The sequence below is a fragment of the Callithrix jacchus genome, chromosome 7 (genome assembly GCF_049354715.1).
Source record: "Callithrix jacchus isolate 240 chromosome 7, calJac240_pri, whole genome shotgun sequence".
Taxonomy (NCBI): domain Eukaryota; kingdom Metazoa; phylum Chordata; class Mammalia; order Primates; family Cebidae; genus Callithrix; species Callithrix jacchus.
In genome coordinates, this window is record NC_133508.1 from 68,382,180 (window position 1) to 68,453,171 (window position 70,992).

General features: G+C 49.5%; 1 protein-coding gene across 3 annotated transcripts; it reads right to left on the reverse strand.

Annotated features, from left to right (window-relative positions):
- Nucleotides 1–23,729: 23,729 nt before the first annotated feature.
- SPOCD1 (SPOC domain containing 1) lies at nucleotides 23,730–52,848 on the reverse strand. 3 transcript variants are annotated; one of them, XM_035308552.3, is made up of 15 exons: nucleotides 52,694–52,848; nucleotides 50,351–51,757; nucleotides 34,639–34,680; nucleotides 33,433–33,609; nucleotides 32,794–32,854; nucleotides 32,387–32,471; nucleotides 31,419–31,578; nucleotides 31,186–31,302; nucleotides 29,787–29,912; nucleotides 27,381–27,492; nucleotides 27,010–27,154; nucleotides 26,556–26,706; nucleotides 25,924–26,013; nucleotides 25,449–25,635; nucleotides 23,731–24,512 (listed from the first exon to the last, which is right to left on the reverse strand). In XM_035308552.3, the coding sequence occupies exons 1-15, from the start codon at nucleotides 52,817–52,819 to the stop codon at nucleotides 23,875–23,877; spliced, it is 3,624 nt and encodes a 1,207-aa protein (XP_035164443.2). In that variant the 5' UTR covers nucleotides 52,820–52,848; the 3' UTR covers nucleotides 23,731–23,874. The 3 variants fall into 3 exon arrangements, with proteins under 3 accessions (XP_035164444.2, XP_035164443.2, XP_078189127.1); XM_078333001.1 differs by having other exon boundaries at nucleotides 23,737–24,512; nucleotides 52,618–52,698; XM_035308553.3 differs by lacking the exon at nucleotides 34,639–34,680 and having other exon boundaries at nucleotides 23,730–24,512.
- Between the last annotated feature and the right edge of the window lie 18,144 nt (nucleotides 52,849–70,992).

Here is a 70,992-nt window from a genome sequence, read left to right on the forward strand (position 1 = left end):
CTACAAGGAGCCTGCTTCCCTCTTTATGAATATTCATGATAATTAGCGTATTAGAGACCAGAGCCCAGAGAAAACCAGGCAGGTCTCTTGCAGATGTAATGCAGCTGGATCCCTTAAGCCCCCCTCCTCCTTCCCCAGGATGCAGCTGAGTGAGAGGTGATGGGAGGGATGGCTCCAGACAGCAGCGGTTTTTGTCTGTCTCTCTGTTCCTTGGTAGCCCTCTGACTTCTTGACCCCTTTGATCAACCACAAAAATGTATACCCAGGGAAAGACAGGTGGTCAGACAGAGTAAGAGACTGACAGAGATGGTGTCCCATACCCAGGATCTCACTGGGGCAAGGTGGGGAGGTCAGCAAGGCAAAAGGAGCTGTGGGAGCTGTGTGGGGAGAGCAGGACTCCCCTGGGGTTGCATAGGAGTGAGCAGGCGAGACTAGGGCTGACCCCTGGAAGGCTCTCCCTGGAGGCACCTCTCTGAATCAGGGTTTCCCCACCTCCTTTCCCAGGAGCCCCTACCCTTCCAGACTCACTTTGGTAATAATGGCGCCCAGGAGGACTTGGAGTAATTACATATCGTTTCCATATTCAAATCCAGCTGGTTGAAGAGAAATTACTTATCTGATGCTCAGGCAGGGGTGAAGAGAGCAAGTTTTAGCCCCGGGAGGGGCCTCCAGGGAGCCTGGGGCAGAGACTGGGCATGGGAAGGGGCACTGGTCAGAGCTTGAGTGCAAAGGGCTTGGGCAGAATAAAGGGACATCCCCCTAAGCTGGACAAAAGACAATGACCTCAGCCCTTAGCCCCATTGGGGCCCCCTCTGGAACCTCTGATGGGATTATGGGGACCCACTCCAAGGGCAACTGCCTTGCTGTCACCCTGCCTTGCTAGGTGACCTTGAGAAAGTCCATTCAACTTTCTGGGCCTCTGTTTCCTTATCTGAGAAATGGTATAAATGATCTCAGCCTGGGATCCAGTGAGAGAAAAGATAGATTAGCAAGGGCTATGTCCCTGAAAGGGTCTTTGTAAGTAGTTATTTTATTACCAATTAATTAATATTTTTGTCAACAATAACAACCATCAATGGCCTAGTTGGAAGGCAGATAGCTCTCAAAGCCTAAGCCGGTAGGGCTGCTCAGGAGAGGATGGTATGTCGAGGAAAGGAGCTGCCCTGGCCTCACCTGCCTGGCCTCAGCCTTGCCTCCCTCTGGGCCAGCCACGGCTATGCTTCGTTGCCCTTTAAACAGATGAGAAAATGTTCTTCTTTCCTTCCCAATGATTTATTTGGCCCAGAGCCTAGGCAGGTTTCCTTCCAGCCAGTGGGACCTAGGAGCACCCCTCACTCAGCCCTGTTCACCACTGCCATTCAAATAGGCACCCCCTAGGGCCACCCAGAGCTGTGGGTGCCAAGGTCTCCTTCCAGCCCCGCCCCTACCCCAGACACCTATCAGGAGCTCATAACATGTCCATAAAGACCCAAACCCATGTGACAATCTTCTGCCCCAGAGTTCGTATGACCAACACCTGAGAGCTCTGAATGGCATCCTGGAGGCCATCCTGGAAAAGGTGGACTGCCCTCTCTGCCTGTGGGAAATCCTGCATGTCTAGCTTCCATCCTTCCTGCTGCAGATGCCAAATGGGTTAGGAGCCTGGGGCAACCCAGGTTGAGTGTTTGTCATTTTCTTGCTGCTGCAGACTGGGGAAAGAAGGGAGGATGCCTTGCTCCCTAGCCAAATCCTCCCAGAAATGCCTGGTTTGTGTGCAACTCATTGAGCAGTGCCTGCGTTCTCTGGCCCCTAGGGCAGAGGGTAGAGCAGCCCGTTAGGGTCCTGGGTGATCTTAACATACATGCCTCATACCAGAGGGTACACACAAGTGTATATAGAGCCTGGCACCTTTATTCATTTATTCAACAAATAATTATTGAGTCTACTATGTTCTAGGCACTGGGATCCTGGCCATCAGCAAGTCTTGTTGTTTCTACCTCCCAAAATATCCCAGATCTATCCACTCTTTACATCTCCACTGCCAACAGGGTAGTCCACACCACCTTCATTCAGTGCCTAGATTCTCCCTTACTTAATTTCTGAGCTCCCACTCCTACCTCCTCCACCCCAGTCCATTCTCCTGGAGCCCACTGAGCCATCTCTTTAAAAATGTAAATCAGGGTACCTCTTAAGCCTTCTAGTGGTTTCCCACTGCACTTGACAATGTGGCCTTCCAGACCCTGTATGTTCTGGCCCTTAGCAGGCTCTCAGACCATCTCCAGTCCCCTACCCCCACCCCACACTATGCTGCAGCCACACAGTTCTCCTTGCTGCTCTTAGAAAACTCCGAACCCTTCCCCCAGCAATTCCCATGGCTGACTCCTTATCAAGAAGTTCTTAGCTCCATCATCACCTCCTCCAGGGAGCCTCACCTGACCACACTCCTAAACTAGCCCTGCCCCACCCCCAATTGCTTCATCCCATATCCCTGTTATTTTTCCTTGGCAGTACTCATTGCTCTGAAAATACGTTGTTTATTTACATTCATGTCACCTGTTTTTTGCCCCCCTGGACTGTGAGTTCCATGAAGTGAGGGACCTTGTCCATCCATTCACAGCTGGAGCCTGTGGCACGCAGCACCAGGTACAAGGTAAGTACTCAGCAAATATTTGCTGAGTGAATGAATGGTGAAATGGCAAGCAGACACCTTGCTCTCACAGAGCTTTCCATCTGTGACCCTTGACTGATGCTTGTCCAGTAAAACACTGGTTCACAGTTTTCCATGTGATGAACCAGAAAGGATTCAGCCTCTGAGGCCACACAGACCTGGATTCTTGCCTCTGTCCCTCACCAGTTGTGTGTCCTTGGGCAGATCACTTATGACACCCAAGCCTCAGTTTCTCTTCTGTAAAATGGAAACAATGATCCCAACTTAGCAGAGCTAATGTGATTCACATCAGATAAAAAAAAGAAAGTGCTTCACATAGTGCTATGCCCAGATGCCATCTGCATGTAGATGTCATCTGCATGAATGTGGGCCTCTTTCAGACTTACTAGGGCTATGGGCTGTGTTCTGGGGACACAGAGTTCACTCAGAATAGGGGTCCTAACCTTAACACCTTCCCAGCAACCCCCACATCCCCAAAAGGGAGAGAGGTATACCAGCAGGAGCTCTTATCTGCTGAGATCATTGCAGAGAAGGAGGCAGGAGCCAAGGTTTTGCCAGAGTGACAGGGACAGTGTGTGTGGGGGGGATCCCTGGAGAGAAACTGAATCTGAATCCACTTCTCTGCAGCACCTCTTCTCCTTATTTGGAAGTTCCTCTTCCTTTTTGGCCTTCCATGTCTGTGTAAACACACACACACACACGTCTGCATGTACAGATAAAGCCATATCTACATACTGACACAGTTGCCAGTCCATAGACATATATACTTGACTGGGATTCACAAGTATATAAATAACCACGTACACACAACCCCAGGACACAAGCCCTCTCCATTTTTCTGGTCCAGTAGGGATATGTCTGGCTTATTGATTAGTCCTACCACCTCTGGCTCTAGACTGAGGTCAGACACAGTCCCTCACAGGAGGGAACCCAGGCACTCCCCCTTGGTAAATTCTTCCTAAGATCTAATCCCACACTCCCCTACTGTAGGCCTTAAGGTCAGTGAGCCCTGGCAGCCATTCCAGACAGCCAGAGATGGCAGCACCATCCCCTCTACCCACATCCTGAGGCTGGTGGATATGCAGGAGGCAGAGACGCCTAAGAAGAGCTGCTCCCAGCTTCCTTCCGTGGACGAGGGTGAGGAGCATCCCTCAGGGAGGGGCTGGGACACTCTCAGCAGGCAGGGGCACGCAGGCAGTAGCGGGGGAGGGGGGCAGTGTGTTTCACTGCCTGGGATGCCCCAGGTCCTCTCTCCTGGGCTCTGTGCCACCTGGATCCTGCTGAACTGGGCTTGTGCCAAGCAGGACACATGGGCTTAGCAGGCAGGGGTGCAGTGACCTAGAGGTTTGGAGGCACCGGCTCATCCAGCCAAGCCCCTCTGTGGGCCTGACACTGTGCCAGCTGCTCTCCACTTATTGTTCAAATGAGCCTTCAGAACAACCCTTGCAATCGGTCTGGTCACCCACATTTCACAGATGAGGAAACTGGTTTACAGAGAGGCTGAGACAAGCAGCAGGCCTCCACCCCATTCAGGGTTTGCTTGAGGCCCTGTTTCAGTTCTGCCTCCTCCTGGCTGGGCCTGGTCCTTGCTACCCTCCAGAGGACAGACCAAGCACCAACTTTTGAAACAATTTATTTTGAGATTAGAGTTGATGTTCCAGAGAAGACCAGCTCCCTGGAGCTGAGAGATTTGGTCAGTGGGGTTCTGACTCCCAGGGCTTGACACCTGTTAGAAGAGGCTGAGGCTGGACCCCTAGGTTTTGGGGGAGACAACCAGACTTGCTGAGGGTGCTGAGAAGGACGAGACACAGGACTGGTGACACCTACAGGCCTCCCTGGCTGGCACAACCACACTCTTTGCCGGCAGGACCACACAATGACACACCCCAGGAGGACATCTGTCGCTCTTGCTGGAGAGGAACGCACACCACCCCACACTGGTAATAAAGCAATCACTGCAGGGTTAGGGAGTGGTGCTTCTGGCTCACCGCCAACCCTGGCACAACTCTGACCTCAGAGAGTCCCAGGCTAGGGGGTGAGGCCTGTGGATGGAGCAGGGGTAGCGGTGTAAGGCTCCAGAGCCTTGTGGTTGGAGGGGAGGGCCCTGGAGCACCTTGCCAAGTGAGTGTTCTGTGTGTCAGAGTGGGAGTGAGTGGGGCTGAGTTCCGGTACACGTGTGGGTGGTTGTGTGCGTCAATGTGTAGGGGGAGAGTCTGTGTGTGTCTATGGCGTGCCTGTGTGCAGTTTTCGTGTGTGTCTGCCTAGACTTGGTACGTCAGAAGCCTGGACCTGACTCTGGATCTCTGCTGCGTGTGCAAGCGTGTGCCTTTGTTTGCAGGGTGTGTGGCATGTTCATGCATTTCTTTTCTGTCTGTGTGTATGTATGGGGTAGAACGCATACGCACATATGACACTGGGATTTGGCCTCTACTGTGTCTGGGCAAATGTGAGGTGTATTGACAGGGCAGTATTTGCATGTCATTGGAGTTTGTGTGCAACCACAGTGCAGTGTTTCCTTGTGTTCAGTGTGTGCTTGAGCCTGTGTGTGTGTGTATGTGTGTGTGTGTGCAAAGTGTTTGCAGGCCTGTGTGTGTCTGTGCCTTTGGTGAGTCAGGGTGCATGGCATTTCAGGCCCCAGTGTGACCACATCTGGGTGTCAGTGGCATGTGTCTGTGCCAGCCTGCAGTGCATATCTCTGTGTGTGCCAGGCGGTGCTGGCAGGCCCTCAACTTCCAGGGAGGTCTGTGTGTGATACTGTTGGGTACATGTCTCTGGGTGTCCTGTATCTGTCTGGATGAGGGATTTGGATGCACTGTGGGGCACATCTGCAGATCTGTATCTGTGGCCTTGGGATTCTTGTCTTTGGAGACTTTGGGAAGTAATCCTCCCCTGGAAGCCCTCTCCTATTCCCAGGCTGAATCCTCCATCGGGCCGTCCCTTATAACCAGCTTGGCCAGCTGTGAGCCTAACTTTCCATTGGAGGTTCCCCTTGTGAGGGAACGCTGAAGCTGCACAGCCACTGGGTCAAGGTCACATATGGAGGGACAGAGGCTCCTATTCCTATGGTGCCCTTACCCCTTACCCTCACAAAGGTCCCCACTGCCAGAACGCGACTGCGCTTCCCACACCCTGTTCTGGTCTCCCCTGAAATGAATGTTAATTTCCGCTCAGGGCTGGCAGCGTTGTGAGTCCTGGGCCCGTGTGTGGGACCCTGCCGCGGCTGGGAGCGGCGGAAGGGAGCGCGAATTTGAATTTCAAAGGCAACTCGGGCCCAAGTGCGTCTGCGTTGCGCGATTGTGTGTGCGGTGCTTTTGTGTGTCCGCGAATACGCGCCTGCGTGTGTGGCGTGTGTCGGGGTGTTTTGTGACTGTACTCCGTGAGGCCGTGTGCGAGCCCTGGCTTGGGCTGTGTGGCAGGGAGCGCGGTGTCGTGGGTCGCCTGTTGGTGTGTCTGTGCGTGCTTGTGCGCAAGCCTTTGCCTCTGCAAGTGCGTATTTTTAGGACCGAGTCTGTGTATTTGAACCTGTGTCTGTGTATGTCGTCGTGCCCGGCCCTGTGTGTTTCTGTGCGCGTCTGCCGGGGCGCGTGTGTGCTCGGACCCCCGCGGGGGGTGTGCGGGTGTGTCCGTGTGTCTGTGCACGTGCAGGCGAGCGTTCCCATCTGTGTGTGTGCATCCCAGTCTGGGCTATATATGACTCAGGGACGAGTCTCTGAGCCTGCCTGTGCCCTTGTGTGTCCGTGTTCTGGCCAATGCATGTGTGTGCTTGGGTGTCTGTGTCGTGGTGTGCCCTGCAAGGGTTTGCACCTGCAAGTGCTGGAGTGTGAGTGTGTAGCTGTGGGAATGAGTGTGTGTGAGTGTGCAGAAGGGTGCCACGCCAGGGAGCGCGGGGGCCGAGGGCTAAGCAGCCCCTGTGTCCCCCAACAGCCAGTACCGCCCACCCACTGCGCACTGTGTGCCCGCCCCGCGAGGGCCTTCTCTGGGCTCTGGGAGGGGGCTGAGCAAACGGCCCTTTCCTCCCAGGCACCCCGGGCCCACCGCCAGCATTGGGCACATCCGCCCCTTCCTCCAGCGGCCCCGCTCAGTGACCCACGGGCATTCAATGGGCACTCGGGAGGCAATGGCTGGAGAGGATGGGCCGTTAGCGGGAGGGACCCAGCGGCGCCGGCTGCACACTCTCGCTCTGCTGAGGGCTTGGGGGCAGCTCATCTGTCTTGGGCAATGGGCCTGCTAGCTGTGAGAGCTTCCCTGTCTTGTGGCTGAGCTGGAGACTCAAGTTAGAGTGCAGGAAAGACCACCGGGATCCGAGGCAGTGCAGGCACACACTGCTGTAATTCAGACACACCACGTTCCCCAGCACAGCTGACTTGGCACAGGAGTCTGGGACAGGCCCCTGACACGGGGCTCAGGGACAAGCCCACTGGTGCACACCCAGAAGTGCACACACACACATACACCTGACCCAGAGACTCAGCAGATCTGTGCACCCCCCACACTCAAACAACCCCACCTCTCCCTGGGTCTTGGACTCTGTGGTTGAAGAAGGCCAAGACTCAGAAGTCCCAGAGAATAGGGGCAACCTTGAGTCACTCAAGGTCCCCTCTACAATGGCTGTGGAGAACCAGAGGTGGTTCACCCTCCATCCTACCTCCCTGAAGCTCTCAGTCAAGGGTTAGCAGGAAAAAGCAGACCCCAAATCCAGTCATTTCCATCAGGTGCCACACCGCAGCCAGAAGTAGGCAAGGGCCAGGGGCTGCCTCTTCACGGGGATGCTCCTCCCTCCCCCAGCCACAGAGACCTGGCATGATGGTGATGTCAGGATGTCCAAAGGACAATAAAGGAGGAACTGCAGATGGAATGATGACTTCGCAGCCTCCTTCCCTGCCAGATTGGGAGCATTTTGAGAAGGGGTGTGGGCTGACTCCTCCCAGTAATGCTCAGCTATGGGCCTGGCACCAAGGGTCTACTTCATTTAAAACACATATTGATGGAATGAAGGAAAGAAGTAAATGAGTCAGAGAATGCAGGACCACTTAAGAAAGGAGGGAGCATTGTACAGAAGAGACAGAAATAGTATACCCAGGCTGTGTGCACTACTGTGTACGTGCGTGCGCACGTGTGTGTGTGTGTTTGTATGTGTGTGGTGCGTATGCTTGGGGGAAGATGTGTGAAATGAAGGTTAGGCTGGAAATACATCACTGAGGGCCTTGTAAGCCAAACCAGAGGTATATTTTATTCTGAAAGCAAAAGAGATCTATGAAGGGTTTTGGACGGAAATGAATCATAGTCAAGTTTGTTTAAGAAACAACTGGGGCAAATGGAAGGTGGATTTGAGGAGTCAGGATTGAAGAAGGGGACCGGCTTGGAGGCTCATTCATTCCTTCAAGAATTATTTATTGGGAGCTTACTAAAAGTGAGTGAGCTGAACAGATACAATCAGTCGAACAGTTCCGAGACTCTAAGGAACGTCTAGAGCCTGACCACATAACTGCTGTGTTTATGTGGAGTTCACCTTCTAGTGGGGAAAAGGAGGCAGACACGAACACTTAAATGTATGGAATGTCTGTGTGGACAAGTGTGAAAAGGGAAAAGAGTGTCCGGCAAGGGGGCAGAAGTGGCGGATGAGAATGGGGGCTGTTTTAGGAAAGGTGGTCAAGGAAGATGTCTCTGAGAAGGTGACATCTGAGCAGACTCCTGAGGGATGTGAGGGATATTTTGAGGAAGAGCTGTTCAAATAGGGGAAATTGCCAGTGCAAAGGCCCTGAGGGGGAGTGTGCCATTTACTCAGATGGGGAAAGACTGTGGGAAGTCGATGATTTCTATTTTAGACATGCTGCATTGAGGTGCCTTCAGGACATCCAGAGACAGTGTCCAGGAAACAGGAGAGATCTGGGTAAAGATAGGGATTAAGAGGCCAGGTGCGGTGGCTCACACCTGTAATCCTAGCACTTTGGGAGGCCAAGATGGGGAGGATCACTTGAGCCCAGGGGTTTGAGACCAGCCTGGGCAATATAGCGAGAACCCATTCTTGTCAAAAAAATAGATTAGCCAGATATGGTGGTGCACCCTTGTAGTCCCAACTACTCAGGAGGCTGAAGCAGAAGGATTGCTTGAGCCCAGGAGTTCAAGGCTGCAGTGAACCATGATCACTGCCTGTATAGAGTAAGACTGGGCAGAGCAAGACCCCAACTCTAAAAAATAAATGATAGGAAGTAAAGAGAACTGAACCCTGGGAAGTGATGCAGAGGATAACTGCAGGGAGGGGAAGAGGAAGCAACCCAAGGTGTGAGAGTCAATTCTGGGGAGACTGGATGCTAGGGATGGGGAGTGGGGAATGGAGACCATGTGACTAATGGGGCATTCCCAGAACGGTCCTGAGAGCAGCTGCTCCTTTTCTCGATCCTACCCAGCTGCCTGAGAGAGAGCTGGGGCTATTTCATCACATTTCAGGCGGGTTCAGTGGTATGCTGGTACCATTCAACAACTGGCTTGGGGGCAGGGAAGTGCAACCCTGATTTGCAGCATTTGCCAATTTCCATGGTGTAAATCCTCCCATGACGGCCAATTTATATTACCAATGTGAAGTTAACTGGCTGGCAAAATTCCTAAAAATTTAACAGTCCACTCTCACAGGCTAGTATGCGCTGGCTCTAGCACCTTCTCCAGACCCTTTCCAGAGAGATGGAGAGAGGCAGAAAGCCTAAAGTGGCAGTAAGGGGATCTGCCCAACAGTCAGTGAGGACAGCATTCTGGCCTACCCTTCTTCCCTCTGGACACCCAAGTCATTCCCCAGGAAGCTCTGGAAACCTCTTCTGTGTTCCTGCTGCTCCTCCAGCTCTAACAATTTGGCATCCTGCCTAGGCCCTCTTTCCATTGCATTTCCTACCTAAAAGGTGGGCTGGGCTGGGCACAGTGGTGCACACCTATAACCCCAGCACTTCGGGAGGCTGAGGCAGGAAGATCACTTGAGCCCAGGAATTTGAGAGCAGCTTGGGCAACATGGTGAGACCCCGTCTGTAATAAAAATACAAAAATCAGCCAGGCATAGTGGCACATGTGAATAGTTTCACCTACTTGGGAGGCTGAGGCAGGAGGATCACTTAAGCCTGGGAAGTCAAAGTTGCAGCGAGCTCAGATCACTGCACTGCACTCCAGCCTGGGCAACAAGAGTGAGAACCTGTCTCAAAGAAAAAAAGGGTGGGCTGATACCACACCCCACCCACCCTTCCTGCTTCCCTTCTTTAGAAGTGGATGCCAGAGAGCCACGGGCCATGTCATCTTCACCCTCAGCCAGAGCATAGCTCTAGCCAGTGTAAACAGATGGCTTGGATGTTTGGTCCAGCTCTGCCACCAGCTCCCAGGAGGTTCCTCGCTCTGTTATCAGTGTCCCCCTCCGTAAGGTGGCGGCAAGTTCTAGCCTCTCCAAAGGCCCTTTCAACTGTGAGATTCCAGAATTTCTATCACTCCCTGTCTCAGCCCTGACAGCAGCTCAGGACCTTCTCTCTCAAACAACCATTTCTCCAGCCTCCTAGACCCTCCCTGCTCCAGCGGCCCCCCACTGCCTCTGGCTCCCCAGGCTCCCGGATAAGGGGCCCAACTAATTACATTAGGATTTCATGCTAATTAGCAAACAATTACACGGGCAAATTGGTGCCTAATTTGGAGCAATAACGACAGCTCCATTGGCCGAGGAACATAGCTGCAGACAAGACTGTTCCCCTGGCCTGGCCCTGTCAGGGCCCCTGGGGGATGGGAGCCAGCTTTCTGGTCTAATCTGGGCCAAGGCCTGCAGTTCTCCTTATAGGATCTTTAGGAAACTGTTTATGTTGATTACATGGTCAGTCCAGGCCTGTGCTAAGTGAAGAAGGTAGAGGAAAGGGAGGGAAGGTGAAAGTGAGGGAGGAAGGGTGCCAAGGCCTACAGGGCTGGCTTTAGTGAGAAGATGGGGAAGATTTGGGGAGGGAGAGAAGAGGGATGGCAGCATGGGGAAGTGGAACAGTAATTAATGTGAGCATTGGCTTGGATGCTGGAATAAGCCATAGGAGCTCAAGGCTAATGGAGAAACCAGGTGAACCAGAGCACGGGAAGGGAGGGGAGCTAAGGCCACAGAGATATATAGGGCCAGGCTGGGACTGTCATTCCAGGAAATTTAAACATTCTGCTGGAGGCCTTGAGAGCCTCCAAGGCTTCAGGGTGAAAGGAGTGGACTGTGCTGGGACTCATCTTAAACTTGGGATCTTGGATCACCAGCTGCCATCCCTCCCACCCACAGCATGCCATGAGTTCCCATGTGGTTTGCCCTGTTAACATCTCTAGAACCCACCATCCTCATTCAGGACCACAGGTACCATAGCAGTAGCTGCCACTACTGTCCCCCAACCATTCCCTGTTCATGTTTTCTCCAAGTGACCACCCTATGGCACAACCCTACCCCATATTCCTCCTCTGCTTAAACCCTCAATGTCTCCCCAGTGCTCTCAGAATAAAGTTCCAACCCACTGTAGACATTCCAGCTTTCCCTCCCTTCCCTGCTCTGCATCCACCCTGTTCCCTGGGAGCTAGACACCAATTACAGATTGTGCCAGGCTCTGTCGCACCTCCAAGCCTTTGGCCATGTTGTTCCCTCTGCCCACATTGCTTTCCCAGCACCCCTTTTTTGTTACCAAATGTATCCTCCCAGGCCCCCTCCTTTGCCTCCCAGATTTCCCCAGGAAATACCAATTCTTCTCTCCCCTGGGCTCTGTCTGTAAACTCCTTCTTTTGAGGCACAGGTCACTCCATATCAGAGCTCTTTGTACCAGGGTCTGCCTGTCCCACCTGACTTGGAGCTGATTAGAAGCAGGGCCTGGCTGGGGTGCGGTGGTTCATGCCTGTAATCCCAGCACTTTGGAGGCTGAGGCAGGCAGATCACCTGAGGTCAGGAGTTTGAGACCAGCTTGGCCAACATGGTGAAACCCCGTCTCTACTAAAAATACAAAAGTTAGCCGGGCCTGGTGGCGCATGTCTGTAATCCCAGCTACTCTGAAGGCTGAGGCAGGAGAATTGCTTGAACCCAGGAGGCAGAGGTTGCAGTGAGCCAAGATTGCACCATTGCACTCCAGCCTGGTGCACGAGAACAAAACCCCATCTCAAAAAAAAAAAAAAAAAAAGCAGGTCCCGGCGCTGATTTACTCGATGTCTCCTTCACCCAGCACCAAAAGTGAATGGAGAAAGAAGACAAAGGGATAGGACAAAAACATTTCCGCCCCCCTCCACTGAGCACAGTGGGGAAACTGAGGCAGAGGCCCAGATAAATAGTTTTGAACCTAGTGAATGCTTCTCTTAGAAAGGAAAGCTGGGTTAGCTTCCAGCCTCTACCCATTGGAGCCAACCCCTGCCCCCATCCCCTCTAGGGTTTCCTCCTGAAGACCATCACAATCTGAAGCACTCCACCTCCACCAGCCCTGCCCTGGTGTTTTCACCTCTGCTTTCAGTAAGTGAGATAAAGAAAGCCCTCTACAGCCAAGAATTCTCAAAAAGCAAAGGCAGCTCTCATGGGACTGTAGCAGAGCAGACTGAACTGCAGCATGAAGGACTCTGGGCAGGCTCAAGGAAGAACCTCCTAGCCATCAGAGCTCAGGTGGTCCCTAAAGTGATCCCCCAATGGGGAAGGGGAGGGGGCTTGACCTATCCAAGGGGTGTCAGGAAGAAGAAGCTGGGATGAAACACGGATCTTTCCAGAGGCAGGGGGATGACCTGGCTGACTTGCCTGAGAGCTTGGTTCTCACTTGGGGGGCTGCTACACTATCTCAAGGCCCATCGCTCACATTAATTACCGAGAAAAAGCCGATTCCTCCTCATTTCCAGACTCCAAATGACAGTATCATTAGGCTGGTAATGTGCAGAGAAATTGCTCTCATGTCTGTCTTAGAATATGTCCTGAGCCAGAATGTGTGAGGGCGCCCCCAGCAGGGGTTTGTCTCCAAGACACTCCCCGTGGCTGAGGGCCAGTCTTCAGAAGAGATGCTGTGCCACCAGAGCAGAGATGCTCTCCCTCTCTGTTCAATGGGCAATTCAGTCATAGCAGGCAATAGTGTGGGCAATAGCCCACAACACAGAAACCCTGCCACACATGAACAGAGTCACTCTTGACTTACCACAAGGACAGGAATTCCCTGATCGGGGCTGAACTTGAACTTGAAGCCTACCTGCTGTGCCACTGTCCTTCCCAGTCTTGCCTGGATACTTTTCTCTGAGCTCCTATCCACCTCTGGACCAAGAGGCATCTGGGCGCCATCTTGGCTCAGGGAAGGAGGAGTTGGCTGTTCCTGAACATTTTCTCTTCCCTCAGCAAAGTCAGCTTCCTGGATGTGAACGGAACACTGCCTCCTAGCCCTGAAAAACTCGCCTCTGCTCACAACTCTTCACACGCCTCTCCACACTTGTCATGTATAGTGCTCTTTCAAACCCACTTGACACACGAGGAAACTGAGGCTCAGAGAAGCAAGGCCATTTGCCCAAGTTCAAGCCTCAGAGCTGAGCTTGACCCCCAGGTCTGCCTGAGGCCAAAGCTCAGACCGAAGCCAGAGGCCTCAATTCAATCCATACAGGACTCCGAAGCTCCCGCCCTCAGAGCTGAGGTTGGTGAGGCAGAGGCAGGATGTGAAATATAATTATAGCTCAGTGTGATGCACGCATGACACAAAAGAGGAGATCCAAAAGGTTGATCCTCCCCAGTAATCAAAGAAATGCAAATCAAAACAACAGTATAATGCGGTTTTACCTATTGAAATTAAGACAGATTTTGTTTTGTTTTGTTTTGTTTTTTAAAGACAGCACCAGTGTTGTGAAAACTGAAATCTGGGCCGCTCTCAGACTCCATTGATGAAAGGGTAAATTAGAACAACTTTTCTAGAAAGCTCTAACACAGGGCAGGTGTGTTAGAGATTTAAAAACAGATAGACACTTTGGTCTCATCAAGCTACTTGGAAGAACTCAATCCAAAAAATAACCGCAGCTGTTAAAAAGCACCATGTACAAAGATGCTTATTACTGTTATTTACAACCATCAAAAATCGTAACAGCATAAATGTCTAGCAATAGAGGGTTGGATAAATAAATTGTGATATATAAAGATATTATGCAAACATTAAAAGTCATGTTCTTGAAGAATTTTTAATAACCTGGGCAGATGCTCACAATATAATGATACGTGAAACAAAGCAGGAAAGAAAACCGTACATATAGAATGGCCTTTATTTTAGAAAGAAAGTATTTCATCAATTCATTTAAAGAAGTCTGGAAGGAAATAAACTGAGAGGTAATCTGAGAGGATTCTGGGTGATTTTTTGTTTCAATTTATACTTTTCTGTTTCTTCCAAATCTTCTACACATTTTCAGGGGGAGAAAATCCATTCGAAATACGTGCAATGTGTGGGTGGGGTGGGAGAGCAGCCCAGGATGTTAGGAGAAGCATAGGCTCCTAACTCAGCCTTCGGGCAATCAGGGAAGGCTTCCCATTGGAGGCATTACCTGCACTGTGTCCCAGGATGACTAAGCTTTATCCAATGGAGGGAGGATTCAAGTTCCAGGCTGGGGAGCAGTTATGTGCAAAGGCACAGAGGCAAGAGAGATCCTGGCCTCTTCTGGAAACTCTTAGTTGCTGGTGTGGCTGGGTAAGGGAGCAATAGGGAGAGGACAGGGGTGGGCAGAGGCCTGACCGGGGAAGACCAGGCTGAGGAGCTGACACTTTGCCCTAGGAACAAAGTGCAGTGTTGATGGGTCCCAAGCAGGGGCGTGACAGGATCTAAGCTGCATTTTATCTTCGTGGACACAGAATGGTGAGGGGATGGGGCATGGGAGATAGATAGAGGCAAGATGTGGAACCTGGGCCCAGGGGCCAGCAGTGGGGAGACTGCTGCACGTCCTGGGGAGGGAGGTGCTTGGCCTGGGCCGGGCAGTGGTGGCCAAGAGAGGAGGAGCTCTTGGAAGCAGTGATTAGGAGGAGATTGGACAGGACTTGGTGATTAATTGGAGAGTGGAGGCAGAGGTGGGAGGGGGCCTCTGTTGCTGACAGTGACTAGAGCACACTCAGAGATTTCGACCCCAGTTTTAGGGGTGGCTTCCTCCTCCATTCCCCCAGACAGACAGATTCGGAGCCTCTATGATATTAGGCTGCAGAGCCAGGGAGACATTGACCTCGGCCCCCCCACCACACCCAGCCTGACCCCCGGTTCACCCTGAGCACCACACACCCTCGTCACATCTGCACTGCCAGCCCTGGAAGGTGGGGCAGGCAGCAAGGAGGGAAGCCCACAGGGAGAAGAGGAGCCCAGGGACATGCCCAGGAAGTCCCCTGCCAGGCCCCTCCCTCAGGACACGGGCACACACTGTCACACATGGGGACACACATCCTCAGAGAGAAAGCGCAGCCATCCATGGGGCTCTGAGAGTCAAGTCACAGGCACTGATGTACACCCAGGGACACAGCCTGCCAGGGGCTGTAAGATAGGGACTATCACACACAGAGTCACACAGCCTCTGACACTGCCAGCTCCAGCCTGGGTCTCACACGCAGGCCATCAAGCTCAGCCAGAGTCCCCAAGGTCCTCCCTCCTGCCCCGCCCCCACACCCCACCTTCCTTCAAGAGGACAGGGCAGAAGGCTGGCTAGCAGAGGGGCCAGCATGGTGGTAGTGGGGGCTGGCACATGGACCCGCAGCCCAACGGGGCAGCCCAGCCAGGAGGGAGGCCTCTGACAAGGGGTTGCCAAGGCAACAGGCTCCTGCAGAACCAACCAGAGGCTTAGATTCTCAGTTCTTATTTTTAGAAGTTAGGCCTGGGCTGGTTGGGCCGGCCAGGGGCCAGGGGCCAAGCCCCCCCCCCGCCCCATATACCCAGGGCATAGACACCCTCAGGGGCCCTAGTGGGCAGCTACCATGCTTCTGCTTCTTCCAAGCACTTCCAGCCCCCTTCCCAGGGGGTCATGCCCCAGGTGAGATCTTGCATTCCCTCTGTTCAAAGACAGCCAGGGGCCTACCAGCAGCACACACCACCCACCAGGCCCCAGGCCGGAGACACAGCCTGCTTGCCCTCTGCACAGCAGCCTCTGAGTGTCTTTGATTGATGGTATCAGGGAAAGAGGGGCTTGGCCAGGCCTGTAGGGCGGTGTTTCGAGGCTTGTGTGTCATTGTCAGCATGAGTGCATATGTGTGTATTGCAGGGGCTGCTCTCACTCTCAACTGTGTGAGAGTGTGTGCGTGGGGGTGGGTGGGTGGGGTGTATGTGTGTGAATTTCCTCTTCTACAGGGCAAAATAGAGGTCTCCTTCTGTCTCAGCTGCACTCACCACTCCCCACTAACTTCCACCCCTGCCAGGATTTCTCTAAGGTGAGGGGAGGGAGCGGAGATCTCAAGCTGAGTGGGCCTTTGTGGCCCCCCTTGTCCAGCCCCTTCCTGTGTCTGAGCAGGCTTCTGAGGGGGTAGAAAGGTGGTGACCAGGAAGGGGAGGGATCAGGCAGGCCCAGCCAGACAGAGCCCAGGAGAGGGGTACTGGGGAAGCTGGGGTGAACTGACTTTAAGGTGACTCCTCCAGCTGCCAGGGATTTCTCTCTTAATCTGCGACGGCTCTGTTTGCATCTCATTTTCCTATATTTGCATAACAAGGGCCTGGCTGGCACTAGAGATCGAAATTCCTGGCCTGGGTAATTGTGTGGAAAAGCCTCTGGAGGCCCAGCAGGAATCCTGGGGAAGCAGAGACAGAAACCGGTGGTTTTGACTCATGGTGTTGACTCGGAAGGTCCCTGTCCAATCCCAGGAGCCTCCACTTCTTCCCCATCCCTGGTGCAGAATGGGTAGGGACACTGGCAGAAACAGAGAGGGAGGGGTGACAAGATGAGGACTCATTCCAATATCGCTAAGAGAGTACATTTCTTTTCTTCTTTTTTTTTTTTTTTTTGAGACAGAGTTTTGCGCTTGTTACCCAGGCTGGAGTGCAATGGCGCGATCTTGGCTCACTGCAACCTCCACCTCCTGGGTTCAGGCAATTCTCCTGCCTCAGCCACCTGAGTAGCTGGGATTACAGGCACATGCCACCGTGCCCAGCGAATGTTTTGTATTTTTAGTAGAGACGGGGTTTCACCATGTTGACCAGGATGGTCTCGATCCTCTTGACCTCATGATCCACCCGCCTCGGCCTCCCAAAGTGCCGGGATTACAGGCGTGAGCCACCGCGCCCGGCCAAGAGAGTACATTTCTAATGTTCTCATCACAAAAAAAATGTTAAATATTTGAGGAGCTAGATATGCTGATTAGCTTAATTTAATCATTCCACAGTGTATTAAAAAATCATAACACCACTTTGTACCCCATAAATAAATACAACTATAATTGGTCAATTTACAATAAGGGAAAAAAATTGAGTCATCCTTAAGAGTCCCGGGCACGCAGAATGGAGCTGGTGTGCACCCATCGGTGGAAATGGCCTCAACTTGGTAAGGTCAGAGTCGGGATGAGGAAGTGAAACTCAGCAACCTCTTTCCTCCCCACACCCTCAGCCACCACCAGTCTCAGGAGAGACTCTCTGGCAGGAATGACTGGGATCAAATCTGGGACCTGCTACTCACTGTCCCCAGGACTCTCAGACCTGGGCAAACAGGGTCCATGTCCTGGGGTCCCACTTTAGATGACCCCCTTTGGCCCTCTTCTGCATGGGGCGAGGAAGTCCAAGATCCATGGGTCCACCTGGAGCTCTAGTCCCCTTCTAGACTATATTCTAACCCACGACCCTGGAATCCCCTCCCCAGGCAGGCCTAAGCCAACTACTAGGGTCTATGGAGCCACTTTCCCATGAGCATCCTTCCTCCTCAAGCCCAAAGGGTGGCTGTTTGCCAGGCGTGTGGACCAAGCAGGGACTGGGCCCTTATACTGCAGGATGGAGCCCGAGGTAGGATGAGAAGGGGGTGGGTGGAGGGCTGGGGACCTCCTTTTGTGTTGTTGCCCTAGGTTCTTTAAACACTTGGGGTGGCTCTGACAAGCTATTTGACCTTGGACAAGTTACTGTGCCCCCCCCAGTAGGGTTAATAATAGTACTTGCCTCTTGGAGTTGTTATGAGGATGAACTGAGTTAATTCATGTAAAGCACTTTGAACAGTGCCTGGCACAGAGTACCAATGCGTAAGCGTGAGCTATTATTATCTATTATCTTAGAATTTGGCGTTTTTTTCTCTCCAGCTGCAGAAGTCCCTTCTCTTTCATTTGAGAGACTGAGCAAGAAGCAGGGGAAGGGGATCCCCTCCACTTCCTCTTCCTCCTCCCTCACAGCCCAGGCCCCCTTTCCCAGCTCCTGCACCCCCAGGCCTTCATGCTAGGAGGGCAGCCAGGTCATTGGACTGAATGTCATGATTTGTTTCAAGTCTTTATTGGCTAAATGACTGAATAAACAAGTGAATAAATGAAAAACAAGGACTGAGTGAATAAAAGTGAAACAAGGCTGGATGGACTGATAGAAGAACAGACTGACAGGCACCTGTTTTGGCTTTGGGGCCCTCACATCCATGTCCCTGCACATCATCGTTTTCTGCCTGTTTTGATTAGATGGTGGGAGTCAGAGAGGGGAGGCGGGCTCTCACCAAGGTCAGCTCTGGCCTGGTGCGTGGCTCACCCTACAGAAGGGGCCCCTGTGCCTGCGGCTGTTAGAGGGAGAATGCCCACATGCATCCAGGTCCTTCTGGTCCTATAGATGTCTGAGTGTGAATGAGAGACCGTGGGACAGGCTCCATCCTGGTCTGGGGCAGCGGGGGCTGAGGGGAGAGGCTGATGAGCCTCACTACCTCCTTACTTACACCCCAGCCTGCTTCTGGCAGAGTCAGGCCTCAGTGCCTGCCTGTCAGCCAGAGGGTTAGCGGTGATGGAGAGCTCCCTTGGGGCCTGTCAGCCTCCACCATCTGGCCAGGCTGGGGTAGGTGGAGGGACCTGTCGCAGGATGCCCCTTTGGGCTCTCTGACTTGGCACTTGGCTCATCTCAGAGACTAATGAGCTAGTGGGCATGTGGGGGTGCTGCTTTGTAGGACTTTATGTGTGTGGCCAGCCTGTGCGTGGTGGCTAGGTCGGGATGTGACAGTAAGCAGCATTTGATGTATTCATATTTGTGACCGGCCATGTTTGTGTGTCTGCATCTATCCCCTGTGCATGACAGTGTATGTCCCAGAATGTGAGCAAAGGGCATGCGTCTCAGGTCAGGGGTTTTCTAAGGGAAGCTCAGGGTGGAGATAAGGATGGGGAGGGCTTGAGCCCAGTGGGGACTGGAGCTGTGGCTTTAAGAGGAAGGTGCACAGTGAATTCCTGCCTCAGCTTTCAAGCAGGAGAAATTAACCTCCATGTCAATTTCTTGAAAGGGGCTAGAAGTCCCTGTGAGGGAAGCCAAGTCAGCCTGAGAGCATCCCTGCCTGTCCTCGAGCCCCAATCCGGTGGTGGGGGGTGGGGGGTGGGGGGAACGAAGCTGCTTTCAGACACCATCCCAGGCTTCCCAGGGAAGCATCCCTCCCTGGCCCCAGCACAGAGACAAGACACATACATGTAAAGCCACTCGAAAGTACAGGCACACAATTACCCAGACATGGACACTGGCACAGCATGATCACACGTGATCCAGATACCCACGTGTGTAGTCACAGATCTGCTGGGCACAGCACATGTACATATACCCATGCGTCATGACAGACACTCACCTCAGGCAGCCACACACATGTATAGCACATGCATGTTCTACACATTCTACAAGGAGTCACACGCATGCAGACACGCTTGCATGTTTTCACACACATTCTGCTCCCCCCTGTCCCCTCCCACACTCACTCCAGTTCTCTCTTGGTCCAATACCCTGCTGCTGCCCTCACCCACTGTGAACAACCCTCTGAAGGTCACCACAGGAGGGATGTATGCCTATGTGACCCTGTGAGTAGAAAGCTATGTGTGTCTACAGGTCTAAGTTTGTATATGTGAGTGTCACTGTGGCTCTAGCTCTGTGAAAGTGTCTCTTTGTGACACTGTGGGCATTTTTCTGTGTATCTCTGTGTATGCTTCTGGAAGGCCCTATGTGTGTGTGTGTATGTGTACTGTCTGTGTGGATGTGAGTATACGAGACAGTGGGGAACTTTTATATCTGTGTGACTGCATTCTGTGGGCTACCTCTCTGAATATGACTGTATGTGTATATCTCTGTGTGCATTTGCGTATCTGTCATGAATCTGCGGTCCAGGATCCACAGTCTGGCTCAGTAGACACCCCTGCCCTGCCAACAGAGGCTGTGGCCTGGGGTGGGGCCAGGCAGGACTGAACTGAATACGATGGCTGTTGACAGTTGTATTTACAGAGCTCCGAGTAGGACGTAATTGCTTCTATTAATCTTTCTCCGGTTGTTAATTGCTCACTTATCGGGTTGTGTATTATGCCGACTGTTGCTCTTAATTCGCCTCCATAGCTGCAGGTGTTTGCTGCCTTATTAGCTGTTAATCGGCTTGGCTAGGGATGGAAACTTAATTGGCCCCCAAAGTGGGACACAGGCAGGCCAGCCGGGCACTGCTAGGCTCACAGCCTGTCCCTGGAACCCTCACCTGTGGAGCACAGGTGGCTGGCCCACCGCCATCCACCAGCAGACAGCAGTCTTGCATATAGCAGTCAGAGTGACAACGGCAGACTATGGCCCCCATGCAGTCCTACCTCCTCCAGGAAGCCACTCAACCCCTGGGAACCCAGCTCCTATACCCCTGACCATCACCAACAATCTTCCTGCACCCAGGATAGAAGCCAACCCCAGTTTCTAAATGAACAAGAGCTTCCAGGAATTCTGCTGCTCCTATCCAGCACACTGAAGGGGTCCCTCTTGGCTTCTGCTTGCACCACGCAAAGAACAGGGAACTCCCTCCATGGCACTGTTACACAACTGCAGCAATGAGAGGGTTCTCCATACTGAGCTGACTTCTTACCCCCAACCCAAGTGGCAGCAGAGGAGTCCCTACTGTCCACAACAGGGAAACTGAGGCTCAGAAAGGGCAAGGCAGTGGCCCAGGGTTCTCCAGTCCTCTCTGGTAAAGGCACTCCAGGCAGATTCTGCTCTCAGTCTCCTTCCACCCCTAGTCTTGCTCCATCCCAGACATCTCAGTCCTGGAAGATACTTCCTCAGCCACCACCTGCTCAGCCCTGGTCTTCGGGCCTCCCAGGCTCAGCTCTCACTGCTGCAGCCGCCTCAGGCTCCCGGCCTTTGGGATAGGAAAGCAAGTTGAGTTGTGGGCTCCCTGAGAGAGACAAGGATGTCAGGGAGTGGCGATAGGAGAGTCCATGCTCACCAACCTGACCTCCAGCTTCCAAGAAGGACAAACAGGCAAACCAATAGTCCTCACGTTGTGCATCAAATCCAGTCTGCCTTGACATCCGGGAGTTCTTCCTAGTGTCCAGTTGCCATGTCTTAAGCAGCAAAGGAAGTTGATTTGCTTTGGTTGGATTCTAAGAAGGGATGGGCTTGAGAGAGGGAGGAAGGTAGTACCACCAAGTGCCCACTTTATGCCAGAAAGCAGCAATTAGTGTGTGTACAAGTGGCATCCTGTTTAACCCTCCCGTAACCTAGTAAGTTAGGGATTAATATCCCTGTTTACAGAGAAGGAAACTGAGCCACAGAAAGGGTAACTAAACTTGTCCAAGGCCACACAGCCAGAAAAGGGCAGAATTGGGGTGCCAGCAAGGCCTGGCATTGCTTGGGAAGCTGGGTGTCTTCAGTCAGAGATACCTGGATGGATTCAAGCTAATGGTTCAATAAGGGGACGTGGGGAAAGGGAACCGGTGGTCACTATCACAGCTCACTCATCTACCCCACATCTGAGAACACGGACAGGCAAAACACTCACGCATGCGCAGCCCACGTGCCCATCAGAAGGGATGAGGAGGAAGCAAAGGGAACCGTCCAGGGATAGTTGCCCAAACAAGTTCCGGCCCCGCCTCTATGCTAATGACATGCAGATATATGTAAATTTGCACACGCAACCGCTCAAACCTTTGGGAGTAATGGGGTGACACAGGAGCGGTTGCTATGGAAATCCAAAAGCGATATCCGCTCCGCACCCCACCCCCCACAGGCAGGCGCACAGACACGTGCACAAAGACGCAGGGTTCTTCACTCTTCAGCCAAGAGGATCACGGAGTTGCAGAGGGTGTGACCGGAAGGACCCTTAGAAACTGCGTCCAGCCGGTGGAAGCTCAGGCCGGAAGAAAGTCACCGGGAGAGTAGCGTCGCGATCTCTGGTAGCCTGGGGCGCCTTCCACTAAAACCCAAGGCGCGACCTGTTTCTTCGGGTCCCAGGCGATTCCAGCTCCGGCCTAGCAACAACGAGCCCCGCCCAGCGTTGCATAGCAACGTCCCTGGAACCTAGCAACAGCCAGCCACGCCCCCTAGCAACGTCATGCCTAATGCTTGTTTTTGGCCTCTGCCGAGAGAGAGGCTAGGGTCTCTTGGACTGGGGCCAAAAGGTGGCAGGGGTGGGGGAGGGTATTATGTTTAGGGGGGGTCAGCAGGATTTCGGGGCTCATCTGCCCTCCTGAGGGCGAGCCCCATTTACAGAGGGGAAAACTGAAGCTCCCAAAAGAAATCCCTGCCCAGAGTACAAAGCTCTTCCCTGAGTGCTTCGGCAGAGCAGCTCTGGCGTCTCTCCGGAGGAAGCCCTGGGCCTGGAGGGGAGGGGGTGCACAGCCGTCTCCCTCTGCACCAACTGCATTAGGAAAACCACCCAAACTGTGGGCTCAGAACCGAGCTGTAGGTTTGCATAGTAATTTGCATCATTTGCATATAGCGCGGAGGCTGCGGCGCTCCCAAGCCATTCCGAGCCGGAAAAGTTCCCGAAGGAGCCCCGCTCCCTCCCCGGGTTCAACTGTCCAGCTCCCTCTCCTAACCTCTCACCCGCACCCCACCTGCATTCCACCCGCATCCCACCCCGCCCCCGCTTCCAACTCCTTCCGCTAAGTTCCTGCACCTCGCACCACCCCCGCCCCCCGCCGCCTTGACTCCGGTCCTGCCAGCCCCGACCTCCATCCCAAGGCCGAGGGCCCCCTCTGCTGTCGTCCGCGGGTAGGGCAGCCGCAAAGCTCATGGGGCAAAGGGGCTCTCCCAACCGACCATCGCCCCACCCTTCCCAGTCCAGGAGGGTCTAGGGCGAGGCCTGTACATGGGTGGACTTCGCGAAGGGGTGGGCAGGGAGGGCGTAGGGCCCTTCTCACTACGGGGCGAAGGGTGGGGTTCTAAAGAGTTTCTCTCCTGGAAGCCAGGCCCCTTTCCCCACGCTGTGTTGGTTGGCCCTGGCAGCTGGTTCCCCATCAGTCCGCAGACTCAGTTCTCTCGAGGTACACCCTACCTGAGACGCTTGACAGTTACAGCTGCTGTTAGAAGCTTATTCTAGGCCCAAGGCGGGGTAGTACCATCCAACCTTAATACCAGTCCCCAACCCCACCCTGAATGCCCACCACCAAGGCCAAGATCCTCGACTTTTTCTGACACCAGTCTCTGCGATCTGGCAAGAGATAGAGGAGTCACCCAATCTGGATCTCCCAACTTCCTCAACAGAGACCTATCCACAGGCAGGCCATGAGACTCACAGATACTCAGCACACACATGCACAGAGATCCCCCAGAAGCACACAGACACAGAGACACAGAGGGGACATGGTGGAGGTATGTACTACCCTTCCCCATCTAGTCAAAGGAAAAAAATCTTAATAGTAACCGAAAAATGTAAAAACCACTGCAACTTGCTCTTCTTTTCCTCTCTAGCAATCTGTTGATGTCTGTGACCCTCCAAAAGGCTCTGTCCATTTCTCTCTCCACCCCCAACCTCGGTCCTGCCTTCTTTCCCACCACCTCCTCTTCCTCCTAGTTCAGAATACTTGCAAAATGCTTCCAGAAGCCGCCATGGCAATAACTGTGCCCTGGGGCACAGAGATAATTCAGGACCTCAGCCCAGCAATGAGTAAGGCTACAAATCTGTGCACAAGACACCCACTGACACACCCACCCAACCCACATGGGACCAGGACCAGGGGCTCTCCTGACCAGCCAGTAGATGCAATCCCAATTTTGCCTAATTCTTTATTGAACGAAATATCAACAGGAAACATTGTCAAACAGGAAGCTCAAACAGGACCCTCCTCTCCTTGCAGCCCAGTATCTCTCTGGAACAGGCTTCAACCCTAGTGTTCTGGTGGGTAAGGAGGGTCAGGCCTTTCTAGGGAGGGGACACTCAGAATCAGCTTCATCTGTAAGCCCCAAAGAGGAGTCAGGGGCTGGGCCAGGGAGCTCTGGAGCTGCAGGGGGCTGGACAGATGCTACAGAGGGTGAGGGAAGGAGCTCTTGGTCTGGGGAGCACAGTAAGGCTTGGAGCTGTTGACTCATGGTCACCAGGGATTCCAGGTGCCGGAGCAGGGCTTTGTGGAGACAGGAGTCCCTGTGGAGGTGCTGGCCATAGCCAGCTGGTGCTGCTGAATAGGGATGCCAGGACTGGCGCAAGGCTGGTTCTGGGGGCCACTGCCCTCCCCCAGGACCCTGCCAAATTTCAGGCTTTGGCCAGAGCCTCCCCCTGCCTCTGGGGGCCCTCTGCCAAGCACAGATTCCCCTTGCAGCTATACTGCCTCTGCCGTGGCTCTGCTGCCAGGTGCCTCCTGGGGGAGGGGTGCCCTTCAGGGGCATACTCGGCCTCCTGTCGTCCTGCTGGTAGTATCTCTTCTCTACCTTACTGTTGAAGGAGACCATCTTTTGAACGTTCCCCACCCAGCGGCTGGACGCTGCTTTGTCCGGAAGCCCTTCCTTGGGGAGCAGCACAGCCAGCAACAGACTTGAGTGAGTGACTTCCAGACCTGGGGATGGAAGAGGAGAGACAGGAAGAGCCCCAAGTCCTGTGGGGGAGAACTATGTTCAGCTTAGCTGCAGCAGATCTGGAGGCTAGATCCCAGGAAGGGCCTCTCCGAAGTAAGATGAGGCCCATGAGATGCTAGGAAGAAAAAGTGGGAAGGTAGGGCCATCTTGGAAGATTTGAGCTCTGCAGGATCAAGGGTCCTCTGGCTGAGGCTGGGGTATGGACGGTTTGACCTGAAGACTCTCCGGACCCAGGGTCTACCTCATTGTCTCAGGACATACAGCCGGGAAAGGACAAGCGCTTTGCTCAGGAGTGGATAGGGCCCCCACCGCCGCCCTCGCTGCTGTCCTGAGCTGCACTGTGCAGGGTGTCCAGGTACAGAGGCCGAGCCTGGCCCCCCCCGAGAGCTGTAGTGAAACATCCCTCCCTCCTCTCTTAGGTGACATTTGCAGTCAAGCGTGTGTAGGCCCTGTCTCTGTCCTGCTGCCTGGGTCACATGTGGCTGTCCCAGGAGTTTCTCTTTGGGAGGTGCCTACCTTGAGAGGCAGTGTGGTGTGCTGAGGGGCTGGGTTTCTGAAGCCACGCTGCCTGGCTGTGAAGCCCAGCTCTGCTATTGACTGGCTGTGCGACTTTGCAAGTCACTTGCCTTCTTACCTCAGTTTCGTCATCGATGAGAGTCTAGTCTAATAGTACCATTCTGATAGGGTGATTTTGAGACTACAAGAATTCATCCAGGTAAAGCTTTTAGGACAATGGCTGGCACGCAGTTCACAACACAAGCGTGAGCTATTGCTGTCCCTGTTCTCACATCTGCCTGGCTGGGTAAGGAGTTCCCTTCTGGGATGCGCCTGCCTCTGCTGGTGACTGTGTCCAACCATGCCTGGTCTGGTGACCAAGTGAGCAGAGGCAGGGTCTGCTATGGGCCTTGGGCACTCACCTGGGCCCCCGAGAGGGCGCAGCCTGGTGGGCAGGGGCTGGAAGGCAGGCAGGGGCAGCAGAATCATCCCCATGTGCTCCACAGAGGCCAGGCAGTGGCGCTGCCTGTCGTTGAGGTATGAATAGAGCAGGCGGCAGTTCTGGGTGTCCTGAACCCCGTGTGGGCACAGTCTGATCACGCAGACATCCTGCAGTGGAAGGAGGGGAGCAGCTACAAGCTTAGTCTTCCTCTGCTCCTGCCAGCACCCCTGGGCTCCCTGAAACCCCTGAGAACCCCGTGAGGAAGTGTGTCCCCATCTTCCAGAGGAGGAAACAGAGGGACCTGCCCAGGTTCACACAGTGAGTCTGCAGTCACTCTGGGAACTAGACCTGGGTATCCCAAGCCAGGCCTCTGCTCCAGAGGTGGAGAGGGAGGGTGTCCAGGGGTGGGAGTAAGGTGCTAGGAGAAGAGGGGGTTCCCAAGAGTGGGCAGTTACCTTGGCCTTGGCTGGGCAGATGCTGGCCAGAAGGTCCCAGACAGTGTTGGGAGAGATGCAGCCTGCTGAGTGGATCACAGTGGGCAGAGTCTGGGGACAGGAGGAACGGCCAGTCAGACTCCCAGCTTCCCACCCACTCGGGGTGGACGCATTCCCAGCCACCTGGAAGGCTTCAGCCTGTGGCAAAGATGGGTAGGCCATATTCCAGGACACTCGGTGGCTGCCCAGAAATCTCTAATTACCCCATGGAGGCCTGTAGCCTGTCCTGGCTAAACTACAACTTCTCCAAAGCCCCTCCCTCCTCTGTCCTCTGCCCTCATCCAACACTTTAGCTGATCATTCAGTCACTCAACGATCACTCCTAAAACCCTCCTGTGGGCCCTTCTTGTTATGTGTGACAGGGAGTCCTTCACCCTGTGTGTCTCTGTAGGAATGGGGCCAACATCTCATTTGCCCCCATGCCTCACATAGGGCCAGGCACAGAGAGGGGTGCCAATGACTTGTTTTAGAATGGGAGAAAAGAAAGAAAAAGAGAGAGGGAGGGAAGAAGGAAAGGAGGGAAGGAGGGAGGTGGGTGGGTGCCTGGGATGGTCAGTGCATGAGGGAGTCCTCGGCAAGGAGGGCAGGTGCACCTGGACGAGCCGACAGCTGTGTCCCGAGACCAGCTGGGCCCTGGCCCGGAACCGCTTGATGGAGAACATGTCCAGAACACCTTCCCAGAGCAGCAGACAGGGCAGGGCCTCTGTGGGCACAGAAGATACCTGGGGCCCAGATGGAGGGACCCTAGAGGGAGGGACAGAGATGGAGCCATCAGGACTTCTCCGGCCACTCCTTTCTTTTCAGAGCAAGTCTTGAATCCCCACTGTGGGAACCAGAACATTGGCCCAAGCTTGACCTTGTGCAGGATGCAACCAGGAGGCTGGGGTACCAAGTTCCATTGCACAGATGGGGAAAGGGAGGCTCCCAAGGGAGGGAAGACTTGCCAGGGCCACACAGAAAGAAAAGCCAGTGCTCCGTCTGTTGCCCCAGCTGGTAGCCTCCCCTTAACCCTGCTGGGCTAACACCTCCCTACTCCCAGCCCCACACCTGTCCTGTGGTTCTGTGGGAGGCATCTCCCTGGCTTTGGGCATCTCTGGAGCAGGCACAGGAGTTTGGCTTAGGACTTTCTGGAAGTCCCCAAGCCTCTTGGTGGCTTTGAAGGAGCCCAGCAGCTCACTTGAAGGCTTCCAGTCTGCAAACAGCAGAGGCAGAAGCTGAAACAGGGGCAGCAGCGGGGCTGAAGCCAGCCCAGGGCTTTAGAGCCAGAGTTGAACCAGGTTCTTTTCTAGGTGACCTGGGGCACAGGCACCCCCACTCTGCCACCCTGTCCCCGGGCCACAAATCCCTGTTGCAGCTGAATTGCACACTCAGCCCCAGCCTGCCCACCACCCCTGCACCCCTCCTGGGTCCCCTCCCACCCATGCAGATGCAGCAGTCAGGGTCTAGGAAGTGGTGCTCATGCTGCCCCGTGGTGTCCTCTGATGCGATGGGCGGGGCCTGTGGGCTGCAGTCCCTGGACACCTGCGGTCCCTAGGAGGCAGAAGACAGAGGGGCAGGCTGAGAAGGTGGCTGGGGATGCCAGGAGCCCACAATGGGTTGGGGGCCCCAGGACGTGGTTAATTTTTTCTCAATAATAAATGTTGTTTGTTTTTGTGAACTCACAAAGGAAATTTGGAAAACACCAAAACTTGAAAATTGAAAAGAAAATTGCTTCTTGTCCCACCACTCAGAAACCACTGTTGCTTTTCTGGGTATTCTTTTATAATCTTTTTCTAGACACAGGGTTTGGGGGTCCTTTTCCTAAAACAGCTGGGATCACATATTCAACTTAGTGATCTCTTTCTGTCCAATAATAGTAGCACAGGCATTTGTCACGTCACATAGTCCCTGTAGCCGCTGCTGTGACGGGGTGGACTAGAGTGGACGTATCTCCTCTGTTGCTATATATTTGGGTTATTTCCAGGTTTTCACTATTATAAAATAGCACTGAGGACATCTTTGTGCAGAAAGTAGTTTCCTAAACTTTAAATTATGTCCTTAGGACAAGATTTCAGAAGCAGATGACAGAATCAGGGAGAAGGAACATTTTAAAGACTCTTGACGTCTATTGCCAAATCACTTTTTTTCCTCATACTAGAAATAGCTTTAAACATAAAACAATCATTGCTTTAGGAAGGTTTAAGAAGATTTTGAAACTCTGCTCTTATCAGCCACCTCCAGAACAGTCTCAAAGCACAGACTTTGGAGTCAGGCAGCCTGGGTTCAATTCTCAGCTCCCACTGCACATTGTGTGGCCTTGGGTAAATGGTGTCAGGTTCATCTCAGAAACGGGCAGGGAATAGCACCAACCTCCTAGGCCACTGTGAGATGTGAATGACACACTGCTTGTAAAAGGGGCACATAGTAAGTGTTCAATAAACAGTAAAGACTGTTATCATGTGTTATTTTCCCCTCCCCTCCCCACCTCCTCCTCTGTCTCTACCTCTCTGGCGCTATCTAGGTCTTTCTCCTACATTGCCATTCAGTTTGTTCAGGGAATACAAATTGATTTTATTTATTCATTTATTTATTTTCTAAGACAGAGTCTCGCTCTGTTGCCCAGGCTGGGGTGCAGTGGTGCATGTCGGCTCACTGCAATCTCTGCCTCTCGGGTTCAAGCGATTCTCCTGCCTCAGCCTCCCAAGTAGCTGGGACTACAGGTGAGCACCATCAGGCCCAGCTAATTTTTGTATTTTTAGTAGAGACAGGGTTTCACCATGTTTGTCAGGCTGGTCTCAAACTCCTGACCTCGTGATCTGCCCATCTCGGCCTCCCAAAGTGCTGGGATTACAGGCATGAGTCACCGAGCCCACACTACAAATTGATTTTGATTAGGGAGCAGCCACACCCCCTTGGGGCTCCTCCTGGCACAGGCAGAAGTTCTCCCAGTCATTGGTGGTAGGAGTGGGGAGCAGAGATTTCTGTCTGTTCACTGTCATTTCCCCAGTGCCTAGAACCATGCCTGGCACCTGGTAGGTGCCCCATAAATGTACTGACTGAGTATGGTTAAAGAGACCTGCCCCACACCCCTCTCCTGGACACAAGCTGATAAGACCCAGGTGAACATCTGGCCCACAGAACACTCGACCACAGCCAGAGTGGCCTTCTAAGAGTGACCAAAGGGAGTCAGGGGAAGTTCTGGTGGACTGCAGGAGTCTGAGGTGAAGGCTTCATGGATTCCGGGACTGCCGAGCTGCCACGTCAGGTTCTGTGCAAGCCTCGGCCAAGGGGGAGGAAGAAGCAGGATGGATATGGGGATGGAGCAGATCCTCAGTGGCAAGAGCCCTAGATTCTTGTCACTCCCGTTGGCTTTTGTCACTCCTGTGGGCTTTCCAGGTCTGAGGACAAGTTCCAGGAGGCCCTCTGGACCTGCCTGGAGCATCCCCAAATCAATCCACTGAATATAGTGGGTCTTCATTCCTTCCATCTGAAAAAGTCACTGCCTGGAACAGTGCAGCCTGCTGCTTCCCAGCAGAGATCTTGGCAGAAGGCCTGAGATTGGGGATGACTATGATGATGGGACTTAATGCCACTCATGTGAGGGCCTTGGGTTGAGGCCAAAAGGAGGGGGACCAACAGTGACAAGGCGCTGGCAGGCCTGTGCCAGCAGCACTGTCTCTTCCCATGCTCCCCTGTGCGTTAAGGATCACTGTCCCCATTTTATCACAAATAAGTCGGGCCTCAGAGCAGTCAGGTGACATGCCCAAGGCCACACCACTGGTGAGGCGAGGTGCGGGACTCCCAGGCATGGGCTCTGCCCAGCACCAGGTCAGGCTCCAGCTTACCACCAAATCCTCCAGGGTCAGTGTCTGGTCCATGTCCCGCTGGATCTCCACTTCACCTTTGTGGGTCATTTTGGAGGCTGGAAGTCTGCACGGCTCCTTCTGTTGCTGCTCAATGATATCCAGGCCCTGAAGAGGAGGAGCAGCCTAAGCTGAGCCCACTTAGGGGGCCTCTGGCTATCAAAAGCCCAAGTGCTCACTTACCTCCCTTGAGGCCCTCTCTTGTGATTCCCCTCTCCTCAACACTTTTACTTCTACCATACCCCTCCCCTGGGAAGCCCTCCACCCTTAGTGCTACCTCTCCATATTCCACTGATTCACCCTTCAAATCCTGCCTCCTCCAGGAAGCCTTCCTCGATTCCACTTTCACCCACAGGTCAGTTCAACCTCTGACTGTACCTCATCCTCTTCTGGGAAGGGTATGGTATGGCTGTAACAGTGCAGGCTTTGAAGTCCCCACTGGGCCATTAATAAAGATTCATAAGGTGGTATGGCCTGGGGCAAGCACTTAGGGCTCTAAACCTCAGTTTATCTGTTTGTAGGAATTTAGTGAAAAGCACTATATTAAACAACATATAGAGAGTGCTTAGCCTGGAACATGGCTCATAGCAAATGCTAGTTGTAAATCTTACTGTCGATCAATGTCACTCTATCTGCAATCCTCCCTGAAAGCCTGTGTCTCCTTCCCTAACAACCCCAGGAGGACAGTGGGTTCCCTCCTCTCGTGGGCTCAGCCTTGCAGGCATGAGATCTGTGCAACTGCACAGGGCCCTGCGCTTAGGAGGCCCCTGCATGGCTTAGTGGTCTGTTGTCGTCACCGTGCAATTCTTAGCAGTTGAACAGAGGGCCCCTAATTTTCATTCTGCACTGGCTCCTGAAAATTATAAAGCCAGTCCTGATCCTGGGCCCCACAGAGCCCGGACGGAAGCTCAGCCTATAGGGATGGATTCACCTGATGGACTCTGGTTATTCCTTCTAATCAGCTCAGTGTCTTCCACAGCAGGGGCTAGAGGGCCTTGCCCCATCCCAGTGGCCTCAGCCCCTAAATCAGTCCCTTTTTCTCTCACTGGACCACCAACAAGCATGAGGTAAGCATTCTCTAAAGCCTGCTCAGTGCCACAGCTTCCCAGTCCCCAAGCAGTTCCCAGGCAGGGACAGACCCAAGCACACAGGGCCAAGGGCATCACGTCTCTACCAAGCTTCCCCAGTCCCTTTCATTTCCACCCCTTCTCCTGTTGTGGGAAGGATCTCTCTGACTCCCCGTCTGCCTTCTGTTTCCTTGTTTCTGTCTTTCTGAGTTCCTCCTCCCTCTCTTCCTGTCTCTGTCTCTCCCTCCTCCACCCTCAGGCCACCCTCTCTGTTCCTACATCCCCTTACCGTCCTGACTGAGCTCAGCACTCACCCGTTTCTCCTCCTGGTCCCGCCAGCGGGCCAGCTCCTGGGGGGCCAGCTGCCTCGAGCTCATCCGCACCAGGTCATAGGGGTTGACATCTCCATGAACCACTTTGAGAAACAGGTCCTGTGGGGGCAGGGGGCAGGGCTGCAGCACATGGCTGAAACAGCCCCCCACCTCACATCCTGCAGGGGCTATGAGCCTCAGACAGGGGACCCGGCCCAGCCCAAAACCCTGCTTACCAGGTTCCTGGGGTCCCGCAGGTTGAACAGCAGGCTGCGGTACTTGGTCTTGTAGCGGCCGTTGGTGCCTTGCGTCAGGTCCCAGAGGGCTGCCTCAATGCCAGCAGCGATGCCCTCCACCACCTCCTCACTCAGCACCAGGTCTGGGAGCTCCCGAAGGCTGTGGAGGCCAGGGCAGGGCATGGCCATGAGCCCGGGAGGCTCGCCAGGCACTTGGTCTCAGAGGGAGGCAGATGGGTGGGCAGCAGGGTCTGGGACAACTTGTTCCTGTTGTGGGTGTTTCCCTGTAGGAACCTAGTTATTCTCACCCCAATTCTGTGAGGAGGAAATAGGATCATTCTCCATTTACAGATGGGGTTACGAGGGCTCAGAGAAAATAAGGGCTTACTCACAGCCGTGTAATTAGTGGCAAAAGCAATACTGGAAACCTGACAGTCTGATTCGTCAGCCGGTGCTCCGTCTCTGGCCCATGGGATGTGTGGGATGTGTGTGGAGGGTAGGAAGCCCAGGTCAGGTCAGAGTAAGGCCTGAGTCAGGGGAGGGAATGGAGCCCTGGCCCTGGGTGTCATCTGTCATTGACTCGCTGTGTGGCTTTTGCAAAGTCTGACCCCCTTTGGGCCTTGGTCTCCCCATCAGCAAATGAGAGCTCTGGGCTCAGGTCTCTGAGCTGCTCCCAGCATAGGCTCTCATCATCTGAAAGCATCTGCTGCAGGTGACATTGACATGGCTGGACCTGAGCCGAGGCTGAGAGCTGCCACAGCTGAGTGGGGAAACACAGCCTTGAAGCCAGAGACCCAGCTTCAAATTTCAGCCCTCCAATGGCATTTTGTGTGGCCAAGGGACCTTGCACACCTACCAAACGGGGTTAGCCAGATACCCAGAAGCCCTTAGAACGTGGCAGGGCCCCAGAGGCGGGGCATGTGAGGGCGTCCCTTGGGATGTCAGCGTAGTGGGGAGCAGGGCCTCACCGAGTCCACAGCACCTCCTGCATGGAACGGACAACAGTGCCCCGCACCCCGATATACAGGGATGGCTTCTCCTGTTGGAGCTGAGCTGTAGGGAGAGAATGTCACAGGCTCCCAGGGGTGTCCAGGGGAAAGGGGAGGGGCTGACTCAAGGCTGATGGGCTTAGGCAGACAGGAGAGGAGCGCCACCCTCAAAGACCTAGACCCCTCTCTCCATCCATCTGAGAGCCAAGCCCAGGCAAGCCAGCAGCCCCAACCCCTTTGGGGAAGAGCTGCAGGCTGATGGGATGCGGGGAGAGAAGAGTCCAAGCAGGGGCTAGAACCAGGAGCAAGGCCCAAGTCCTCCCCAGACCCCAGCAGTGTCTGGAAGGCAGGGGGCAGCAGAGGAGCCTCCCTCCAGGGCCCTTCACCTGAGTCCTCCGCCCCCTCCTCCAGCACAGGTTCCTCTTCTTCAGCCTCCATTGGGCCACTCTGTAGCAGAGGTGAGATGAACTGAGGCTGTGCTGGTGGGCCTGGCCTTCCAGCCCAGGAGACACTGCTTCCTCTAGTCACCTCCTCACTCCCACATCCTCCCTGACCCATGCTCCAGCGAAGGAGGCACATGGCCAGGACAGAAGCACTCCCCTGGTGACATGCAGGGTCTAAGGTGGGGTCGCCAAGGGACAGGGAACCGCTTCTTCAAGGGTGGAAGGGGTCAGAGAGGCCACCAGAGTCCCATGCTGTGCCTCCTGAAGGAGGAGGCTGGAAAACCTTGGGGCAGGGAGCAGGACAAACTAGTCGGCCGGAAATGGAGGCCAGGGACTGTTCCCTCCCCAGATGCACTGGAGGCCCAGCCTCTTCCTCCTGCAGTCCACCCTGAATTCAGAGCTGCAGTACAAAGTCCACATGGAGGCAGGCCAGCCATCCCACTGGGGCCTAACCCTGCCTCTGGCTATTCTGTGTGATAGCGAGCAAGTGGCATCCTCTCTCTGAGCCTTGGTGAAATCTCTGTGAATCAGGTGTGAAGCTGCCTCTCTCAGCAGGATTAAATGATGTCACGTGTTCTGTACCTGGCACCCAGCAGGGCCCTGCACCATGGGTCTTTTCTTCCTTCTGAGCCTCTTGGCAGGTAAGAGCGAGCTGACCTCCATCAGGTCCTCCAGAACCTCCAGCTTTGGTGCCAGCTGCCCCCCTGCCTGGCCATGGCTGACAGCCCCCAGGAGATGGATCACTGGCCTGGAATCCAGCTGCGGGGGAGACGGCACTTCAGAAGCAAGCGGGGCCAATGGCTGTCCCCACCTTCAGAGTACTCCCCTCACCTGTAATTGGTTCATGTCTCTCTCCCACTGGACTGTAAGCTCTGTGAGGATAGACAGCATGCCTGTCTTGGGCCCCCCTGTATTCCCAATAACTGGAAAAGGCCTGGCCCATAGCGTTCAGTGAATGTTTGCTACCTGGCTAGCCTCTGTCCCAGGAGAGAAGCCTGTCTCCATCCCCATCCCTTCTCAACCTCCCCTTAACCCCCAGTCACATTCAGAGTTAACTGGACTCTGTGCCAGGACCCTCTCGCCCTCCTGACCGTAGAGGCATCTCATCAGGAGGGACATGCCCTGTTCTGACTCCACCTCCTCCTGCTCAAATCTCTGTCATGCCCCTTTCAAGGGTCACTGACTTGCTCTCTGCCTCTCCCTTAAAGCAGCCAAATGCAGTCATCATCTTTTGTAACTGCTGATCACTTCTCTATTGCTGATTTAAAAAAAAAAAATCCCTTCATGACCATTTCAAGGTGCAGAGTAGATTTTGTTCTTCTAATGAACTACAGAATCTATCCTGCTCCCCTTTTTGCTATGGCTGCCAGGAAGCTCAGTGTTAACTTTGAGCCTAGCAGTTGTACCTTTCCAGGATTGGTGGAGAGTAAAGTGTTGTAACAGTATTCCCCCTTCTCCTTCCTCTTTTTTTGCTTTCTTTAGGCTTTTAGCCCATTTTAAGTGTGTTTTGATTCCTTTAATTTATTGCAAACCACAGGGAATTGTTTTAAAAGTAGGTGAGTCTGAAAACTAATCCTTAAATGAATGATCATGAAATGGTCAGTAACCAAGGTCTGCAGGAAACGAAAAGCCTAAGACCCAGCATTAGAGAGGGAGGGGAGCACTAGGATGCTGGGGGAGGGCAGACTGAGTGGGGGTAGGATCACATCTACTGTGCAGGAACCCTCCCCCTCCACCCCACCTAAGGAAAGGGAGGAAGAAAAGCAGTAACAAACAGCAAAAACCTACGTAATACACAAGCTTCACCCCATGGGGTATTCTTACTTCCTCCTTGAAGAGAAAGAGGATGCAGAGATTAGAATCCAGAGGACCCAGCCACCCCATGGCGGGGAATTCACAAAAAGACGATATTCTTGTTGAAAGGGTGAGTGTTCAGTGTTCACTGAATTATACTTACAGCAAAAAAGTTGTCTATCGAAGGGAAAATGGTTAACAAGAAAACGTCCATCAGGCCAGGCTCGGCTCACACCTGTAATCCCAGCACTTTGGGAGGATAAGGTGGGCAGATCACCTGAGGTCAGGAGTTCAAGACCAGCCTGGCCAACATGGTGAAACCCTGTCTCTCCTAAAAATACAAAAATTAGCCCGAGTGGTAGCAGGCGCCTATCATCCTAGCTACTCAGAAGGCTGAGGCAAGAGAATCACCTGAACCCAGGAGGTGGAGGTTGCAATAAGCCGAGATCACACCACTGTACTCCAGCCTGGTGGATAGAGGGAGGCTCTATCTCAAAAGAAAAAAAAAAAGTCCATCAAAGGGAAAATGGTTAGTACATGGTGACACTTCATACTTCTATGTATCTTACAAAGGGTAAGGAAGTCATCATAAAAATGACCACTCGTTGAGGGCTTATGAAGTAGCTGGTCCCACAGGAAGCACATCATGCAGGCTTTTAAGGTCTCAGAAGGACACCATGAGGTATATACTATTTCTATCCCCATTTTACAGATGAGGAAACTGAGGCTTAGAGAGGGTCTGAAAAGTCCTATACCTGCTAAGCTGCAGAGCTAGCATTAGAACCTCACTCTGTCTGACTCCAAAACCCAAGCACTTAACTCAGGGGCTATGTGGAGACATGGAAAGATGTCATGAAGTATTATTGGGAGGAAAAGGAAAAACAGGTTACAGAACAGTATCAGTTGCATAAGCCCATTTATGTAAACATATATTCATAGATACATAATAGAGGTTATCTCTGGAGAATGAAATTCCAGCGAGACTTTCACTTTCTACTTGTAGATACTTGGGTATTCATGTTATTCAAAATGAGCATGTATTTCTTTTGTAACCAGAAACATCTTTTTTTTATTAAAAACAAGTTCAGAACAATACATGTAGTGTGCTACCCTTCCTGTTACAGCCAGAATGAATTTTTAAATTTGTATTTGCTTGAATATGAATAAAATATTACAGGAAGTATCTGCAAGAACCTATATAACCCTGGCTGCCAGTAGGGAAGCGACTGGGTGCTGAGAAAGATGAGTTTCACTTTTTTTGAACCATGGAAATGACCAGCCTTTCAAAAAAAGTAAATTGACAAAGAGGGAGAAAAACAAAGAAAAGGGGTGTGGGAAGAAGAGGAGCAGGAAAAATATCAAGACCAGCCCTTCACAGTTCAAAGCCTTCTGGCTGGCCCCCGTCTCAGGGGTCCTAACGCCAGCGTTATGTGGCTCCAAAAGAACAGGCAGGAGAATGAGACAAGTGAAGCCTTTCAACACTGGACGTATCAGACCAGAATACAAACTACGTATGTATCATACGTTTAAAGAAGTAAAAGAAAGAGGTGAACGCATGAGTGAAGGACAAAAAAAAAAAAAAAAAAACCCTACAAAAAACAACCAGGCAGATTTGGTTGGGATCCAAACACAACTTCTGGAAATGAAAAATATAACAATCTTCATTAAAGTTTACAAACTCAATATATAGGTTTAATAGCATACTAAATGTCACTGACACAAATCAGCTAACTGGACAATAGATTTAAATAAATTATCCAGAATCTTCACAGCAGACACTGAAGCACCAAGAGACATATCACACCTGTAATCTCAGCACTTTGGGAGGCCAAGACAGGAGGATCGCTTGAAGCCAGAAGTTCAAGAGCAGCCTGGGAAACATAGCAAGATCCTGTCTCTATATAAACAAGCGGGAAAAAAAAAAAAAAAGCCAGGCGTGGTGCTGTGCACCTGTAGTCCCAACTGCTCAGGAGCTGAAGCGACAGAATTGTTTGAGCCTGAGAAGTCAAGGCTGCAGTGAGCTGTGATCACACCACTACACTCTAGCCTTGGTGACACAGCAAGATGCCATCTCAGCATAAAGGAAAGGAAAAAGGAAGAAAGAAAGGAAAGAAAAGAGGGAAGGAAGGGAGGGAGGGAGGGAAAAGAAAGACAGATAGAGAGAAAATGATTAATTAATCTAACTGAAGTTCCACAAAGAGAGGAAAGAGAATGTGTAGAAGCAGTGTTTAAAGAAATACGGCTAATATTTTCTCAAAATTGATAAAAGACAGCAATTTACAGACTCAAAAAGCTCAGTGAATCTCAAACAGAATAAATAAAAGGAAGTTCATACCTAGATACATCAACACTCATGATAAGGAGATAGTTACAAGCATAAAGAAAAAAATAATAGCTAACACTTGAATAGCACTTAAAATGAGCTACATTTGTGGCGAGTGCTTTACATATCAGTTAATTTAACCCTCACCGCAATCCTATGAGGTAGGTACTGGTACTATTATCTCTCCCATTTTACAAAAGAGGAAACTGAGGCATGCAAAGGCATGGGGAGGTTAATCAGCTTGTTCAGTGTCACACAGCTAGAAAACCAAAGAGCTGGGATTTAAATCCAGGCAGTCTGATTCCAGAGGCCATACCTTCAACTACTACACTATGATCCCATTCACCAAAATGCATTTTATCTATAAAGGAATGGCAATGAGACTAATAGATACTTTCTCAATAGTAACAATGAAAAGCAAAACATAGAAAAATAATATTTCGATGTGCTTAAGGAAAATAACTATCAATTGTGGACCCAGACAAAATACTTCTGAAGTATAAAGAAGAAATAAAGATACCATAGAGAAAATCAACAGAGTTGTTTTTCTTGATAATTTTGTTTTGTTCAATAAACAAAATGCTAAAAGATAAACCTGAGGCAGAAGGAAGGAAAAATGATCCCAAATAGAAAAGCTGAGATGAAAGGAGGAATTTTAAGCAAAGAAAATGATGAAGCTGTTGTTAAATCTAAATAAACATTGTATGAAACTATAATAACAGTGTGTAATTTGGGGATTAAAAAAATATAGAACCAATTTACTGGATAACTACAGCACAGAAATTGAAAATCTACATGCTTGGAATTACATCATTCCAAGATCCCTACGTCATTTTGGAGGAAGATAAAGATTCTAACGACCTTCATACTTTGATAAGTCAGTTATTTGTGCTCAAATTTCTAAGAGAACCACCAAAAAAACATAAGCTGAGGATAGGAAACATCTAAACCACAGAGGAATAAAAAGGGTAAGAAAAAATAATCCAAAAGGAGGCAATGAAACAAAGAAAGTGAAGAAATGCAAAACACACGCAAAGCACAAAACAGGCTGGGCGGGATGGCTCATGCCTATAATCCCAGCACCTTGGGAGGCTGAGGCAGGACGATTGCTTGAGCTCAGGAATTCAAGACCAGCCTGGCCCACACAGCCAGATCCCGACACTGCTAAAAATGTTTTTAAAAGAGCCAGGCCCAGCGACATGTACCCATAGTCCCAGCTGCTTGAGAGGCTAAGGTGGGAGAATCGTCAGCTGGGGATCAAAGCTGCAGTGAGCTATGATCATGCCCCTGAACTCCAGCCCAGACAACAGAATGAGGCTGTGTCTCAAAACAAAGCACAAAATAAAATGGTAGGAGTAGACGTAAATAAATCAATAACTATAACAAATGTAAATGAACTAATGTAATACTTTGGAAAAATACAAAAATGATCAGATCTTTAAGGAAAGATAATACAATTATAAAGTCTTTATGAGACCCATTTCTAAAACATAATGACGTAAAAAGGTTAAAATAACATAATGGAATAATATATGAACAGGCAAATACCAACCAAAATAAAGCTTTATAGCTATATTAACAGTCAGATAAAACAGACTTTAAGGCAAAAAAATCACTAGAGGCAAAGACTCGACTACACAATGATATGCAGTTTTACCAGGAAGCTGTAACAACTCTAAATTTATAAGTATCGAAACGCATCAGCTCAAAAATATAAAGCAAAAAATGGTAGAACTGTAAGCAAAAGACAAATCCACCACGATAGCAAGAACATTTCATGTGCCTCTCCAACTATTGATAAATAGAGCTGACAAAAGAATCAGTAGGAATAAAAAATAATGAAAACAACAAGCTTAATCTGTATATATATATATATATATATATATATATATATATACAGAATATTATTCCTAGTAACTAGAGAATACATGTTCTTTTCCAGTATACATGTAACATATATAAAAATTGAGCAAAGCCTGGGCCAAAAAGCAAATTATCAATAGATTTCAAAAGACTTTAGATCATCCCTGCCCAACAGAAACATAAGCCACATGTGTACTTTTAAAATGTAGCCACATTTTAAACAGTGAAATTAATTTTGTATTTTATTTAATTCACCATATCAATATATTATCATTTCAACATGTAATCAATATGAAAAACTATTAATAAGATTCTTACATTCTACTTTTTTTCTTAGTCTTTGAAATTCAGTGTATGTTTTACACTTAGAGTACATCTCAATTTGGACTAACCAAATTTCAAGTGCTCAATAGACATGAGTAACCAGTGGCTATCAGACAGTGTAACTCAGATGAAGACCAACTTCTCAGACCACAATATGATTCAGTTAGAAGGCAATAATGACAACATCAACACAAGATTATGTTTGGAAATTAAGAAATACACTTTTAGCCAGGCGTGGTAGCTCATGTCTGTAATCCCAGCACTTTGGGAGGCCGAGGCGGGTGGATCACCTGAGGTCAGGAGTTTGAGACCAGCCTGGCCAACATGGCGAAACTCCATCTCTACTAAAAATACAAAAATCAGCCTGGCGTGGTGGCACACGCCTGTGATCTCAGCTACTCGGGAGGCTGAGGTATGAGAATTACTTGAACCTGGAAGGTAGAGGTTGCAGTAAGTCAAGATAGCACCACTGCACTCCAGCCTGGGGGACAGAGCCAGACTCTGTCTCCAAAAAAAAGAAATATACCTTAAATAACACATAGGTCAAAAAAAAATTGTAGTTAAAAATGATAAAAATAGGCCAGGTGAGGTGGCTCACACCTGTAATCCCAGCACTTTGGGAGGCCAAGGCGGGTGGATCACAAGGTCAAGAGATTGAGGCCATCCTGGCCAACATGGTGAAACCCTGTCTCTACTAAAAAATACAAAAATTAGCTGGGTGTGGTGGTGCGCGCCTGTAGTCCCAGCTACTGGGGAGGCTGAGGCAGGAGAATTGCTTGAACCCGGGAGGTGGAGGCTACAGGGAGCCCAGATCATGCCACTGCCGTCTAGCCTGGCACCTGGCAACAGAGTGAGACTCTGTCTCAAAAAAAAAGATAAAATATTGAGGTTGAATGATAATAAGACTGTATGTATGTAAAGACTATGAATACAGCAAAAGTGATAATTAAAAGATTCCTCTATAGTTTTAAATGACTTAATTAGAAAGGAAAAACTGCAGAAAACTAATGAGCTAAATATAATGTTTAAGACTTTATAAATAACAGAATAAACTGAAAGGAAGATCACGTCGACAACGAACATAAATGGAGAGGGGAACAAACCAAAACTCGGTTCTTGAAAAAACTGACAATTCTCTGACAAGACTGATTAAGGCAAAGAGAGAAGGTATACCTAGGTAATATTTGGAACATATCATTACAAATGTACAGTCCTCAAAGATAAGAGGCTCTTGTGAAATACCATTTGCCAACATACTGGTAAATTTGAAAACTCAGATGAAACAGATATCTAGAAAAGTAGGCCAGGCGCGTGGCTCACGTCTGTAATCCCAGCACTTTGCGAGGCCAAGGCAGGAGAATCACAAGACCAAGATATCAAGACCATCCTGGCCAAGCCCCGTATCTACTAAAAATACAAAAATTAGCTGGGCATGGTGGCATGCACCTGTAGTCCCAGCTACTCAGGAGGCTGAGGCAGGAGAATCACTTGAATCCAGGAGACGGAGGTTGCAGTGAGCTGGGATCATGCCACTGCACTCCAGCCTGGCAACAGGGCAAGACTCCATCTCAAAAAAGAAAAGTACAACTTACCAAAATTGATTCAAGAGAAAAACAACACTGAATAAACCTATAGCTGTAAGATAAATTGAATCAATAGGGAAGAAAACATCTTTCCTAAAGAAAGCATCAGTCCAGACTTTTTTTTAAACCAGCCATTCTATCAAAATGTGCAAAGAACAAATAATTCCAATCTTAAATACATTATGCCAGAGAATAGAAAACAAAAAGACAATCCACAATTCATTCTATGAAGCTAGCAAAACCCTGATACCAAAATCTCACAAGGGTAGTATGAGAACAAATCATCTCAGGCCAGTTAATTCATCAATTGAACTACAAAAAACCCCAAACAAAATATGAAATTGAATTCACAAGATATAAAAAAGATGTACCATTATCAAATTGGGTTTGTTCCAGCAAGGCAAGAACTTAACATTTTTAAAAGCTTAACATTAAAACAAACAAACAACAACAACAAAAACTCAGGGCTGGTGCAATAGCTCATGCCTGTAATCCCAGCACTTTGGGAGGCCAAGGCAGGCAGATTACCCGAAGTCAGGAGCTTGAGACCAGCCTGGCTTGTGCAGCGAAACCCCATCTCTACTAAAAATACAAAAATAATCCAGGCATGGTGGTGGGCACCTGTAATCCCAGCTCCTTAGGAGGCTGAGGCAGGAGAATCGCTTGAACCTGGGAGGCAGAAGTTACAGTGAGCCGAGATCAAGCCATTGCATTCCAGCCTGGGTGACAGAGCGAGACTCTGTCTCAAAAAAAAAACTAAAAACAAAAACCAATTCCTTAAATAAACATTAATAAATTCGAGGATAAAAATCATATTATCTTAGAAACAAAGAAAACACATTTGATTAAATGCACTGTGCATTCAGAATAATTAGCAAACAAGGAAGAGAAGGACATTTCCTTTACCTGATAAAGAGCATCTATACAAAACACATAGCAAGTGTAGGACAGGTGCAGTGGCTCATGCCTGTAATCCCAGCATTTTGGGAGGTCGAGGTGTGCGGATCACTTGATATCAGGAGTTCGAGACCAGCCTGGTCAACATACTGAAACCCCATCTCTACTAAAACACAAAAAATTAGCCGGGCATGGTGGCAGGCACCTGTAATCCCAGCTACTTGGGAGGCTGAGGCAGGAGAATCGTTTGAACTCAGGAGGTGGAAGTTGCAGTGAGTTGAGATCAAGCCATTGCACTCCAGCCTGGGCAACAAGAGTGAAACTCTGTCTCAAAACAAAACAAAACAAAATTTAAAAAACCTAGCAAGTGTCATACTTAAGGTGAAATTATGACGCCATTTCCTTTAAAATCCAAAACAAGTCATGGGTTCCTTGCTATCACCACTTCTATGCAACATTAAACTAACAGTCTTAGCACAGTAAGGAAAGAGAAGGGAAGAGAAATGTAAAGAATTGGAAAGGAAATAACAAAAACTGTCATTTGTCTACATAGGATTGCCTACATAGAAAACAAAATCCAAATAGATCAATTATATAGATTAATAAAAGCAAGATTTCTGGGTGCAAAATCAATAAACAAAACTCAATTGTGGTTTTACATGGGAGACAGTGTAGAAATGCAAAACATATGCAAAGCACAAAACATATGCCCGGCACTTTGGGAGGCCGAGGCAGGTGGATCACCTGAGGTCAGGAGTTCAAGACCAGCCTGGCCAATATGGTGAAACCCTGTCTCCATACAAAAATTAGCTGGGTGTGGTGGTGGATGCCTGTAGTCCCAGCCACTCAGGATGCTGAGATAGGAGAACTGCTTGAACCCAGGAGGCAGAGGTTGCAGTGGGCCAAGATCACACCACTGCACTCTAGCCTGGGTGACAGAGTGAGACTCCATATCTCTCTCTCTTTCTCTCTCAATCTCTCTCTCTCTCTCTCTCTCTCTCTCTCTCTCTCTCTATATATATATATATATATATATATATATATATATATGTATGTATATGTGTATACACACACACACACACACACACACACATATAATAGCATCAGTAAATATAAAGTAGTACAAGGAGACATGCACCTCTGATGGAAAGAACATACCACCACCTATGAAGTAGTTCAGGCCAAAAGCTGAATCCAGTTCTAATAAAACCTCTAGATTCAACTACCAGTTCACAGCCTAAAGTGAAGACAGAGGAACATGTTTAACTATAGTACAGGATGCAAAAATTACAAGACAATCTAATTTCTTCAAAAAAAGAGAAAAAGATTGCAAGAAAAAACAAGATATGGAGGGAGAATCTATAGTTTAAAAGACTTAAAAGAGACATCAACCAATCAGAGTGTGGACCTTATTTGTACCCTGACTTTAAAAAGACAAGCTATAAAAATAAGTTGCTGGCCAGGTGCAGTGGCTCACGCTTGTAATGCCAACACTTTGAGAGGCCAAGGTGGGTGGAATGCTAGAGCTCAAGAGTTTGAGATCAGCCTGGGCAACATGGCAAAACCCCATCTTTACAAAAAGTACAAAAAATTAGCCGGGCGTGATGGCACATGCCTGTAGTCTCAGCTACTCAGGAGGCTGAGATATGCGGATCGCTTGAGCCCAGGAGGTGAAGGTTGCAGTGAGCCGAGACCATGCCACTGCACTACAGCCTGGGAAACAGCAGGACTGACTCTCAAAAAAAAAAAAAATTGATTGATTAATTAATTTTTTTAAATAGTCATCTTTATGAAACTATTGCAAATTTGGATATTAAATGAATTTTGATGATTTTCAGGCAAGATAACACATGATGGCTAGGGTTGGGTGTAAGCACAAAAGGATTCATTCCAGGGGTCAGCAATCTTTTTTCTGTAAAGAGGCAGAGAGAAAATATTCTAGGCTGAGTGTGGTGGCTCAAACCTGTAACCTTAGCACTGTGGGACACTGAGGTGGGTGGTTCACCTGAGGTCAGGCTATCAAGACCAGCCGGGCCAACATGGTGAAACCCTGTCTCTACTAAAAATACAAAAATTAGCCAGGTATGGTGGTAGGCACCTATAATCCCAGCTACTTGGGAGACTGAGGAGGAAAATCACTTGAACCCAGGAGGTAGAGGCTGCAGTGAGCTGAGATTGCACCACTGCACTCCAGCCTGAGGGACAGAGCAAGAATCGGTCTCAAAAAAGAAAAAAAAAAAAAACAGAAAATATTTTAGGACTGCCAAGTGACAGTTTCTCTTCTTTAGCAAACTCTAGCCAGGCTCCTCTGAATCTCCTTCTCAGCTAGGCCTCAAACTTTGTCTGTAAAGACTTGAACAGACACTAACATCATTTCTAAGAGATCATGGCACATCCCTAAGATGACTCTGGCCCTCTTAAAAGTAGCTGCCTGGCCAGGCACAGTGGCTCAAGTCTGTAATCCCAGCACTTTGGGAGGCTGAGGTGGTGGATCACGAGGTCAAGAGATCGAGACCATCCTGGTCAACATGGTGAAACCCTGTCTCTACTAAAAATACAAAAAATTAGCTGGGCATGGTGGCGCGTGCCTGTAATTCCAGCTACTCAGGAAGCTGAGGCAGGAGAATTGTCTGAACCCAGGAGGTGGAGGTTGCGGTGAGCTGAGATCACGCCATTGCACTCCAGCCTGGGTAACAAGAGCAAAACTCCCTCTCAAAAAAAAAAAAGTAGCTGCCTAAGAAAACTCAAGTCTGCCTCCAAACGTACTGTTTGTTCTAGCCAACACCTGAGGGTAGGACCTCTGCCTCCAATCTCTACCAGAGGATAGAATCCTAACTTGGTGAAATCCAACATGATCAAACCCCATCTCCACTAAAAATACAAAAATTAGCCAGGCGTGGTAGCCATGCCTGTAAGCCCAGTTACTTGGGAGGCTGAGCTCATGCCACTGAGCTCACGCCACTGCACTCCAGCTTGGGCAACAGAGTGAGACCACATCTCAAAAAAAATAAGGTGCAAGATTTTTTATGGAGAAAATATAAAGACATAAAGATCAAAATAAATGAATATACTATGTTCATGGATTGGAAGACTCAATATTGTAAAGATGGTAGTTCTCAGCAGGGTGCGGTGGTTCATGCCTGTAATCCCAACACTTTGGGAGGCCAAGGCAGTCAGATCACTTGAGCCCAGGAGTTCAAGATCACCCTGGGCAACATGGTGAGACCCCCATCTCTTAAAAAAAAAGTTAGTTTTCCTCAAGCTGATTTATAGGTTCAATATGTTTCCAATCAAGATCCCAACCTCTGCATGTGTGTGCGTGTGTGTGTGTGTGTGTGTGTGTGTGTGTCTGGAAATTGAAACTCTGTCTCCAAAACCAAACAAAACAAAAAAAGCTGGGCACAGAAGCACATGCCTGTAATCCCAGCACTATGGGAGGCTGAGGTGGGCAGGTCAAGCGATGAAGACCATTCTGGCCAAATATGGCAAAACCTCATCTCTACTAAAAATACAAAAATTAGCTGGGTGTGGTGATGTGCCTGTAGTCCCAGCTACTTGGGAGGCTGAGGCAGGAGACTCGTTTGAACCAGGGAGACAGAGGTTGCAGTGTGAGCTGAGATCACGCCACTGCACTCCAGCCTGGCAGCAGATCGAGACTCCGTCTCAAAAAAAAAAAGTATTTTCTTAAATAAGCTGGGCATGGTGGCACATGCCTGTAGTCCCAGCTACTCAGGAGTCTGAGGTGAGAGGACTGTTCAGGCCCTGGAATTCAAGGCTGCAGTGAACTATGATCTTACCACTGCACTCCAACCTGGGTGACAGAGCAAGACCCTGTCTTTCACAAAAAAATAATTTAAAAAAGAACTCCTCCTACAAATCAACAAGGAAAAGTTAAACAACCAAAAAAACTTTTTTGGCAAAAGACTTAAGAATAACCCAAATGCATGAAAAGATGCTCCTTAGTAAGAGGGCAGTGAAAATTCAAACAACACTAAGACACCACAGCGTACCTCCATTTCAGCAAAAAATCCAAGTCTGATACAGTCACAGCTTGGCAAAGATGTGAAGTCACCAGAACATTTATATACTGCTGATGGGGGTGTATACTGTCTCAACCACTTTAGAAAACATGTGTGCACCCTATAACCTAGCAATTCCACCCCAGAAAATATTCCCTGGAGATACTCTTGCCCATATGTACCAAAAAACATACGAAACTAAGCATAGCAGCACCATATGTAGTAGTAAAAAAAACAAAAAAACCCAAATGTCCACGTGGAGTCAACAAATAAATAACTAGTGGCATATTCACGCAATGGCGGTACCTGGTGCCAACACTTAGGAACTGTGTGATCTTGGGAAAGTTACTTAATCTCTCTGTGCCTCAGTTTTCTCATCAGTAACATGAGGATAATACCAGTATTTACGTCACGGTGTTGGGGCAAGGTTCATTATCATTATTCCAGACCCTTAGAACAGTGGCTGCAGCAGAACAAGCTCTCTCTGTAAACGTTGGTGTTGCTAACGTTTCTTGGTCCCTGCCCTGGAGAAAGGCCATGCTGACATTTGACCACTCTGCAGGCTCTCCATTTCCATCCAAGCAGTGTTGTCCTCGCTGGTCTCTCCCACCTGGCTCCTGTCCCACCTGTAACACCCACCTACACTTCCACTGCTGCAGCACTCCCAGCTGCCTCCCGAAAGGCAGCCCTGCAGGGCACTGCCCTCTTCCTAGCAAGCCTCTCCTACTTTCTCAACTGCTGAACACCCACTTCCCTTGCCCAGACCCAGCTCAGACATCCCCCTCCTCTCCCCTCCTCTCCCCTCTGGGCATCCTCCATCCACTGGGCTTCAGTCTGTATTTCAGTGCTCTGGCTAGTTGTATTCTCCTCCCACTAGACTGTAAGATCCCTGGACGAGCCTCACTCCTTGTTCAACAAATTATAACAAAGCCCCATAAGCACCCAAGTTATGCCAACACTTACTCACTATGTGCACTGAGTGAGTCACTTAACTTCTCTGAATCCCAGTTTTCTTACTCAGTAAAATGGGGACGTTAACACTGACCTTTTTTTTTTGGAGACACTCTGTTGCCCAGGCTGGAGGACAGTAACGTCAGCACAACTCCCTACAGACTTGACCTCCTGGAGTCAGGTGATCCTTTCACCTCAGCCTCCTGGGTAGCTGGGACTACAGGCACACGCCACCATGCCTAGCTAATTTTTGTAGAGACAGGGTTTTGCCACATTGCCCAGGCTGGACTCCTGGGCTCAGGCAATCCACCTGCCTTGGCCTCCCAAAGTGCTGGGATTACAGCTGTGAGTCATCCCGCCCGGCCGACACCAACCTTTAATGGTTAATGTGAGGATTACATGAGATGACATACATGAATCTCTGTCTATAGTAAGCACACTAATGAAACGAGCTCCTCTTAGGCTGTTCATCTGCCGGGAAGACACGCATCTCCTGACACTCTGCAGCTGCAGACAGCCTACCTTGAACCAGGGATTCTGGGCCAAGCCAGAGGAGCTATGTGCCTCCCTGGTTGCAACAGGCAGACTGCGAGCAGCATAGGGTTACTGGTAGAGCTGCCCTCCACACACACTGCTATCCCATCCACAGTGCAGCTCCAAACCTCACTGGCCACTGTGGGGCCCAGGACAGACAAGAGAATGGTATCCACTCCCCCTCCCATCTCTCCTCCAAGAGTCTCTGGCCAGCCCAGTTCATTCTCCCCATTTCACAGATGAGGCAACTCAGATTCAACAAAAAGACATTTCTAAATATCTAAAGTCCTCTTGCAGCGAGGCACGGTGGCTCAGGCCTGTAATCCCAGAACTACGAGAGGCTGAGGCAGCAGATCACATGAGGTCAGGAGTTCGAGACCAGCCTGGCCAACACAGTGAAATCCTGTCTCTACTTAAAATACAAAAATAAGCCAGGCGTGGTGGCATGCACCTGTAGTCCCAGCTACTTGGGAGACTGAGGGAGGAGAATCACTTCAAACTGGGAGGTGGAGGTTGCAGTGAGCCAAGATTGTGCCACTACACTCTAGCCTGGGCAACAAAGCCAGGTTCCATCTTAAAAAAAATAATAATATGTGGCCAGGTGTAGTGGCTCATGCCTGTAATCCTAACACTTTGAGAGTCCAAGGTAGGCGGATCACCTGAGGTCAGGAGTTGAAGACCAACCTGACCAACATGGAGAAACCCTGTCTCCAAAATAATAATAATAATAATAAAGTCTTCCTGTTACTGAGCTTACGAAAGAGGGGTTGAGGAAAGCTAAACTCATCTAAACGTCTAAAGACAGGTCTAAAGTCACCCTGCAGTAAGAGACAGAGCTTGACCTTGAACCTCTCTGGCTGCCCCTGCCACAAGCCAGGCTGTCTCCAGGGGAATGTGCTAGGGCCCTAAGCGGGGCTCTGGACTAGCCGGGCACTGTGCCCCCTGTTGCCCAGGCCCCACTCAGCCCTGTCTGCAATCACCCACCCGTCCCTGTCACAGCCCAGACTCAATTCTTCTTCAGCTGGGACTGGTTGTCATGGCAACAAACGAGTTGTTTGGAAAGCTGTGGGATGAGGGGCTGTGCCGCAGAGTCAAGGATGGAGCCTAGAGGAGCCAGCAGTCGTGGGCTGCTTCCAGTCAAGCCAGGTAGGAAGCTGGCTCCACCACCACACTCCAACCAGTCCCCTCAAAGGCTGCAGACCCAAGAATCCCAATTCTAGGCATCTGGTCCAAATACATCACATGAAGAAGGGAAAAGCCAGATGCACAAGGATGGTCCACCCCTGCATTACTTATAGCAGGATGAAATTGCCTAGGTTGGTAACAGGTAACCTGTCTGAGTATTTTTCTTGCACCAAGAACTCTGTTAAATGGCAAACAGGGATCGTCTCATTTCATCCTCACCGCATCCCTAGAAGGCAAGTCCTCTTAAGACCCACATTTTGCAGATGAGAGAATTACACTCGCCTCAGTTGTTCAGATAGCAGCAAAGTCAGGATTGAACATCAGCCTATTGGCCTCCGGGGCTCATGCTCCTAACTCCACTACAGTGGTTGGAAATGAGAAGAGGAAGTCCCAGCCCACCCTCTCATCCTGACAGTACTTGTGGTTGTGACAAATACATCCACAGACAGTTATGACGCAGGGCTCAGGAAAAGATCAAATTCGGCAGAACAAGGTGAACCAACTGAGAAAGATCTTCAAATACAAAATGCAAAGTCCTGGGACAATAAGGCATAATAGGAGCCTATTTATAGATAAAAAGGCTTGATGCATAGTGGAAAACAGCTCACTGGTTCTATTTTACTAATTGGCTGTTTGGCCTTGAGTACTCATGTCACCTCTCAGAGCCTCAGTGTTCCGATCAGTAAAATGGGTATATGTCAATAGTGTCTACCTCACAGGCTCGTTACAAAGATTGAAGATAAAGTGCTAGCACAATATCCAGCACGTGTTAAGCAAGCCAGACGCTGTTACGACTGTGCTGATAACACAAAACATGCACAGAGAAGGGCAGTGCAGTGAGCTCTCAAGATACATCGCCTGGGGTTATACCCTTGCTCCCATTCACAAGCTGGGTCTGTTACCTCACCTCTGTGGACACCATGTGAAGACGAAATCCGAAACACTTAGCCACGTCATGCACATTCGATAAAAGTGATGAAAATTCAACTGCGTGAGAAATATTCACCAAAACCAAGCAGAGTCATCTTCCGCCTTTGGTGTGTAGATGTTAGCTACGATTATTCATGAACTGATGATCATCATGAGTAAAAGAACAATGGAAAGGGAAATGGTGATATAGGGAACATGGCTGGGCACTGCCTCCCTAGCTGTGTGAGCCTGAAGCATACTGTTAACCCCTTGAGCCTCCGTTTCCCCGTCTGGTTAATGGGGCTAACGCCTATCTGACAGGGTAACTGTGGGCAGTATCATTCACCTTGTGCCTTGTGCTGGGCTAGGCACATTATTTTATACCATAATCTCATTTAATCCTCAAAACAATCCCATGAAGCTGGAATTAGCATCCCTTTTCTTTTAAATTTTTTATTTTTGTTTTCTTTAGCATCCTTTTTTTGAGACAAAGTTTTGCTCTTGTTGCCCAGGCTGGAGTACAATGGTGCACCCTCAGCTCACCGCAACCTCAGCCTTCTGGGTTCAAGCAAGCGATTCTCCTGCCTCAGCCTCCCAAGTAGCTGGGATTACAGGCATGCACCACCATGCCCAGCTAATTGTGTAATTTTAGTAATGTCTTCTCCATATTGGTTAGGTGGGTCTTGAACTCCCAACCTCAGGTGATCTGCCCGCCTCAGCCTCCCAAAGTTCTGGGATTACAGGTGTTAGCCAGTGTACCCGGCCTAGTATCCCCCCTCTTTTTTTTTTTTTTTTTTGTTTAAACTAATGAGAAAACCTAGAGAGATTTAAAAAACATCCCACGGTCACTCAGCTACGAAGTGGCCAGAGGCAAATTTGAACCCAGGACTCACTGGCTCCAAAAGATAATGACCCCTCACAAGGATTCAACGAATGTATTTTATTTTCTCTTTCCTGGCTTGTGGGCTTCGTTTTACCCATTTAGTTAATAGGGGTGTAAGAGAGAATGTTCATGATGAGGCCATCTAGCTTAGCTCTATTAAAGTATACCGTCAAGCATGACATTGAGAGACATGGCCAGGCCCCCCTCCTATCCCAAACTCTCAGACTCAGCTCACCAGTCTGGGGCAGTCTCCTGGGCTGGGTTCCTCTGGCCTGTCCTGGTGGGAGTTGTCTAAGCTTCTGTCTGTACCCTGGTCTTGGGCACAGGGCACTGGATCCTTCTTCAGCTTCTTAGCGCCCTTGGATCTTTTCTGCTCCATGAATGGGCCTGAGCAGGCCCTGCTGGCTTCAGGGTCCAGGGAGGAGCTGGGGCTGCACAAGGACTCCGGGGAACCGACACAGCTGTCAGCAGGGGCAGCAAGTCCTTGCTCCAGCCTTCCCCTGGATGCTGGCTGACCCTTGACCTGCAGCTCCTCCTGGTCCTGCGCTGCAGCCCGGCCTTCATCGCTGCCAGCCCACACGACATGCACAGCTTCTTGCTGCTCTGCAGAGGCCCTTGCTGACACCCCCAGGCACAGTGCCTCGCTCTGTGGAGGAGCCTGTGCAGCTGGACTGAGGGACTCCCCTCTACTGGGCACTGGGAACCTGACAGCGCCACAGAGGCTGCCTGGCTGGGCCCCATCCCCTGCAGCAGGCAAATATCCAAACTTCTCAGTCCCTGAGGCACATCCTGCCCCACTGCCACCTGGCTCTGCAGACCCAGACCCAGTGTCTCTGCAGGGGCCTCCCAAGGACTCCAGGTCAGCACCCTGGGGAGGGTCTCCCACAGACAAGGGCTTGTCTCCACCAGGGCTCCGATCAAGCCACGGGAAGCTGCCGGCCCTTTCCCCACCCTCCAAATGGACCCCCTGCTTCCTGCTTTTCTTTCTAACCCTCACAGAGGCTGGGCCTGGTGAGGATGTCGGGGGCCTTCCATGGGGCTCCTCTTTGCTGACCGTGGGGCTTCTTCTGTCACACCCTGGAGAACTCATCCCACTGTCTCTGGCATCCCTGGACCTGGGGCAGCTCACCTCCTCCACCCCTGCAAGCCTCTCCCTGCAGACCAGAGCTCTCTTTGGAAGGCCAGCAGAACTGTGACAAAGTTTCCTGGGGCCACTGTCAGCTAAGATGTCACAAAGAGAAACCTGGAGCCTCTTGGAGGTCAGAGCTCTCCCCTGAGCTGGTACTGAGGGCAGCTGCATGTGGAGCCCAGGACCCGGCCTCGAGCCCTGGCTCTGTCCCACAGCGAGCAGCTCCGAGACCCCTGGGCAGACCCCAGCAGTACCTGGAGCCCAGGAGCTGGCACCTTGATGGGCCTCCTTCCTGGGGATCTTCCTTCTGCTGCCAGCCCTGACTCGGGGCCCAGAGCTTGTTCCTGGCCCATCTGGTCCCAGGCCTGGTGTGGAGCTCGCTCCTTCCATGTTCTGTAAAAGCTCACAGTTGTGTTGGGGACTGAGCACAGGGTCTTCGGTGCTGGGGACCTCTGCATCACCCGCTTGGGACATGTCTGTCCACCTATCTGGGCCAAAAGCACAACACGGGCCCTGTGTGGAGACGGAAAGAGACTTTGTCATCGAGAGTCCAACCTGTCAGCCCATTCAGTGGGAACTAGGAGGAGCCCCTCTTCCAGGCAATGCTCCCAGACCCTTCCACTCCTGAGGCCTAGGCGTGAGCACTCCAGGGAGGGGAGCACCCAGCAGGAGCTGGTGCCCAGGTGAGGGTGGAGAGGCCTGCCTCCAAATAGGGCTGAGCTACAAGTGGCCTCCAGGGCCTTCTTGTCTCTGAGAGTTTGCTCATTCGCTTAATGGGATCTAATAAGATACCAATTATTAATGGCTTATGTGCTTACTTCATTTTATGCTGGCAGCCACAGACAAGGACACTGAGATTCTGAGATGTTAAGACACTCACCCAAGGGCACACAGGAAGTGGAAGGGCCAGGATTCTCTCTCAAATATCTTTTCTTCCTCAATTCCCCCTCCCCCGCCCCCGCCCCCGCCCCCGATGGAGGCTCACTCTGTGGCCAAGCTGTATTGCAGTGGCAAGATCTCGGCTCACTGCAACTTCCGCCTCCCGGGTTCAAGCAATTCTCCTGCCTCAGCCTCCTGAGTAGCTGAGGCGCACGCCACCAGGCCCAGCTAATTTTTGTATTTTTAGTAGAGATGGGGTTTCGCCATGTTGGCCAGGATGGTTTCAATTTCTTGACCTCGAGATCTGCCCGCCTCGGCCTCCCAAAATGCTGGGATTACAGGCGTGAGCCACCGCACCTGGCCTCAATTTTCTTTCTCAATTAAATTCTCTCCCAGCTCTTAAACACTCTGCAAGGAGCAGATACTAAACGCGGTTCATGCCCGTAACCCCTCCCGTCCCTCTCCCATCGCTCCCGTTCTGAAAGGCGCCCCACCCAGGTTCGTAGGCCTTCCTGAGGCAGTCCCCCCAGCATCCGGGAAACCGGGCCCCACTGGTCTCGTCGCTCTCACCTGGGCTTCCCCGGGTTTTCCTCCTGGGGTTCCACCCACCGGCTGAGAAGGAGCTGGGATCACGTGATGCGGGGGAGGGCGGCACCTGGTGAGGGATAGGGGTGGAGTTCCTGATGATGCGCACATGGAGGCTCCCCAGGCGTGCTGGCGTTCCTGCCATGATAGAGGGCGCGCCCTCTTCCTCCCGAGGGCTTCCCGGAGGTGGTGCCAATCCTTCTGGCTCCCAAGCAGAGGTAGGTGGGTGCATGGGGCAGCGAAGGGCCTTCACTGACTGACTGAGAGTTTAACTTCATCCTCCCGCAACAGTCCCTGAGCTGATAGGGGAATGTCAGAATTATCTAGATTTTTTGCCTATATTATTTTTTAAAATTTTATTTCAGGTTCAAAGGCACATATACAGGTTTTTTATATAGATAAACTTGTGTCACAGGGGTTGTTGTACAGATTATTTCGTCACCCAATTACTAAGCCTAGTAGCCAATGTTTATTTTTTCTCATCCTCTCCCTCCTCCCACCCTCCACCCTCAAGTAGGCCCGGTGTCTGTTGCTCCCCACTTTCTGTCCAGGTGTTCTCCTCGTTTAGCTCCCACTTTAATCGAGAACATGCGATATTTGGTTTTTCTATTCCTGCATTAGTCTGCTAGGGATATGGCCTCCAGCTCCATCCGTGTTCCTGCAAAGGACATGATCTCATTCTTTTTGATGGCTGCATAGTATTCCATAGTATTCCACTTCTTGCCAGTGGGTATTTAGGTTGATTCCATGTCTTTGCTATTGTGAATAGTGCTTGCCTAATTAAAAAAAAAAAAAAAAAACCTCAGCTATAATTAATGTAGATGGAAATGCAGATTCAAGCCCAATAGAAGGTTAGAAATAAAAAGTTGAAAGCTTTCTCTCATTTCCCAATCCCCAAACTCCTGGAAACAACTGTGTTTTGTTTTTTGTTTTTTTACCATGTTTGTTGTTTTAGTTTTTTAAATTTCCTAACTGTGAATAACATACTCATACCTCTATTACTTGATTTATTAATTTTAACTGTACCTGTTGACTTCCTGCTGTGGTGATTTTAACCACCACCCTTTCCCCCTTTCTCCTCCAAGTTTTTCTTTTTTATATTTATATTTCAAGTTTTTCTATTAGTTTCTATTATCACTTTGAATAATATTCTTAAATGTCTGTTTCTTCTGTATTTTGTATCTCTTGACTCTTCTCCGTGTGAAATGGTTAATTTCCCCTGATATCCACTCCCTGCATCTGCTTTAATCCATGAACTAAGCTTTTACTTTTTTTTTAGACAGAATCTCACTCTGTCACCAGGCTGAAGTGCAGTGACACAATCTCAGCTCACCGCAACCTCCGCCTCCCGGGTTCAAGCACTTAGGTAGTGCTGTATTGAGCCAGGGTCTAGTCTAAATACTTTGCCTCTATTAATTTACCTATGTTAATCCTTACACCAAGTCCATGAGGTAAGAACTGTTATTATCCTTATTTGACAGATGAGGAAATAGGCAGAGAGATTAAGTAATTTGCTCAAGGTTAGCAAGTACTGGTTTTAGAAGCCAGCCAGTCTCTGGCCAGTTTCTCTATCTCCTGGTATTCTAACTTGGGTTTTGTTTGTTTGTTTGTTTGTTTGTTTGTTTGTTTGTTTGTTTGTTTTTTGAGACAGTCTCACTCCATCACCCAGTCTGGAGTGCAGTGGCACAGTCTCAGCTCACTGCAACCTCCACCTCCCGGGTCCAAGCGATTCTTCTACCTTGGCCTCTGGAGTAGCTGGGATTACAGGCATGTGCCACCACAGCCAGCTAATTTTTGTGTTTTAAGTAAAGACGAGGTTTCACCATGTTGGCCAGATTGGTCTCAAACTCCTGACAAGTGATCTGCCTGTCTCGGCCTCTCAAAGTGCTGGGATTACAGGCATGAGCCACTGTGCCCAGCCTATCTCCTGGTATTCTAAAATGTCTTATTGTCGTAAAAAAATAAAGTAAGGTTTTGCCCAGGTTTTGGCCTAACGACATTTACCCCATCATTAGCTGTTTGCTCCACTGACTCATGACAGCACCTCTTCGATATACCTGGTTCCCATTAATGAACGCAATTTATTTCTTGGCTTTTTTTTTTTTTTTTGAAATGGAGTTTCACTCTCATTGCCCAGGCTGGAGGGCAGTGGTGGGATCTTGGCTCACTGCAGCTTTTGCCTCCTGGGTTCAAATGATTCCCCTGCCTCAACCTCCCAAGTAGGTGGGATTACAGGCGTCTGCCACCAAGCCCAGCTAATTTATTATATTTTTAGTAGAGATGGGGGTTTCACCATGTTGGCCAGGCTGGTCTCGAACTCCTGAACTCAGGTGATCAGCCCAGCTTGGCCTCCCAAAGTGCTGAAATTACAGGGATGAGCCACTTCGCCTGGCCTATTTATTGGCTTTCTTTTCTTTTCCATTGATCAATTTGTATATTCTTGCTATTGTTTTAGATCTATGGTTTTGTGATAAATATTGCTATTGGGGGAGCAAGCTCCACCCCCCCCAACTTGGTTTCTATTTTTTATAATCGTCTTAGCTAACTGTATACCTTTATTCTTCCATATGAGCTGTAGAATCATTTTGTCAAGTTCCTTGAAGAATTCTGTTGGGATTTAAATTAGAATTTCATCGAATTTACAGATTAGGGATAAAATTGAATAATACTGAGTCTTCTCATCCATAAATGTACGTTATTTCCATTCTTTGAGGCCTTCATTTCTGTGATTTTTCTTCATCAAAATATCACATATTTTAATTAAATTATTCTATTTAATATTTTATTGCATTTTTTTTTCTTTCTCTTTCTTTTCCTTCTTTTTTTTTTTTTTTTAAATAGGGTCTCACTCTGTGTACAGACTGAACTGCAGTGTACAATCACCTAGGCTCAGATGATTCTCCCACCTCAGCCTCCTGAGTAGCTGGGACTACAGGTGCCTATCACACTATGTCACTTAGGCTGGAGTGCAGTGGCGGGATCTCAGCTCACTGCAACCTCTGCCTCCCGGGTCCCAGTTAAAGCAATTCTCCAGCCTCAGCCTCCCAAGTAGGGGACTACAGGCACATGCCACCATGCCCAGCTAATTTCTGTATTTTTAGTAGAGACAGGGTTTCACCATGTTGGCCAAGCTGGTCTTGAACTCCTGACCTCGTGATCTGCCCACCTCGGCCTCCCAAACTGCTGAGATTACAAGCGTGTGCCACTGTACCCAGCCCCTCAGTTCGTTTTTTAAACTCTTCCTTTAGCTGGACAAGGTGACTCACAACTGTAATCCCAACACTTTGGGAGGCCAAGGCTGGAGGATCACTTGCATCCAGGAGTTCGAGACAAACTGGACAACATAGTGAGACCTTGTCTCTATAAAAAATACAAAAATTAGGCAGGCATGGTGGTGTGTGCATGTAGTCCCAGCCTAGAGACCGGGTCTCTAGGGAAAGAAAGTATTAGTGCCTGACTCACATTTATTTTTTGTAAAGATGAAGTCTCTCTAAGTTGCCCAGGCTGGTCTTGAATTCTAGGGCTCAAGCAATCCTTCTGCCTCAGGCTCCCAAAGCACTGGGATTACAGGCATAAGCCACCAGACCCAGTGGCTACCTGTTATTACTAAAAATAAATGTAGTTTCGGGCTAGGCGTGGTGGCTCACGCTTGTAATCCCAGCACTTTGGGAAGCCAAGATGGGAGTATCACTTGAGGCCAGGAGTTCAAGACCAGGCTGGTCAACATAGTGAAATGCCCCCCCATCTATAAATAAAAACAAATACATTATATATACATAAATGTTTCAGCCAAGCATGGTGGTGAACCCCTGTAATTTCAGCTACTCTGGTGGCTGAGGTGGGAGAATCCCTTGAGCTCAGGAGTTTGAGACCAGCCTAGGCAACATAGTGAGATCCTCTCTATTGAAAAGAAAATTAAAATGTACGTTTACCGCATTGTGATAAGTTAAAATGGTCTATATGATGTTGATTTTTTTTAAGATTTCCTTTGTGATCTGATATACAGTCAGTCATTGTTAATATTCATTGTATGCTTGAAAAATGATTAAAATTATCATTTAATAGTGAAAAGCTTAAATTTAATAGTTTAAGCTTTTCCTTTTGTTTTTCTCAAGATGAAGGCTTACTCTGTCACCCAGGCTGGAATGCAGTGGCGAAATCTCGACTCACTGCAACCTTCGCCCCCTGGGTTCAAGCGATTCTCCTACCTCAGCCTTCCGAGTAGCTGGGATTACAAAAAAGATGGTGCCCACCACCTCACCAGGCTAATTTTTGTATTTTGGGCAGAAACAAGGTTTTGCCATGTTGGCCAGGCTGGTCTTGAACTCCTGACCTCGTGATCCACCCGCCTCAGCATCCCAAAATCCTGGAATTACAGGCGTGAGCCACCACGGCCAGCCAACAGTTTAAGCTTTTCTTACCTCAAACTTTTTACTCGTGTTTTTCAAATCCATAGTAATCTATAGTAACTTGAATCTATAGAAATCAGTGTTAAATGCAGGAAACAGAAACTAGGTATTTTAAGCAAAATGAGGCCAAAAGTCATTGGAAAGCCAGGCGTAGTGGCTCATGCCTGTAATCCCAGCACTTTGGGAGGCCAAGGCAGGCAGACTGCTTGAGCTTAGAGGAGTTCGAGACCAGCCCAGGCAACATGGAAAAACCCTGTCCCTACAAAAAGTACAAAAATTAGCTGGATGTGGTGGTGTGCACCTATAGTCCCAGTTACTTAGGAGGCTGGGGTGGGAGGATGTCTTGACCCCAGGAGGCAGAGGTTATAGTGAGCCAACATCACACCACTGCACTCCAGCCTGGGAGACAGAGCCAGACCCTATTATATTAAAAAAAAAAAAAAAAAAAAGTCACTGGGAGGCTGTAGGAATGGACCTGAGGCTGGGCCTAGAACACACGTTAGAACTGTATTTATTAATACACTGTTAGGGTGACAATACAAATATCTCATACAGGCACCGCCGCTGCTGCTCCTACTGCCCACATGCACAACACTAGGGGTCAGACACTGACACGGGCAAACTCGATGGAGCCGCAGCTGTGCCTGGAAGCAGTAACAGCCGACAGAAAAGGACAATGGTCTTGGCCCCTCATCTGCCTTTCAGATCTTGCACAATAGCACTAAGTGGTGGAAAATAATTCACATCTGAGACATTCATTGTAAGGGAATCTGGGAAAGAGCTTTTAGCTTTCAGTCCTCTATAGGAAGGCATACTAGTTTGTGGAGGATCAGTTGAGCCCAGAAGTTCAAAGCTTCTATGAGCTACGATAGCACCACTGCACTCCAAGCTGGCTAACAGAGTGAGGCTCTTTCTCTAAAAAGATGTTTTAAATAAAATTTTAAAAATCAGCCAGGTGCAGTCGCTCATGACTATAATCCCAGCACTTTTGGAGGCCGAGGCAGGCAAATCACTTGAGGTCAGGAGTTCGAGACCATCCTGACTAACATTGCGAAACCCCATCTCTACTAAAAATAACAAAAATTAGCTGGGCATGGTAGCAGGCACCCGTAACCCCACCTACCTGGGAGGCTGAGGCAGGAGAATCGCATGAACTGGGGAGGCAGACATTGCAATGAACCAAGGTTGCATTATTGCACTCCAGCCTAGGCAACAGAGTGAGACACCATCTCAAAAGAAATTTTTTTTTAATCTCATGCAATTATTATGGACTTGTCAATTTTTTCCTTTACCTCTGTAAGTTCCTGCTTTATACATATTTTAAAACACTGCCCATTATTCATTTTTTACAGAAGAGAAAAGGTGGGCTTCACATACATGACTTGCTAGGGATTGTTTGGCTGGAGAGAAGCGAGCTGATGTCTGACCTCAAGTCCAGCTCCATCCAAAGTCCCCACGCCAGACTCTATCCCCACAAGGTCAGGAATCAGACTGGGTCTTCCTTGTGGTGGTGCCTGTCTTTTAATAAGAAAACATACCCAGAGGCAGTCAGAAAACAATGGCATGACATCCTGGAAGCCATGGAAAGACCATTTGGGGTTTTGTGGATTTTTTTTCCTAATAAATTAATTATTTTGGAATAATTTTAGACAAGAAAAAGTTGCAAATATATAAGAAGTTCCATCTACTCCTCACCTATTTTCCCGCATTGTTAACATCTTCTTTACCGTGGTCTCTGTGTAAACTAAGAAACCAACACTGGTACATTACTATTAACTACATTCCAAGCGTCATGCGGATTCCGACAGTTCTCCCCTTCAGGTCCTCTGTCTGTTCCAGGCTCCCGTGTGGGCCACCACATTGCATTAGCTACCATGGCCTTAGTCTTCTCTGATCTGTGACAGTTTCTCAGTCATTCCCTGTTGTTCATGACCTTGACAGTTTTGAGGAGTAATCGTCAGGTATGTTGTAGACTCTTTCTTTATTTGGATTTCCCTGATGTTTTTTCCAGATTAAACTGGTCTCAGGGGTTTTGGAAAGAATGCCACATGGGGAAAATGTCTTCTCCTCGCATCATAGTGGGGCCAGGTGATATTAACCTCCACCGTGTGGTAGAAAGTGTTTTCCAGACTTCTCCACTGCCAAATTACTACTTTAAGAATTTTAAAGGCTGGGCACAGTGGCTCAGGCCTGTACTCCCAGCACTTTGGGAGGCTGAGGCAGGCAGATCACTTGAGGTCAGGAGTTTGAGACCAACTTGGCCAACATGGTGAAACCCCATCTCTACTAAAAATACAAAACTTAGACGTATGCAATACTTGGACGTATTGGCGAGCATCTGTAATCTCAGCTTCTCGGGAGGCTGAGGCAAGAGGATCACTTGAACCCAGGAGGCGGAGGTTGTAGTAAGCCGAGATTGCGCCACTGCACTCCAGCCTGAGCAACAGAGAGAGACTCCATCTCAAAAAAATTTAAGATAGAAAGAGGTAGTGTTTTCAAAGAATATTGAATGGTGTGGAGGAAGTGTCATAATGTGATATGATGCAAAGGAAGAGAATGGAAGGAAATGTACCAGAATGTTCACAGTGGCTCTTTTTTTTTTTTTTTTTTTTTTTTTTTCTGAGACAGAGTCTTGCCCAGGCTGGAGTGCAATGGCAGTATCTCAGCTCACTGCAATATCCACCTCCCAGGTTCAAGCGATTCTCCTGCCTCAGCCTCCTGAGTAGCTGGGATTATAGGCACGTGCCACCATGTCTGGCTGATTTTTGTATTTTTAGTAGAGACAGAGTTTTACCATGTTGGTCAGGCTGGTCTGGGACTCCTGACCTCATGATCTGCCCACCTTGGCCTCCCAAAGTGTTGGGATTATAGGTGTGCGCCACCAGACAGTGGCTCTAAATTGCCTCTTTTTTCTCCTCTTGTGTTTTTTCATTACTCTACAATAAATATATAGGACTTGAAATTTCTTTAAAGTTTTAAAAAAATCATACATAGTATCACCTCCATTATACAGATAACACATACAGGAACAATGTATAAAATATCCATTATATGTCGATAGCTAGAGATTATCTCTGGATGATAACTTTTATTTCTTGTGATTTTATGTATTTTTCCATTTTAAAACAATAATCTTATTTTACTTTTTTATTTTTTATTTTTTTAGAGACAAGGCTTTGCTCTGTCACCCAGACTGCAGTGTAAGTAGTGCAATCATAGCTCACTGTGGCCTCCAACTCCTGGGCTCAAGCTGAGATCCTCCCATCTCAGCCTCCTGCCTAGTTGAGACTACAGGCATGCCACTGCACCAGCCTTGTTTATTATTCTTTTTAATTTGGCTTCAATTGCATAGAATGAGGTTTATCATAATAATTGGATATATAGCACACATTCTCATCATTGGTCCACAAAAGGCCTTCCTTGAATCGTTTATGAATTTATGTATTAGGGTGCCTATTTTAATTAAATAAAAATATCCATGGAACCACTGCCCAAGATGAAAACCAAAATGCTGATAAGAACTTACACCAACTGATATGATTCTCCTCACTTTTATCCACCCACAGCAACCCCTAATTTGAATCCTGTGTTGTGTTCTTTTGTGTTCTGTTTTATGTAGCTTCATCACATCCACATCTGTTTCCCCAAATTATATATATGTTGGAATTTACTTTTTTTCTTTTCTTTTTTTTTCTTTTTTTATTTAAGATAGCATCTCGCTCTCAAATAAAAAATCCAGGTCACCCAACCTGGATTGCAGAGGCGCGATCTTGGCTCACTGCAACCTCCACCTCCTGGGTTCAAGTGATTCTCCTGCCTCAGCCTCCCAAGTAGCTGGAAGGAATTTCAGGCACCCGCTACCATACCACGTTAATTTTTTTGTGTATTTTCAATAGAGACAGGGTTTTGTCATATTAGCCAGGCTGGTCTCGAACTCCTGACCTCAGGTGATCCACCCACCTCAGCCTCCCAAAGTACTGGGATTATAGGCATCAGCCACGGCACCTGGACAGAATTTCCTTTTACCACTCAAAATTATATTGCTAAGTTTCATCTATATTGTTGCATTTACCCATGCTCCTGTGTAATATTCCATTGCATCTTATTCTAAAATGTATGTCTGTTCTCCTCTCAGTGGTTCTCTGGGTTATTTCTAGGTTTTGTGCTGACAGGAACACTCCTGCATGTGTTTCCTAGTGAATGTGGTAAGAGTGTCTATTGCATATGAAGTAAGGAGTGAAATTGCTAGGTCATAGTTGTCTCAGTTTGGGTCTCCCTAAAGCAGAGCCTGAGACAGAGACTAAGATGCTCCCTGCATCTGTTGTTGGTTGTTTACCTGGGGAGTAAGCCCAGGAAGCAGGAGTAAGGTGGCAGAAAGAGTGAGACAGGGAAGACATCGAGGTCACCGCTGGAGAACTTGATTTTTGGAACTGTGGGCCCAGAGAATGGACAACAGGGACATTTTTATCTACAAGCTCCTGAGCCCCATCTGTCAAGGGCTGCCCCTGGCATGTTATCTTCCCCACACCTCCAAGCTGTGCTTGGGTGTGGGCTGAAAACAAAAAGATGTACAACTCGTGCTAAGGTGGGACTTGTTAGCGTGGGGTGAGCCATGAGGTCAGGGAAGCTGCAGGTGGGGCTCAAATTAGAGGTGAGTGGAGGGGAGGCGGTGCTGCACCAGAGGCAACTCCGGAGAGGATAAGTGAATGTTCCACTTTACAAACGAAGGCCAAACTGTCTTCCTGAGTGCTTGTGCCAATTTACATTACCATCTGCAGCCTGTGAGAAACCCTGGGAACCCACATCCTCTCTAACGCCTGGTACTATCAGCGTTCTTTTTTTTTTTTTTTTTTTTGATATGAGGTCTTCTTGCTCTGTCTCCCAGGCTGGAGTGCAGTGGCATGATCACAGCTCCACAGCTCACTGCAACCTCGACCTTCTGGGCTCAAGCAATTCTTCCACCTCAGCCTCCCGAGTATCTGGGACTACAGGTGTACAATTGGTGGCATGCACCACCAGGCCCAGCTCATTTTAAAAAATTATTTGTAGAGATGAGGTTTCACCATGTTGCCTAGCCTTGTCCCAAACTTCTGGACTCAAGTGATCCTCCTGCCTCAGCCTCCCAAAGTACTGGGATTACAGGCGTGAGCCACCAGGCCCAGCCATCAGGCTTCTTAATGACCAGTTTCTGGCCCTTGGTAGCTTTCTCTCTCTCTTGTTCTCCATCTTTCACAAATATGCATTTTTGTGTGTGTGTGTGTGTGTGTGTGTGTGTGTGTGTGTGTGTGTGTTTCTTTTAAATTCAGAAGTAGAAATCTTATTTTTTTCAAGGAGTAGTTTACCTGTTGAGAGTGTCAGTTGTTGCAGAGGGGCCTAGAAATGTCATGACTTAAGAAAGGACCCATCGTGAGGCCCCAGGTTACCAGCGACTCTGGGTGAGTAGCTGGAAGGGGAGGGAGGCTGATGAAACCTCAAGGGGATAACGGTGGGACAATATGGATGCAATAGAAGAGAGCCAAGTAACAGGTCGGGTAGCCAAAGGAAGGAGAAGATTGCAAGGTCAAGTGGCGGGAGTGTGTAGAAACGGAAGAACTGAGTTTATAGTGAAATGAGGAGGAGCCAGGAAGGAGGGGGTGATGGAGAGGCAGAAGTGAGGGGCTCCCTGTTAAGAACAGTGGGGCCAGGCGCAGTGGCTCACACCTGTAATCCTAGCACTTTGGGAGGTTGAGGTGGGTGGATCACGAGGTCAGGAGTTCAAAACAAGTCTGGCCAACATGGTGAAACCCCATCTCTACTAAAAATACAAAAATTAGCTGGGCGTGGTGGTGCATGCCTGTAGTCCCAGCTACTCAGGAAGCTGAGGCAGGAGAATCGCTTGAACCCGGGAGGTGGAGGTTGCAGTGAGCTGAGATTGTGCCATTGCACTCCAGTCTGGGTGATATAGCAAGACTCTGTCACCCCCATACAAAAAAAGAAGAGTAATGGGGGCATCACAGACTTCTCAAGGGAAGAGCCTTGACTTTGTGGCCAGACATATGCAGGTTCAAATCCCAGGGCTGCCAGTTATGAGGTGTCAGAGAGGGTGAGGACAGAGGAGCACCTAGACAAGAAGGTGCTCAACATCTGCTAATTTGTTCTCTCTCCCTTCTTCCTCCAAAAGGGTCTGTGGCTGAAGCCAGTCAGATCCAGAAGCTGGGGGGTTCTGCAGGAGTGGCTCTTGGCTGAGTGGGCTGCAAGCCTTGGAATTCCATGAGTCTCAGGGAGGCCAGGTCAGAGCGAGTTTCTAGAGAGGGAGAACAAAGAAGCTCCTGTGAAGCTGATGATGGAGGAGGCTGAGGTGCTACTGCCGAGGCAGGGAAATTACCATGGATTAGGGTGGGGGCTGGGCCTTCAGGCTGAGGTCCAGCAGGATACAAGTGAAGTCCTGGCAGAAACATGCTGTGTCCTGCCCTGCCCAAGCGGAGCCACCTTCCACTTCCAGCCTCCAAGCCTGCTTATGTCGTGTGGCCAGTACCCAATTCCTACCCCAGCTGCTCCTCCTCCTTTGTCCCCAGCTCAGGTCCTGCGGTCCTTCCGCTGAGTTCTTCCAGCCAGAAATCTGGGCGTCAGCCTTGCCTCCCCATCTCAGTGGCCATCCTGGGTATGGACTCAGCCTTGCTCTGATTTTCCCAGAAGATTCCCGGGGCTGGGGCACCTTCCTGGCTGCCCCAGGCAGCTCTCTTCAGGCGGGACTCCCTTTAGTCTTTACGCAGGAGGCTGGGGGCTTCACTGGCTCCCTCTGGCTCCCAAAAGGATCCATCATAGGTTCAGCTGAGGGGAGCTCTTGGTCTTGCCTTCCTAAGGTGCACTGATTTTTGGGAACTGTCTTCTCAAGCTGCTGGAGAGGGGTGGGGAGGGCAAAATTTCATTTTCCATGGGTGCCTTTGTGCACACATCCCTCAACCTGGTTTTATGAGCTGTGGGAATGAGGGAGGGAAAGAGAGGATCTGGACCACACTGAGCAGCCAGGAGGTGAACCCCGGAGGAAGAGCAGTTCTCTGCAAATCACACTTGCCCAGGGCACTCTCTAACCTGCCTGTCCTGCCTTGGTGAGCAGGCAGCAGGCACCACTGCTTTGCACTATGCACGCCAGGCCCTTCCAAGCCCTTCAGCAGAAGGAAGTGGGGTTGCTCAGCCAGCAGTCACCACTGCTGTCTACAGCTCCACTGACCCAGCCCAACATGATGCAGCTCACTTTGTCACCCCACCTCCCAGCTTCTCTAATTTGCTAAAGGACATGTTCGTGGTTGTCTGTCTTGTGAACTGGAAAACCAGAGCAGATCCTCAGGGCCCCAAGCAAGAGGCTTGGTGATACAGGGCTTGCAGCTCCGTGTCCTGAGGCTTAGTTCCTGCATAGAGATGGACACCGCTGCCCCCCAGGGCCACCAGCATCAGGACCCTCTGAAGCTGCCAGGTGCCCCTGCTCCTTGGGGCCTCCTCCCGGGGCCCTTGGTCCTCTGCACTGAAGGTCATGGCTGCTGCCCCTGGACGCTGCTAACCTTAGCTGCAGGTCACCGGCGAGTGTACTGGGCGTTGCTTGTGCCTCCGACTGTGCAGCCTGGTTGCACCTCTAAGTCCTGGGCTGCAGCCAAGGTGGCTGGATTTCCTGTGCCTCTGGCTCTGTGGACACAGCCAGATGCTCCATGGCACCTGATCCTCATCCCAAGGGCATGTGGACAGACACAGCCAGGAGGAAACTGGAGTGCTGGCTGCTGGGGTGCGTGTGCTCCTGCTTATGAAAAATGGCCCTTTTCTGAGGCCTCCAGGTGCTGCTGGCAGCCTGACCCATGCTGCTGAGGGACACACTTGGATAAACATGACTTACACTGCTGATGGCGACCTGGCTCACCCGACCCTGGGAGGGTTTGTCAGGTTTCTCCACCGAGAAGGTGACTCGTCTCCTGTCCACACTCCCGCCCATACTTACCCTTAGGAAGGAAGTCATTATGCACAGCCCACACTTAAGAAATGGGAGCTTATGTGCCACCTCCTTGAGGGTGGACCATCTACAAAAATTATTTGGAATCTGCACCAGAGATTTGTCCCTTCCCATTCATTTATTTATATGATTTGTTCAATTACTTATTTATGTCATCTGGACTCAAGTGCATTGATTTTATACTTTGGGTTGTAATCCATTGCTACTTTATTTAGTTTGTTGCTCGAACTATTCAGTTTGGCTGTTAGTAGGCCCCTGTGTCTCTTTAACATTTTGTTGTACCCCAGTTATTGCAGGGTGTGGTATATTTCCTGCCTCCTTGAAGACTTTCCCCTCCCCTGAAGTCAAACATCAAATGCCATTGAGACTCCAATTCACCCCTCCCTCCTTCACTCACCCCTGCCACTTGCTACTCTGGACCCTGAGCCCTGGCTGAGCCTCTGGTACTGGGGACCTCAGAGCTGCTGGACACACTGAACTTCGAACCTTGCCCTTCCCCCACCCAGCCACTACCACGCACAAACAACGCCCTTTCCCCTGGTTGAGTCTGTCTGTCCTCCAGTTCCAGCTTCCAGAAAGCTTTATCACTTTAGTGCCAAATATGAACAAACCTACTCAAAGGACAAAACAAAACAGAAAGCCCTGCCCCTCTATTGCCTTTGAAACCTACCTTATCTTCTCCACTCCCACACTTCAGATGAATGTCCATTTGCCGGCAACTGTTTTTATCCCACACCCTCTCATTGGCCAGGATAGCATCATGGTCTCTGGAATCACGCCTGTAATCCCACCAGACTCTGATTCCAATCCCAGTGACCCCAGGCAGTCAGTTGATCCCTCAAAGCCTCACTTTTTTGTCATCTGTAAAAGAGAGGCAGTAATAGCCTCCGAATAGCTCACACTGATTGATCACTGCTGTCAATATCAGGCGATAACTTTTGAAAAGTACCTAATATCCTCTCCTGCAGGGCCCTTCCTTCCTCCATCTGGGGACTTAAGGTCTGGGTTTCGGTCTCCATGAAACCTTTCCCAACCAACCAGCCGGAGCAAGTTCCTTCCTGCCTGCCTGCACCTCCCTAGTACTTGGAGAGATTGTTTGCTGACTCTCTGCTCCATCCACCCTTCCTCCAGCCAGGCTGCCCAATGGTCACGTCGTGCTGCATCAGAGCCAGGAGGTAAGGAAGAAAGGGCATGGATGTGGACTTGGACTTCACACTTGAGTATGATCTGCGTTGGGATCGTGGCTCTGCACCTCAGCTGCTTGGCCTCAGCAAGCTCCATAATGTCTTTAAGCTTCCTTTCCCTTATTTATAAAATTGTGATAGTAGTTATTTTATAGGAATGCTGTGGAGATTTAAGTACATAATCCATGTCAAGCATTTCACATAACAGCACACAGAAAGTGCTTAATAATTTGTCCCTTCCTCTCTTCTTACTATCAGGCAGGCTGCTCTCCCAGGCTCCATTTATTGATGGATTCGAGGTTAAAAATAGAGTGGCAGCCTTGGGGAGTAGGTCCTTCAGAGCTGGGAATTGGCACCTTTGGTGCTGTGAATGGAGAAGGAGCTGGCCTCTCCTTTCAGGGCCTGTCAGAGAAACACAAATGCTGATGTCTCTGGCCTTTCTCTCATTGATTTCCAGGGCAGGAGTGCAGAGGCCAGACTGCTAGTCAGGTGAGCTCAGAGCAGAGGCTCTGCGAACCAACGCGCTGGCTTCTCACCCTACCCCTGCCATTCAGTGGCTGTATGACCTTGGGCAAGCAGCATTTCCTCTCAGAGGATCATCAGAGAAATTGACAATGTTAACAATGCTGTTACTTTATATATGTTACATATATGTTACATATATATTACATATAGATAACATATATTACATATATATATATATAAAAGCAAACAACTGACACTGGCAGAGACCTTGAGGTCAATGACCAACCAGCTCTGGGACTCAGGGTAATGGTGTCCCCTCTCTGAGCCTCAGTTCCCATATCTCTGAAACAGACACAGCAGCCCCGACTCACAAAGCTGTTGTGAGAATGCAGCAAGGTCATGGACAGCAGCTGCTGACAGCGGTAACACCTCATGGGCACCTCAGTTATCTAATAGTCCATCTTCCGGTCTGAGGGTATAGGGAGCCGACACGTTTATTTTAGCTGTTTGTAACTATTGATCCACCAGCCTTGGAAAATGCAAAGAAATGCATCAATGGAAAAACGCTTCACATCCTCAGCTGCTAACAGACTGGTCCTGCAGTGGGTAAATCATTTCTGTGCGATTGACTTCCCCTGCCATCGGCTCAGCGCTCTTGGCAACTTGTTTTGTCACCCTAAACAGGACACTGGTTTAATTAAAGCAGATCCTGAATTGTGGGCAGGAACTCCCACTTTCCCTTCTGCAGGGAGTCTTAGCAGTGATGTCAAAGGACATATATCTGGCTTCCACGGCCACTAAGCCAGCCTCCTTCAAGTAGACACTTGGGGGGCCGAATGGCCCATGACTTCAGGGCCACACTCGTGGATTGTGTCTTCCTTCCCTTCCTGGGGCAGGTCCATCAGGCTCCAAACCCTGTCCCTCACTCATTTCTGACCCTGAGATGGATATGGAATTTCATGACAATAACATTAATAAAAATACACAATCTTGGCCAGGCTCGGGATTTCACAATCCCAGCTCTGGAGTTATAGCTGTGAGCCATGGCATCCGGCCTACCATTGTTATTTTAAATCCTTCTTGACCTGAACCCTCAGTTCATTTTTAAAAGTCTTCCTTTGGCCGGACAAAGCAACATGGTGGCTCATGCCTGTAATCCCAGCACTTTGGGAGGCCAAGGTGGGCAGATCACTAGAGGTCAGGAGTTCGAGACCAGTCTGGCCAACATAGAAACCCTGTCTCTACTAAAAATACAAAAATTAGCTGGACATGGTGATGCACACCTATAATCCCAGATACTTAGTGGCTGATGCATGAGAATTGCTTGAATCCAGGAGGCAGAGTTTGCAGGGAGCCGAGATCGTGCCACTGCACTCCAGCCTGGGCAACAGAGCAAGACTCTCCCTAAATAAAATAAAATAAATACACAATCCCATCACATTGCAGTCATCAAGGGAGGATGATAATAGATTTCTGCAAGAGCTCAACAAGGGCTGGGCTCAGTGGCTCACGCCTGTAATCCTAACACTTTGGGAAGCTGAGATGGGCGGATCGTTTGAGATCAGGAGTTCAAAACCAGCCTGACCAACATGGTGAAACCTTGTCTCTACTAAAAATACAAAAAGATTAGCCAGGAATGGTGGCAGGTGCCTGTAATCGCAGCTACTTGGGAGGCTGAGGCATGAGAATCGCTTGATCCCAGGAGGTGGAAGTTGCAGTGAGCCAAGATCTCGGCACTGCACTCCGGCCTGGGTGATCCAGCGAGATTCTGTCTCAAAAAAAAAAAGCTCAACAGCCTTGGGGCAAGGCACCACATGCAAAGACTCTCTTCCGGGCCACCTGCAACCTGTGCCCCTCACAAGCAGAGAAGAAATTTATGTTTTGCCCAGGCTGAGTAGGATGATCACCAGAGGATACGAGCAACCCCTATATGACTGCTCCCACCAGATGGGGTGTTGATCTGACAGCATCCTGTAAGAGTCGGAGCTCTAGATTCTCATTTTCTTGGGTTTCAGTCCCAGCTATAGCATTGGGTGACTCTAGCCCACACTCTTAACCTCTCAAACCTTAGTTCCTCAGTGTGTGCAGTTGCCCCTTGAACAACACGGGGGCGGTTGACCCCTGCATAGTCGGAAATCCACGTATATTGATAACTTTTGACTCCCCCAAAACTTAACTAATAACAGCCTACTGTGGACTGGGAGTCTCACCAATAACACGAATCCTTAAGTGGAAATGGATCATGGGTCATCATAAAGGTCTTCACCCTCGTTGTCTTCACGCTGAGCAGGCTGAAAAGGAAGAAGAGGAGGGCTTGGTCCTGCTGTCTCAGGGGTGGCAGAGGCAGAAGAAAATCTGTGTGGAAGTGGTCCCGCACAGTTCAAACCTGTGTTGTTCAAGGATCAGCTGCATATTTATTTGTTTATTTGCATGTTTATGAGTATTCTTGCTTGTAGACAGCAGAGTGCACTCTGGCTAGTTTCCGTAGAAGGGAAAGTTATTTAGGGATGTTAGAGAAAGAGGATCTGGATGCCTCTTCAGGAAGCTCCCAAGAAGTGTACTGTGGAGTCAGATTCATGGGGACCTGCTGCCACTGTCACGGACTCTAGACCACAGGCTTCCACCAGGCTGGCAGAAACAGGGTGCCCTGTTCCCACACATAGCTTATCTCCCAGTTGGCGTCTCAGGTGGACCAGTGTGATTGGAGGAACCGAGGTCACATCACTGCACCCTAGCTGCAAGGGAGGCTCGATTGGCTCTGAGGAGGAACTCAAGATATCAGGAATAATCCAAAGTTATTTTGGATTATTTATTAGAGAATAATTTTTTAAATTGTTGAGCAGCAATGAAAGATAAATGGCCAATACAGCTTTCTTCCTGTGTCCCTCAATTAAATTGTGAACTCCAGGTAGGCAGGTACCTTGAATATCTTGTTCATCACTGAATCTCCAGCACCTAACATGGAATCTGTGATGAAAAAGCAGGTAAAGGAAATGTAAATAATAATAGAACCACCTCAACTTTGAGGCTTCTGGCCAGCTCACAGTCTCTCAAGGGGCTACGTCTCCAAGCCTTTGTAAAAGCTCTTCCTTATTCATGGAATGTCTGTTCCTTGACATCCCTTTGCCTGGTGGTGAAGTTGTCTTTATCTGTTCTCAGCTTTGACTCACCTCCTCCTGGAGGGTTTCCTTGGTGTACACCTCCATGCCTATCACCTCTGTTGGCATCATCACCACATCCTTGCCCTAAGAGCTAGTTTTGTATGGCAGTTAGGAAGGCAATCTCTGAATTCAAACTGTCTGATTTCATATACTGGCTTCAGCTCTTATTGACTGTTGGCACGTAGGTAAGTCATGTGGCCATTCTGACAATCATTCTCCTCATCTATAAAATGGGGATAAAAATAGTGGTTAAGTCACAGGATTGTTGTGAGGTTTAAATGAGAAACTATATGCAAGTTCTTAGAATGGGGCCTGGTACAGAGAGAGAGAGAGAGAACGTGTGATCAGCCTCTGCTGCTGCTGCAATTCTTTACTGTTCTAGAACTTAGCAGGGCAATATTGTAATTGCTTTCCAGTTTGTATCCCCAACTTAACTAAGGTCTTCTGGAGTCAGGAACTGGGGTGTCCTTTAACCCCATACCTCTTCATGTACCTGGCACCCAGATTGGATGTTCACATAATATTTGTTGTATAAACTGAACCAAAGAAATTACAAATGCAAAGATGGAAAGATAAGATGTTTAGAGTTTGTATAGTAGAAAAATAACTTCATAACTAAGATGTCACCTGGCAGTGGGGAAAATGGAAAATGGATAATAGATACATGATGTAAAGTTTTTATACACATCAATAAAAAATATCTGAGTTGCTAAGAGAGATGGGTACAAAGGTCATGAGCAGGCAATTCAAGTGCGGAAATCGAAGTAGTAAGTAAAATATGGAAGAATAGTCAGTCTTCCACAAATGAGCTACAAATGATAGCAACAGTATCACAGAACGCAGAATTAAATATAGAACTATCCATAACACTGAGGAATGTCCAGTGGCAGAAGAATGGTTACATAAATAATGATATATTGACTCAATGGCATGGTGTTTCACCATAATATAATTATGAAAATGTTGAAACAAGCGTTTATGACATAGAAAGTTTGCAAGCAGATTGCAAAATTAAACTTAAAACATGATCACCGTGTGCGAAATGTTCATCTGGACTTGATAAAAGCTTGGCAGAGAATATAACAAA

Bases quoted from the DNA above. Each gene is read 5' to 3' on its own strand.
- SPOCD1 (XM_035308552.3), bottom strand. From the start codon at position 52,819: ATGTGCGCATCATCAGGAACTCCACCCCTATCCCTCACCAGGTGCCGC. The intron at 34,681-50,350 runs GTGAGCTGAGTC...TTTCTCTTCAAG, and splicing joins CAGGAGACTGCCCCAGACTG to GAGGAAGTAAGAATACCCCA. The intron at 31,303-31,418 runs GTAAGCAGGGTT...CTGCCCCCACAG, and splicing joins TGCGGGACCCCAGGAACCTG to GACCTGTTTCTCAAAGTGGT.